We start from the raw sequence: 72089 nt of genomic DNA, 5'->3' as shown, positions 1-72089 counted from the left end.
ATTAATTCTTACACTTAACACACCATCATTTCTATGGCAAAGAACTTAATCTGTCTCTGTCAACACCTCTGAGGACAGCTTTCTTTCTAACCTGTGGGTTCTCGCATATTTCAGTGCAGCTATTTATTCTCTGTCTTAGTTCATCTATCTATACACAATACCCCATATTAATATCTGCAAAATAGCTGGATGTGGCTCTAGGCAACCTGTTCTAGTGGAAAGTGTCCCTGACTATGGCAGGGGATTTGGAACTAGTTGATCCTTGATGTCCCTTCCAACCCTGACAATTCCGTGATTCTGTGAAACTAAAAATCTGCTACAAAACACCTATATGTTGTGAAAGCTTGATATTGCTGACCTCTTTTTAAATCCAGAATTCTGAAAGTACAGACAAACCCTCTTTTATTCAAATATATGTTAACAAAGTCACAAATGCACACAAAATACTTTCCAAAGAAGAGTGTCTAAAGTCTCTTGAAGAAAGGTGAGTACACAGATAATGTTATAAACATATTTTTAGCCCGTATTGATTTGAATGAATGAGACATTTTCTCATCTCTTTCAAAATATTTGGATGAATTTTATTTTTTAAAGCTTTGTTTTTTAAAAAAGAGAGAGGAAGGATTGGACTGTCAGTGAGTAGAAAAATAAGGATTATGCTTCCTGAGACCCTCTTTGCTAACAGGGATTATTTACATTGAAAAAAAGAAAAGAAAAAAAAAAGGGGGGGAGGAGGGGAAAGGTATTCTTTTTAAAGGTTATTCTTAACAGTGGATTTGTATTTCTTTTAGCAGAAGTTTGGTTTCATGCTCTAGCAATGCAAGATACAAGATATCATGGCTGGTTTCATCAGCACATTACAAATTGCCATACTGGAAATGTGACAAACTCAAGAAATTATGAAGGATGCAATTCACTAAAGCTCTCGACTAAGGCTTAGGTAGAATTGGTCTATTTGAAGGTGCAGAAAGATAATACATCCGGCACAGTAATAGCTGACAGAGAACAATGGCAAATCAGTGCTCCAACTGTGTGCCCCTCTCTGTGCATTTTGATACATTTCATTTGTGGACAATAAGAAAAGCATCCACATATTGCTAATGTCCTTTTCTTTACACTTTACAGAATATAGGAAGTAATAAAATTATTTAATTTCTTGCCTTTTCTGAAATGAAGCTGAAGAGATAACCTATGAAAGTATTTTTGATTTTCTCTACTCTAGAGGATATGTTATTCTTTAACAATTTCTGGTTTTTGCTTTACTTTGTAATTTTTACCAATATATTTAATTTTTTTATAAGCCTTGCAGTGAAAAAAAGTGTAGTGGTGCAGCCCTTCTGGGCCACATTGTGGTGTCAGGACCAGCCAACACTGTAATCTTGGTTTTGCTACAAATGCAGGGAGTTTGGACATCTTCTCTATGTATGTTACAGCTAAATGAAACAATTAGGCACTTCCTAAATATATCCAGCACTCCTGCTGCATGGAGGAAACAGCTGCTCTGGAAGGAAACAGGAACACCTACACAAAATCATGGTAAATACAGGAAAACAAGCAACAACAACAGCAACAAGAAGAAAAAAACAGCAATAACCAAAGTCAATAATCTTGCAATTCTATCAAGACTGATCCTAAGAGAGATCCTAACCAAGTGTGATGGGTGTGATGGGCGCACCTGCCACACTGGTGGTGGTTTGGTGTGGGAGCAGGTAAAGTTCTGAGCCATTTCTGGCCAAGACCTCATCTACTTTCAGTCTGTTCTGAGGACCCACAATGAAGCAGAGTGATAACAGTGAACACATACAGCTAGGTTTGGAACATTTGTCACTCAGTTCTGGACTTCACCGTTCAAGAAGGACAAGGACCTGCTGGAGAGTGCCCCAGCAGAGAGCACTTAAGATGAGGGGAGTGGAGCATCAACCTTATGAGGAAAGGGTTAGAGAGCTGGGGCTGCTCAGCCTGGGAAAGAAGAGACCGAGAAGGGATCTCATTAACACTTATAATTACCTAAAGAGCAAGTTTCAGGAGGATGGAGCCAGGCTCTTCTAGTGGTGACTAGTGGCAGGACCAGGGACAGTGGACACAAACCAGAACACATGAGGTTCCATGTAAACACAAGGAAAAGACTCTTCACTTTGAGAGTGGGAGAGCACTGCAACAGGCTGCCCAGAGAGATTGTGGAGTCTCCTTTTCTGGATACATTTCAAACTGACCTGTATGCATTCCTGTGTGATTTACTCATGGTGATCCTGCTCTAGCAGGGGTATTGGACTGAACAAGCAATAAGATCTCAAAAAATCTTAAATTGTTGCTGTCTGAAAGTCATGTAGGAGCCATAACCATATTCCCTGACAAAATGGTGTAGTTCTTTGCATATTTTTTCCATGTAGTAAGTAACAGAGTCACAGACCTCTGTTAAGTTGCACTTCTGCAAACTCATGTTAAAAATCAATTTTGCTGATATCGTTAATGGTGACTCCTTGAGAGACCCAAAAAACTACCCTCCAAGAGTATTAAAAGTGATTTAAATTATTTTAAACATTCATCTGTGACAAAATTAACCCTGGGAACAGAATGAAATGTCAGGAATGATGACATGGTGGACTTAAAAAGTACAATGTACGTATTATGGGGTGTGGAGAGAAGCACAGACTCATAGAAAATATGAGATGGGTTCTGGAGAAAGCATTTCATCTGTTAACCTGCCTCAGGGTAGGATCAACTCTATTTAAATTATTCCCAATAATTATTTGGCTAATGATAGAGATCCTAAAATCTCCCTAGGCAACCTATTTTACTGCTTATCTGCCCTTCCCATTAGGATTTTTTTTTTAACATACAACTTAAATCTCCCTTGATAACATTTAAACCCATTAAGTCTTGTTCTATGCATAGTACACAACTTTTTTTTCCCCTTTTCCACTTATTTGAAGACTGCTGTCTTCCATCAGTAGACTAACTTGTATGTCTTCAACATTTTCCTTTTACACCATGCTTTCTGAAATTCTGAATGGTGCTGTTCCTCCACTAATTCTTCTGTTTCTCTTCAACTCATGAGACTTACTGCCAAAATTCAAGTGTAAGTACTTCTAAATATCCTAGCATAAATTTATTTGTATCTGAGATATCTGAAGTCACCAAACTTATTGTGGCTTATTCTAGGCAAACTTCCCAGGTCTCTGCTGTCATTAACCAATGATCTCTTTACATTTCAAGGAACTGTGGAATGTGAAAGCACAAAATATTTCAGTTCCTGCAGTTCAATAAAGGACTTGTAGTTTTCATCTAACTGCTAAAAATCTTACAAAGTGATTCTTTCATTCCACTTGTGTTATTTGTTAGATACAATTCTTTTCTTCCTTCTACTTTTTGGTTTGGCTTGACTTTTCTTTCACATTCATTCCAACTTTATTTTTTCTTCCTGCTTACCTCTTACACTTCAGCAGCTCAACTCCTGTGCACTTTGTTGCTATAAAATCATTAAAATTATGTTTTCAGAATCCCCTTTAGAAGTCATCATCTCTGAGTATCTACATAAGACACAAAAACTCTGAATGTAGAAATTCTCACCCTGTACTCAAGTCTCAAGAGATCCCTGCTGGAGCACTGCATCAGATCTAGGGTCCCCAATTTATATGAATGGGTTGAAGCCAGTCCAGAGCAGAGCCACAAATATGATCAGCAGGCTGTAGCACCTCTCCTATGAAGAAAGATTGATAGAGTTGGAATTGTTCACCTTGGAGAAGAGAATGCTCTGGGGAAGACTTGTATTAGCTTTCCAATACTTAAAAGGGGGCTACAGGAAAGCTGGAGTGGGACATTATACAGGGGCAACAATTTTAAACTGAAAAAGGGTAGATTTAGATTATATATAAGCAAGAAATTCTTCACAATGAGGGTGATGAGGCAATGGAACAGATTGCCCAGAGAAGATGCAGATGCCCCCTCCTGAAAAAGTGTTCAAGGCCAGGTTGGACAGGGCTTTGAGCAACCTCATTTAGTGAAAGGTGTCACTATCCATGTGCTGAGTATTTATAAGGAGCCAAGTGTTTTAACTCAGAATGTAAGCAGACCTAGAAAACTCAATTATTTCAAATTCAAGGTTTGGGACCAATATAGTTTAAGGCATTGTTAGTTATATAACAATACACCATCAACATAATGGAACTGAAAGGTGTAAAGCAAATCAAACCATTACATGAGAGGAAAAAAGAAAAAAAAAGAGAAGGTGATTCTTGCTGTGCTGTGAATAGGGGAATCAAATACTCTTGATCCAATAAACTCATATAATAGGAAAAGTATGGACTGATGTTAGGTTACATCTTCATTTTGTGCCTGTTTCTAAATCACAGTGGGACTCTCAATAGAATTTTTCATCTTCAGAAGGCAAAATAGATAATTTAAAAATTATTTCTCATAAGGTTTCTCAGTTCTTACATGCCACATATGTAATTCATGCAAGGTTCAATAGAAAGTGATACATTTTTTACTTGCAATAATTAGCTCTAATAATTAAATATCAGCCACATTTTCATGCAGTGATATATTTGAAACAAATACATTAGTCATACTAATGGGTACTTTAAACGCTTTGGATGTTATCTCACAAAATTGAATTAATGGAATTTTGAATTAGCTGGGAGTTGTTGGGGAAGAAAATAAATATCCCAAGAAGAAACTAGTGTCGTTTCAGAAAAGAGGTCCCATGAGAAAACTTTTTTGTTGTTGTTTTTCTTTTTCTTTTTTTTTTTTTTTAAACCAAAGGAAACCTTGAACATCATGAAATTCTAAATATCTGGCTTAGAGAAACCAGATGCCTGGCACAGTTAAACTTTGAATAGGAAAATTCTCTTACTATAGAAGATGCCTGTATTCACTATTTGCTCTGTTGCCAGTCTGAGAAACCTCATATTGCAACCACGGTTTTGACCTACCACACACATTTGGTAAGACTCCTCTGTTTAGTGGCTGCACACTGGAAGTTTGTCTGAACATAAGGAAAAACTCCTTTACTATGAGGGCTGCAGAGCACTGAAATAAACATGCCCAGAGAAGCTGTTGTAGTTTCCTTCTGTGGAGATTTTCAAAACCTTCCTGGACACATTCTAGGAGAACCTGCTGTAGTAGGGGGATGTTGGACTACACAATCTCCAGAGGTCCCTTCCAACCCCCACCATTCTGTGATTTCTTTCCAAGGCTTCCTAGACAGAAATGCACATTCATGTACTATGCAGCACATGTTCAAAGATTCTGGAGGTATCATCTGCTATATACAATCCAGGATGCTTGTTAGAGCTACAGCAAGCAACTTGAAAGAAAATTTCTAGTCCTCTAGGTGATCTGAAATAAAAGTTGTAGTATATTTCCATAGGATATAGTGTATTTTATTTACAGAAGCTATGAAACAGCTAATAGAGTATTGCTGTGTCTACAGAACCTTCTGCCTTTGAGTGCAACTAAAATGTCAGTGTTAGTCATACCATGCATCCTTGACAGCATATTTTGTGAGATTTTGATCTGTTTTTTCTGTCTATTGTAGGGTAAGAGGCAATTTACAGCAGCAAATAATAAAATGCTATAAAGTGTGTTATTACAGCTACTTCTAGTTTTCCTAGCTACTGTCAAATTCTTATATCCAACTTTATTTTATTTTTTTTCCCCACAAACTCTCATATTGTGCTACTCACTGAAAGAATTTGCCTTGTTCATGTAATCACAAGCAGTGGTAGGACATATTTTAGTATGCCGATTCCACTGCAGTTTGAAAGAATTACACAGATCTATGTTCTAAATCAACAGAAACCAGCTTGTTACTGCTTTCCTCACACTCCCAGCCACCCACACCTGTGCACAAACACAAACACATTCCTTCTTTCCTCTCTTGCAAGTGGATATTTAAGATGTGCAACTCCACATCTCCCTACACACATTTTCTTGAGGGTAAGTGCCAGGATCCACTCAAGAGTCTTCTCATTGGGTATCTGTCTTATTTAGAAACATAGAATCATTTTGATTGGAAAAAAACTTTAAGATCATCAAGTCCAACCTTTACCTAACTCTGCTGTGTTTAACTATGTCCATCAGCACCACATCTCTGCATGTGGGGATGCAGACAGAGATGTGGTGCTAATTGACATGGAGATGGGGATTCAATCACCTCCTTGGGTAGCCTATTCCAGTGTTTGAGAGTCCTTTAAGGGAAGAATTTTATTCTAGTACTCAGCCTAAACCTACACTGGTGCAACTTGAGGCCATTTCTTTCTGTCCTACCACTTCTTACTTCTTTAAAAGTATGACCTGTACACATCTTCATTACCCAGTTGCTCAGTCTAACTGCTTTCTGCATGGTAGGAATTTGTTTGTGCTTTATGCTTTGTTCTATTGGCCATGCTTTTAAAACCTTCTTACCTGTATGGCACTGTCATTGGCATGCCTCACTCTAATGATTTACTAGGCCAATAAATCATTGGAGACACTGTTCAGGCTGATGATGTATTTGACTAATACATCATCACAAGATGCTGCTGAGATGATGTATTACTCCAAAGATGATGTTGTATAGAAAGCAAACCTGGAGTATATACAGTTACCTACTACACTAATTTTTAATAGGAGTGGCCAATAATGGAACTACTCTTGCTTCTTGACTGCCTGTCTTGGCCTTTCTCAGAAGAGTTTAATAAAACCTCCTCTATCATTTCCAGAAGAAAGATTCTGTGACCAGACTCTATTACAGTTTGGTTTATTAAAGGTTCTGGCTTGTTTGTTTATTTGTTTGTTTTCAAAAAGCCAGCTTTGATGTTTCTTTTTCAAATTTGTAAAGTAATTCTAATTTGGATTAGAGAAAACCAATGTAAAATATCACAGAATCGGAGAAGGGCTTGAGTTGGAAGGGACTTTAAAGATCAGCTAATTCCAACCCCCTGTCATTGCCAGGGATGCCTGGTACTAGACCAGGTTAGAGATGTTCCTCAAGCTAACAAAAGTAGGAAGTTGAAGAATCTTTAGTGTCTATGCTAGAGGAAAAGCTCATCAAAACCAAAAGGGTGGGCTGTGATGAAAACTTGTATGATTCCCCAGCAAAGTGAATGTTAACCATCTAAGCCACAAAACATTGCAAACATCATTCCAAACAGTAACCGCCTAAATTTAGGTAAAGAAGATAAAGATGCTGATAGTAGAGCTGTTAAAAGAAAAAGAGAGAGAGAGAGAGAGAGAGAGAGAGAGTTTTAGTTCCATAACAATTGAAACCAAGCAATACTATTTTCTCTAATTGAAGAAAAAAAAAAAATCTAAATATTTCAGCACACAGAAACCCCAATAGTATTTTGGTTTCAGTCAACATAGCATAGTTAATTCAGTTTTTGTAGAGTTTTTTTTCATCCTTTTTGAACTTTGATCTAGATTATTTTTGGACTGAAATATATTTCAACTTAAATAACCAGATTTTTTATATATATATATAAAACCTGTTGGAAATTGTTGCATGAGTTTAGAATTTGTCTTTCTCTTCCCCCTCTGCCAAATAAGGTAGATTCTTCTTTTGAGTAATGCATAGAACATTTTGTTCAGAAACACAGCCAGATTTGTACACCTCATTCTCCGAAGGAAACTGGATGGCTCATTGCAAGCTGAGTGAAAGCACTGGTTAAGAAAGTGTTTCTTGTTGCACTTCCAAAGGGCAGGCTACTCTGTGTCACAGAGCAGCAAAGAGAAAGCTTCAAAGAAAAATCACAAATGCCTACAGTTATGATACATTGGACTAGACACTTGACTTTGAGAAGCCCTTCTCAAAAACTGTGCCTTTGAATGATGAGCCCTGCAGTTTGGGTGAATGCCACCATTTATCAAAGGGGATATCAACACAAGTAAAACCAACCATATTGAATTAATACAAATGAAATTATGGAAAATGATGCAGGGATAATATCATCCCTGAGAATCTAAAATCTCTAAATATGAAATTGTACAAATGCTAGAGTGAGAGAAGCTGAGTAATTTGGGCAAGAAAGGAAGTTAGAAGACAGAAAAATATAAAGAAACCTGCAAGCAACCATAAATTAACACAATTCTACCTTACTGTTTATTGCGACAAAACCCAGGTCTTCTCTAGTCTGTGGAACTTGTCTGACCAGGGTATTACTGAATTTGAATCTGACTGACCATTGAGAAAGACCTCCAAGTGTAATTTATTTACAATAACAATTGTGAAACCTCACAGTTTATAGTTCAAATTACTTTTTCACGTTCAAAATGTTTCAAATCTTCCTTCCTCCCTCCTTCCCTCTCTCTCTCTTTCTCTTTCCTTCTTTCTTTTTCTCTTTCTTTTTCTCTTTCTTTCTTTCTTTTCTTTCTTTCTTTCTTTCTTTCTTTCTTTCTTTCTTTCTTTCTTTCTTTCTTTCTTTCTTTCTTTCTTTCTTTCTTTCTTTCTTTCTTTCTTTCTTTCTTTCTTTCTTTCTTCCTTTCTTTCTTCCTTTCTTTCTTCCTTTCTTTCTTCCTTTCTTTCTTTCTCTCTCTCTCACTTTCTCTCTTTCTCTCTTTATCTCTTTCTTTCTCTCTTCCCAGAAAAAAGAATAATAAAGATCAAAGAGAGGAATACTATGGCCATTTTATTTCATTATGAACAAAACGTGCTGAGTAATTCCTTGTGCTGCAGAGACAGTGAAAATGGAAGTGTTCTTTGATGTGGACTGATCTCAAAGGTAAACAAATTGATATGTCCATGTTCTAACACTGTGGAAAAGTGAAGTTTACTGAAACTGATACAACCCCATCATAACAGGAGATTACTGAGGAGTTTCTTTGTTGCAGATCAATAAGGAGTTTTGGTATATGGAAGTTAGCATAAGCTGTAAACAGTAAAATGATTCAAAAGAAAAAAATAGTAATAACTGTTATTTTAATGACAGCTTGGTCAGAAAAAAGGGAAAGGGGATAATTTGTAAAGCTTCTGAAATGCAAATCCAAGCCTTAGTGAAAGCAAATAAGACCTTTTCTAACATAAAAAATTCTTATATGACCATGAAAAATACAGAAGCAGTGGAGAAGGTAGCAACTGAGCTTATAGGTGGTCTCCAAAATTATGAGTATCTGATGCATGTATTAATGTTAATAGTAGACTGAAGAAGAATGAATTCAAGTTATTAATTAATATTAATCATTCAGATGTTACTAAAAAAAAGCGTATGTGTAAATATAGATATCAAAATATGAATATATAAATATAATAGTCGCTGATCACAAACTTAGGATTTAGTCCTCTTGATAGAACAGATGATGATGAAATAGTGTGGCCAGCAGGAGCAGGGAAGTCATTGTGCCCCTGTACTCAGCACTAGTTATGCCACATCTTGAGTACTGTGTCCAGTTCTAGGCCCCTCAATTTAAGAAGGACATTGAGACTCTTGAACATGTCCAGAGAAGGGCAGTGAGGCTGGTGAGATGTCTCAAGCACGAGCCCTATGAGGAGAAGCTGAGGTAGCTGGGATTGTTTAGCCTGGAGAAGAGGAGGCTCAGGGGAGACCTTATTGCTGTCTGAAGGGAGGTTGTAGCCAGGAGGGGGCTGGTCTCTTCTCCCAGACAACCAGCACCAGAACAGGAGGACACAGTCTCAAGCGGCACCAGGGGAAGTTTAGGCTTGACGTGAGGAGAAAGTTCTTCACAGAGTTATTAGCCATTGGAATGTGCTGCCCGGCGAGGTGGTGGAGTCACTGTCCCTGGAGGTGTTCAAGAGGGGATTGGATGTGGCACTTGAAGCCATGGTTTAGTTAGTCATGAGGTGTTGGGTGACAGGTTGGACTTTATAATCTCTGAGATATTTTCCAACCTTTGATTCTATGATTCTATGATTCTACTTGTTAGATGAATGGATGGTAATCCTAATTTTTCATATAATATATGCTAAGTTCTTTCTGCTCCCTGTGCTGTTATATCTTTATCATTCTTTCTGTTCAGGACAGCTATGTATTTGGGGCTTGTTCAAAACAGCCATAACATAAAGAAGTAACAATAAAAAATGGCTGATTCTTCCAATTTTTGTCTATAGCTTCCCTCACAACTAACATATTCTCTCTTTTGAGAAGTAGTAAATACATATGTAGAAAAAAATGTAGGACATTTCATGTATGGATTAATAAGAAATAAGGCAAGCTCTCTGAAGGAGTGAGAGAACATTAAGAAATCATCAGAGAGGAAATAAATTGTTTAAGTCCTGTTGGATCTTGATTGATCTCTGTGCAAAAGCCAGTAATAATTATATTGGATCCATTTTTAACTGCTGCCACCTTGCTATATTTCAATCAGAAATAACAGAGCTGAATCAGCATCAAACATTAGATCAGTGAAGAGAGGTTCTGCAGGAGAACTACAAATGCAAACAAGCAAGAGAATTTATGAACTGAATGAAGCAATTATCTTGACTGAGAACAGTGGCATTAGGTAACCAATGATTTCACATACTTGATTTTATGTACTTGCTACTGCATTGCTTAGGGAAAAGTAATCTTGTTTCATGTTGAAGACAATGAGGCTTTTTTTTTTTAAACATCCTACATAAAACTATAAAATTTGTGATTATGGTATTTGTGGTTCCTTAAGCAATCAATTTAGCTCATGCAATCTGAATAGCAAGATGACTAATAAGAAGCAGAACTTCTGGTTTATGCACTAATTGGTTGTACAGAACTGATTTTATTGGATGCACTTTGCAGGACTTTACAAGTACTGGTATTTAACAAGTTACCTTAAAGAGGCAATACATTTATCTTTTAAATCACCTAATTCCTTTACTCCTTGGCAAAATTTCTGGCATGATATTTTTATATAGCAAACAGTATATGAAAGGTAAAAGCTGTCTAAAGAAAATAAAGCCTTCTTAACAGAGTAAAAGAATTAGATTAGTAATTGCACAAAATTAAGCGAGATCCTATTCTATTGCTGGAGTGAAGCTTGCATTTGAGAGGTGCCCACTCATACTGAATAATAACATCATTCCAAAAAGTAATGCTGTAACAGCTATGATAGACTAAGAAATAAGAGAGAAAATGGTTTGTAGGTGGAGGGATATTGCTCTTTAGTTCTCTGGTGAAGAATCACATGTGAAGGAAGACTTACATAGCTGATAGCTGTCTAAGCCTGTGGTGGTTTGAAAGGAAAGGCTCTGCTTTCCCTCCCCCACTGAGAAAGAGACCACGGCTAAACCCAGTCGGAGAAATGAGAGTATATTTTACAAGGAAACAGATTCTATGTAACACAACAAATACAGGTATTTTACAGTATATACAGGAATATACAGCCAATGAACTCAACCAGAAACCAGACCCCCCACAGAGGGGCTTCCCCCTGTGCCCCCTTCACCCCCCTACCTCCCTTCTCCCCCAAAGAGGTAGAAGAAGAGACGAGGACAGTTAACAGGGCAGGAAAGGAATAAAGGCCTTGCACAGGGAGTTAGTATCTTATCTTAGTTGGCCAGAATCCCAGAAGCAGATCCAGCCGAAAGGGACAGTGAAGGAAGGAAGACTGAGAGAAAGTTCCCAGCTCCCCCGGGTCCAATCTGACCTCCCACAATCCTTGGCCAATGAAATTCGTTTAGAATACCAAAATATTTTACAAACATTTAGCCGGTGTGCCCCTTTCTTAAAGGCACAGCGTCAAACGGCCACAAAGCCAGATGCAGAGTATTGGACAGGTATTGGAAGGGACTTTTGGAGATCATCTAGTCCAACTCCCCTGCCATGGCATGTTCATCTAGAGCAGGTTGCACAGGACAGTCTCCAGAGATGGAGACTCTGCATACCAGTGGCACATCTAGTTATATCTACAGGAATCCAAATCCTGGCGGTACATAGCCTAGTCTTCACAGCTGCTGAAACCACTGATAGGTGCTGTCCACAGATGGCCAGGAAATCTACCAAGACCCTTACAACAACATATTTTCTTGACTTATACTGCTATTTGTTATTACTCTTTAGCTCTCTTTGAGAACAATAATAAACACTGAGAAGATTTGATTTGCTCTCAAATTTTATGGAGGAACTACGGGCAAATCTTGTCATATAAATTACCAAACTGCCTTTGATGGAATGCGGGATCTACAAAGGTTGTCAGAAGCAGGATGTTTCTAACCTAGCACTTGACCTTGAGCTTATAAAACATAAATTGGAATTATATATTGGTTATATTGCTCTGGTAAAGGTTTGACATTTATATTCTGTACAATGAGAAAATATCAATAAACAAAATGTTTAAAGGAGCAATTTGTCATTGAATTTAGAATTTAAAAAAAAAAAAAAGAGGCTAGAAGATGCTCTCAAGGTTCTTAGAAGTGTGCTCTTTTGCAGTAATTAACCAATTTGAGTGCTTAATTTTTGGATATTTGCACACATGCATATTATGAAAGTACATATTTTCCAATTTCTTAGCTTGGCTCATCATTTAACTTTCTTCCTGAGTGCACTAATTTTACCACTTCCCAGAGGGGCATTTCACTTAATTTCCTTTTGGATTAGCTGGTGCTCTGAGCTTGAATTTAAAGTTTAAAGGAACCATTTGATTTTAATAACTTTTATGTGTAGTGCTCCATTGAGTTTGGATTTTAGCACATAGAACTGCTTTTCCATAAGGTGATTTTTAGTAAATCCCTGTGTGTAAAAGAAAGATAAACACACATCAGTGAGTTTGTTATTGCAGTTAAATTATTGGATTCTTACATTTGAATATGTTTTGAACATTGAAAAGCATGAAGAGACTGTTTTCTCATGTTGGTCATAGACACTTTTCTAACACTCCAAAACTTGAAATAAGACTGTCTGTTTCCTTCCATCTCAGAGGATATTAAAATGCCATGGTTTTCTAAATATATACAGGCAGTTCAGGAAAGCAACGCTTCTTCAATATACAGTTAAAACAAACTCTTAAACAGTAAACATCTTCTTAAGTTCTGCCCTCTTACATGAATATTTATTTTCTTATGTAAATAAAATTCCACACCCAGCTCAATCTTCCTGTCCTCACTAACTTTGCCTCTCTCACTTTGACTCATTTCAACTAACTGTAATGCTCAGTTTTTCTTTAAAACAGAGTTTAGACAATGCTAAGCACTGATTCTCTGCCTGTTACAGGAGTAGCAAGTTTGTTGTATATCCATACTGTTGTTTGGAGGATTTTTTGCTTCTTTCCCCTTCCATGTATGAATTAAATATATATATATAGAATCATAAAATGATTTGGGTTGGAAGCAGCCTTAAAGATCTTGTAGTTCTAATCCCTCTGCCATGGGCAGGGACAGTTTCCATTAGACCATGTTGCTTAAAATCCTGGCCTGGGATCCATAAATCTCTATAAACTAGGAACTGCCTGCACACTGAATATCCATTCTATTAGAAAGGCCTCAGAGGAGAAAGTCACCTCCTATTCATAAAATAATACCAAGAAGTTATAAGAAGACTAAATGTAGGGCCGTTACCCAGCCAGCATGAAGGCTAGGAAGATAAACCACGCATGGAACATTCCATCTTTGGTGCCTACATTTTTATTTAGCAGTAGGAATTAATGCTTTAAGGTTACAGCATAAAGAAGGGCAGTATATTATATTTGGGAAGGCAACACTTGAGATTGGGAATGGTTTTGCAGGCAGCATTTTTAATTCCACAGTTTTCTACATGTTTGGTCATAAAATTTGCAATATGTTAATAGCCAGATTTGTAATGGGGACAAGAGTGTTCTCCACACCTCACCTGTTCATTTTCTGACACTGTCAGTAAAATCATAAAGGGTTCAGCAAATCTTGTTCTGAGTTATAATTTTCATGGGTGTCACAAAGTCAAGAAAAATTATGCTAAGGCTAATTTTGAAAGTCATGGAACTCCTATGTTTTAAGGGAAAATTTATGGGTTCACCTGAAATTCCAAAGGGTGGTCAATCTGTTTGCTACAGCTGCCATGTCAGCAGAATGCACAGGGAAGAGTGTCCAATCCTGCAGACAATCTCAAGTAGTATATAATTGCTTTCCCCTTTCCTTCTGTCATATTTTATGAGGATTGTTTGCCCCTCTGCCATGATATGAGCAGTCATGAAGTCTTCCCAAGCATCAGGTAATGAATAGAAATCCATGAATCCTTGTTGTTCTTCCTTTGTTCCAAAAAGAAAGAGAATTCCACCTCTTTAGCAGTCCATATCTCATTTTTCTGTTCTGTGTTTTGTCAGTGGCTCTTTGTAATGAGAAGAGATGCCGCCCTTCTTTTCTTGATAATTTCCTTTTGCCATTGAGAGAAGTTACAATTTATTTAATACGGTCAAACAGTATTGCAGGACTTCAAAGGTCCTGATTTGGTGTATGCTTAGGGAAGCTCTTGGCTGAACCATTTAATTTTGAAATTTTTTGGAAGAAACTTAAAGTGTTACTCTTTTGGAAATGCATCACTTTCTTGGAAGACAATCTCTCAGAGAATAAAGTCCCTCCTTCAGGTGCATGAAGTGGCACACATAAGATATCCCAAAGATGTAAAACATAAAAAATTCAACCAGTATACTTTTTTTTATGTTCTCCCAATTCACTCTGGGCAAAATTGGAGTTGAAATGAGGTCTGTTGCCCACAGATGTGCAGTATTTTCAGACACCATGAGACATGGTATGAATCAGCATGGGTATATTGTTCCATCTAAACATGAGAAAGAATGAACTTACTTTGAATGTGGCCTCACACTGGAGCAGGCTGCCCAGAGAAGTGGTGAAGTCTTTGTGTCTGAAGACTTTCAAAGCTCACCTGGACATGACCCTGTGTGATCTGGTTTATGTGGTCTGGATTCAACCTTCAGAGCTCCTTTCCAACCCTACCATTCTGTGATACTGTGATGCTTACTTACTGGTTTCCTCACCTGCAGGCTTGTAGTCTGGGTTTGCAGGCACACTTTTCTTTTCTCAGTGATCTAAAGGAGAGATTTCAGTTGTGTCAGAGCTGGTTTAAGGCTATCAATAACTAAAACTAAAATGAATGCTTGGGTTTGCATTATTGCAAAATTGTGCAGTTCAAGAGAACAATGTCAAATTATATAATTTCTTTTAAGGTAAAGACAATGGAATGAGGAAGAAAAAACTGTCAATATCATGAAGAGACTTAAATTGTAACTGGCTGGTGTTCAACTGCAACCAGACACATTTTGTGCAAGTCATTACCCACAGTGGGCTGTGTTAGTTTTCTGTAGCAGTTTTTCCTTCTACCTATAAGCTCAATTTATAGATTCACACCTCTCTACTGAAATTGATTTCAGTATTATGAGACCTGGGACTTGATGAGATGCATCCCAGAAACCAGAAGGAATTGGCTGATGTTGCCAAGCTACTTTCCATTATATTTGAAAAGTCATGGCAGTCAGGTGAGGTCTCTGGAGACTGGGATAAGGGAGACTATGCACATGTCTCTAAAAAGGGTAGAAAGAAGGACCCTGGGTACTACCAACCTGTCAATCTTACCTCTGTTCCTCTGCAAGGAACAGATAGGTCATCCTAAAAATTATACTAAGGCATATGGAGAATAGGAAGGTGATTCAAGACAGGTGTCATGGCTTCACCAAGGGGAAGTCCTGTCTGACCAACCTAGTGGCTTTCTATGGTGGAGTGACTACAACAGTGGACAATGGAAGTACAGTGGATGTCAACTATCTGGATTCTGTAAGGCTTTTGACAGTGTCCCCAACAACCTTCTCTCTAAATTGAAGAGATATGGATTTAATTGGTGGATTGTTGGTGGATGAGGATTTGCTTGGATGGTCACATCCAGAGGGTCTTCTTAGTTTGGAGAGGAGGAGACTGAGAGGTGACCTCATTAATGTTTATAGATATGCAAAGAATGAGTGCCAAGAGGATGGAGCAAGGCTCTTAGTGATGCCCAATGACCGTGCAAGGGACAATGGGTGGAAGCTGAGGCATGGGAAGTTCCATGGAAACATGAGGAAAAATTTTTCCCTGTGAGGGTGAAAGAATACTGGAACAGGCTGCCCAGGAGGGGTGCGCAGTTTCCTTCTCTTGAGATATTCAAGACCTGCCTGGATGTGTTGCTGTGTGATCTGGTATAGGGGGGCAGGGGGGTTGAAGTGGATGAGCTTTTGAGGTCCCATCCAGCCCCTACCATTCTGTGATTCTGTGATACGTCATTTTAAGATGTAGCATTAATTAAGATGTAGCATTATTTAAGATGTGATGCTACTGTAATAAACCACACTGAGTAAATCTTGTGTGGAATATTTGATGGAAATTTTGTTGAAAAATAAGGACACTCTTTTTACTGCTTCTTTCAGTATGTTACACTTTGGTAATTTGAAATCTGGTCTGCACTACAAACTCAGTGTTCAGAGCAATCTGGTAGTCATCAGAAAGAAAATATTTGATACAGGTATCATGATTTTGTGCCATATAACAAGGAAGGACAATATCTGGCTTGTCATCCTGTTTACAGTTCTAGCCAATTCACTTCATCATCTGTGTAACCCCCACAGAACATCCGTGTTTAAAGAATGAATATTGCATAGAAATTATTAAAAGCCTATGAAAACTATCTTTGTACTTCTCAAACAATGTAGTCAAATGAAAATGAGCTATCACAATAATAATCTTTACATAAAACCAATGAAAAAAGTCCATTAGCCACTCAAGAGAGAAGATGACATTAGGAGGCATAATGTAAGATAGTTTAAAACAAAATGGGATAATGAATCTTATATAGGCTCAGAAACTCACATATTTTATCTGAACTGGTTCATACTTCCTGAGTGTACTTTCAATGTATTGTCAATAATATCAGGTATTTATGATAACTGCCAATACATTATATTCTCCTGTTCCACTCTTTGCCCAGGCAAGTGCAATAAATTTCAAGGACTTTTAAAAACACCTCTATGGTAATTTCTGCTAATACTTCTGAACAAAATTCACCTCTGAAATACAATGCATCGTCTCTTTAAGAGTATTTGTTATAAACTTTAAGGAAATTATTTTCTAGAGAAAAAACACAGGAAATTTATCAATTACAGTTAAAAATGTAACTGAATACTAAGCAGGACACATGTATTATTCCAACCAATCCTTAAAACAAAGGCAGAGGAAAACCTGAAGAAATAGATAAAGAACACAAATGAAGATCAATGTTATGGATCTTTAATTAAAATAATATCTATTCCTGTTTGTATCTCTCAGTGCCAAATAAAAGGTAAATAAAATAGACTAGATTTATTTCTCTTTGAAGGATACTTTGCTAACTATTTCTCTGCCTTTTAAATTTATCTGATTCACACAGAAGCTGGCTGATTAGCATTGGAGACCAAATCTAATGAAATTCTTTTTTCAGCTTAGTGCATTTCCCTCCTCAGGATCCTGAGCTACAGTTGATTTTCTCTCATTCTCAAATTTCATATATATCAGGGAAGATGAATTGGAAAATGTGGTGTTGTTTTTTGGTTTTGTTTTGTTTTGTTTTGTTTTTCCAGATCCCTTACACATAATACCAGATAGGACTCTTTTGGGTTTTTTGACACCACTACTCTTCCGCATGAAATTATCTTCAACAACAGGAGAGGTGTTTGAGGCCTAGCATATTGCTCTATAACAAACACTGGATCCTTTTGTCTTTCAATGGCACCCATGAGATCCTAAAATGCCAAACGGAAGAGGATATGTTGGGTTTTTTTGTAGCATCTGTCTTCTTGGCTGACTCCCCAGATAATATTGGCAGCTTTACATTTGCTTTCAGAGCTGTCATGTAGTGAAGTTCCTGATAGGCTGTTAGCATTACTGTGCCCTTTTAGATATGATCCTTTGACTCACCTTTGCTTCAAACACATTTTATCAGTAGCTTAAAAAAATTTCAACACAAATGCATTCAAAAGCACATGAATGAGCAGCCCAGCTTCCTATTTGTGCAAATAAAAGATTCAGCTTCTTAAAATACAAATGTGAATGTGAAATGAACTCATCTTTTCATGCTATGCAGTTTTATTTTGACATTAGAAATCAAGTTTCAAAATTTATCTGCACAATCACAGATTGAAGCCGGCCATGTATTATTTACAACAAAGATCAAGGAAATGACATGAAGGAGAATCCCATGGTGGATCACAGGAAACCACTAAGTCAATCACATGTCCAGTTTCTTCCAAGTTCACGCAGAACCTGGATCAAAATCAAACTTCACTGTCCTTTGGGCAAAAGCTTGGCATTTAACTGCAGCCTTACTCAGGAACTCTGTAGGGTCTGCTTCTCTGCTGAAGCCACTGCATCTGGAACGAAACCAGGCAGTGCCACTTTGAAGGAAACATATTCACTGACAGTCTGTGATCACATCATAAACAAAACAGTCTGTGCATGCCAGCATACCAGAATGTTGTTGGAAAGAAGCATATGGGTGGAAATATTAATTCACTAATGTCACATTTTACTGCTCTGACATTTCTTTACAGAATAAACTAATTTATTTTTTTCAGTGGTTGGTCATTCTACTTTTTATTTCATAGCATGTATGCTATCCACCTGCCCCCCAGTATTTAAAGAATAGTTTCTTTACCAAAAATGGTTGGATGAAATAAAAGACTAAAATAAATTGCAGTGAATTTCCCAAGTTCCACCCAATTATGGAAAAAAAAAAAAAAAAACAACAAAAGAAAAAACAAAACCACAAAACCAAACCTAAACAACAAAAACCCCCAACAACAATGATGAAAAGCCACATCCAACAACAGACAACGAAAACCAAACAAAACCCCAACAAAACAAAACACCCACAAAATAAAAAAAAGCCAAAATAGTCACCTTAAAAGATTTTCATGGCAGTATACTAACATGAAATATTTCCTCTTCTGTTATTTTGAAATTAAATCACAAGTAAATAGTTAAACTTGAAAAACCTTAAGTTCAAAATATCGTGAAATAGAAATTAAACATTAACTGGAATTTTCAATGCATTCATAGTTCTAATCAAAATTAAGTAGTCTCCACAAAAGAACCAGCTTCCAAATGATTATGTTTTTAGGAACAAAGTATTTTATCCTTAACTGGCAGCTGAGTTCAATTGTTTTGCACAAATATAACTGAAGCCTTGGTACTATTTAATTTTCTTTCTTTCATTCTTAGCCATCCTTTAAAAATATGTTTAAGAAACACTAGCACCAGTGTAATGGTCTCTGTTCTTATTTCAGCACCTGGCCTACAATCCTGCCTTAGTAGTGATGGGGAAATTCATTCAACATGAGGGAAGGAGTTCTTCTCTAACCCTACAAAATACTACTCACACTACCTGTATAAAAATGTTTGAGGTTATGAAAAACTCAGTGTGAAACTTTGTTCTTAATACTTCTCTATCCCAATCTATTTAGCGTAAATGGATTGATTAATACCTGGTAAATTTAAGAGTTCACTTGGTGCATCTGGATTTTCTCTTTGTGATCAGTTAAGAACAAGAAACTTATATCCCAGAACAATATTTGAAGTAATTACTGAAGTAATCACTATGCAAAATAAATATACCCCTGGGGAGAAGGTGTTGTGGTCATTTGTGATTTTTTATTGATGATATCTTTACTAGAGTCCAGTCAAACTTTCACTGTTTGACCCTTGAAAATGGAAAACATGAGGTGAATTGGCAAAAATTGAACTTTGAAGCCTGTATTTTTAGTTTTCACTTGGAAGGGACACCTGCTTCTTCAATTCTTTTAGATAAAGTCCTAAAAAATAAACACCAAACAGCCACTGAATTCATTAAGTTCTTTGAATCTGTAAGCAATATTATTCAATGGTTAGTTCCCTCACCTACTTAGTTTCAGGTCTTCACTTAAAATGTAAAGTGAAAGTGAATTTATTGAGCACTAAAATGAAGTCTGTTGGAGCACTCATTTTGATTCATATCCTAAAGCAAGTCTAGAAACTTAATTTCTGGGATGATTTGCAAAACTTCAACCTCAAAATACCTTACAGACAAAATAAGGGAAGGCACAGATGGAAAAAAGTTATCTCAGTTCCTTCTAGCTTTCAAGCTTGATATAAAGTAATATAATATATTTATCTATCTTTATTTTTAGTTCAAAGCCCATTATCTTTCAATCTGGAGTTTGATTAGTGTTTGCATGCCAATTTTAATTAAAGTATTAAGTTCTAAAGCATTATTTATTCTCTCAAATTGTTACATCTGATGAAAACCTAAATGCATAATCAGAGATAAGAAAAAGGTGGAATATATTTTTCAGTGTCTCCTTGAAATTTTCATTCCTCAACTAGTAATTCAAGCTAGATAAAATACAAAAAAGTTCCTATCTCCTTTTTTTTTTCCCCCTTCTTCCCATCTTGTTTAGATTTGTTTCTCCTCACTAGAATTTTTACAATATCATAAGGACTCACCCGTGAAAAGTCCAGTTTTGTTAAATGTTATTCCCATGGATTCTGAGACACAGACTGGTAGGAGAATTTCATGGAAGAATATCATCTGCGGAAGGGAGGCTACTTTGTAATATGGGAGAACTGCAAGTTTTCTCCCTTGAAGAGGAAAAAAGTGGCAAACATGCAACATACTGGAACCTACGGCAACCCCCACCCCCTGCCCCCTTGCAAGGAAGGAGTTAACAGAGCTGGGCCTAGGAAGAAGGGAGGGGTGTTTTTCCTTGTGAAGTCTGCCTTTTGTCTATGACCATTACTGGTGAGTGAGTCCACCCTGTCCTTCATCTCAACCCTCAAAACGGTTGAATTTTCTCCTCCCCATCCCAGTGGAGATGGGTAGGAGTGAGTGAGCAGCTGCATAGCAGTTTATTGCCAGCTTGGTCAGCTCAACCCCCAATGCATAATATCTTCTAGCAACATGCAATATAATTTCAAAGTTTTTTACAGTGGGGGTGGAGGGGAAGGAAAGTCTACAGGGGACAAATTGAATGTAAACTTTCCCAGATGCACTTAAGGAAAAAGGGCTTTCAGAAAACTAATATATCAACCTGTAAAGTGAAGAAAAATTCCCAGCCTTTTCTTCCCTATTGACTCATCTTCGATGTCAGCTTTCAGCCCTGATATTTTTGCATCTGAGTTTTTAAACTTAGAGTGGAGTTTAATGCATGAATATTAACAGATATTAGCTAGTGTTGCTGCTATGTGATGTTCTATTACGCATGAAAAAACCCCACAAAACCAACCAAACATCTAAGACAAGGAAAGCTGTAATATCAACCACTTACAGTACAGCAAACTGCATAAAATGAAATTAAAAAGCTTTGAAGATGGAATAACAAGGCAAAATATTGAATATTTTAAAAAAATGTTCTTGTAGCTATAGCATGCAGGTTGAACACTGATAACAAACACCATGAGACTGCCAAGACTAAGGAGCCTGAGGGTCAGAAAAGTTTAGTTATAACTCTATCCAGATTAGCTTCACAAGATTTGTGTAAGTGACATCCATAAAATGTATTCCAAAAACTATTGGAAAACAATGAAGATCACTAGTTTAAGAAGTGAGGAAAAGCTGCACACTGGGTGGTTTTTTTTATGTCATACTTACTTATTTCAGGATTATGCATGCACTGCCTTGTTTGCTTTTGTTTTGTTCTTTATTCTGTTAAAATATGTATACATGCAGGAGGGTTGGTGCTGCTTGGAGAATACACTGGAATCAAATCTACCCTGACTGGGAACAGTAAGGGTCTTGCTTTTAGTCATAGTCTGGGATTGTACACTATTTGGTTTTTAAAATTTTGAGATATATGTAGATATGGAAATATTTTGCAAGTTACTGTACTTTGTTCCTCATAAATGCCTTAGTCTTAGTCTTTATCTTTGAATATAATTATTCTATTGAACACCAAGGTAGATATTTCTCAGAAGTCACATATAAGAGCACTTTATCATATGCAGCTCCACCATGGCATGGTTTTCAATATTTCTCTATTGGGTCAATCTATTTTCCAACACACAACAAAACTGTGACTAACTATTGCTTCAGCTAAAAAGAGTATTTTGATTGTTTCAAACTAGTAATTTGTATGTATCAGAAAGCACAAATGCAGCTACATGTACACCAAAGAACTGCAATATAATATTCTTAATGAGATCCATTGATTCATCTATTGGATTGATTTTATTTATTTCACAGCTATGTCAGCCAGGTCCACTTGTAGTAAAATACAAAGCTTCTATGAGAAAATAATAGGACTTTTAGGTATCAATAATTGTTAGAGACTATCTCCCATTTGTGCAGATGATTATGCAAACTATTTGTGCATTCTTCTAGCAACTAAGTTTTTCCATACAAACATTTTCACAGTTTGCCATGACAGTTTGGAATGTCTACTTATTCATGTGTGTGGTCTGATAATGTGGGAGAAGCATCTGCAACCAAAAGAATATATATGGTCACAGAAGAATATATAGGGTCATTGTAGAAATCTAACAATAACTTCTGTGGGTTGTGCCTTTATAGTAGCAAGTCTTTAAGAATTTCTACATAGTGAAACAACAAATATGAAGAAAGATCCCTGACTTGCCCATGTAAAAGTTTTCATTTCTTCTTTTATTCATAGATGCTTTTGGCCTGAACTAGCAGGTAGTGTTTTTTTGAGATAAACTTGATCTTAGTGATCACTAAAATTTACCTTTTCAAATTAAGTAAGATTTGCGGGAGATGTAAAATTTTATAGATGAAATAACAAGCAAACAAGCCCTATTCAAGTCTTCAAGCTAAGTAGATGTGGGAGCTAATTACTTGGAATTTGATTTCATTATGTTAATCTGATAAACAAAGGAAATTTTGAATGAATTATTATTTTAATGATGTCTCTGCTATGATTATTTTTTATTATCCAAGTCCTTATCGAGACAGTTTTCAAGGTCTGTTGACAGGAGCAGCTTCAATTATGTTCTTCCAATATAAATAATGAACCATGAGCCATGCAAGATAAAAATGTAAGAAGAGACTACAAAACCTTTCTTTTGGCTCCTACTTATGCTGAAAACTTCCTTCATAGAAATTCTGAGTATATATTAAATTAGAAATGGGTAAATATTACAATAAATAAACAAAAGTTCAAGTAATGTTGTTATTTTTCTATTAATCTATCTAAGCATCTCAGTTTTTCCTCTCGTGTTATCCTTCCCTCTGTGTTCAAAATGACAACTCATGATTTTGTCTCTAGTCTGCTGTAAAAACTGAATTTATAATGTTGCCTATAGGAGTTCAATAATAGTTAAACCATCAAGTATTATATGGGCTACTACCTCTTCATTATTTCCCTGTGTTGGCTTTTGTGCCTTATCTCATCTCATAGGTTGCTTTAGAAAGAATCAGAATCATAGAATGGTCTGGTTAGGAAGGGACCTCCAAAGGTCATCTAGTCCAACCCCCTCTGCAGTAAGCAGTGGCATCCTCAACTAGATCAGGTTGCCCAGAGCCATGCTGAGCCTCACCTTGAACATCTCCAGGGATGGGGCCCCAACCACCTTCCTCACACTCACCTTCTGTGCTGGTGAGTCTCTGACATGCTGGTGCTTTCAAAACACAAAAAAGGGCTCTGAGATAATGTTCAGTAATAACCACAACAGGAGGAGGAATAAATACATGAAAAGGCTATCAGACAACAGCGCTAAGCAGATCCAGATACTACAAGCAATGAAAGTCTGTCTAGACCAGGTTTATGAATCACAATTCTTTCACTGAGTTCTTTAGTGTCATCTCATCCTCTTGTCTGAGCTGTAAGTTCAATTAGTCAGAAATGGAAGGGAGGAATTTTTCTTTCAGTTTGAGTGATTTTTTTAATTTTATGTTTTTTTGTTAAACAGGAGATTTAAAATTAAATGTTGGAGAAGACATTTGCCAAGGAATTTAAACAATCGGATTTGATCAAGAAATTGGACTGTAGAAGTCAAATTCATTCCGTTTCAGAGCTGAAAATTAACTAGCACCCCACGTTTATTTGCACTGCTGATTACACTTTGATTGTAAGCATTGAGTATTCTCAGATGTGAGACTAATCTCGCATTTTTCCTTAACTGATATGAAACATAAAGACTGGCTTCACCATATACATAAGAGCAGTGATGTTGAATCCCAGAGTCTTACTTCTCACTAGCCAGAGGTCTGTATGCTTTTAGAACCTAATTGCCTCGCTTCAGCCTTCTTTAGCTGGATAAATATGAAGCAAGTTCTTATCAGTCTAAGAGATCAAAATGACAGCTTGTAGACTTTCATTTTTATAAAACCATAAACGTACCAGAAGTCAGAAGGTGAAAAGAGGAAGCTTGACTCAATTTTGATACTGAAATAACACTAAACTATCATATTTATTTTGATGTTAATTAAGCAGAACTCACTGAAGCTCTGCCAGGAGACTAAGGAATGTCTGGGAGGAGGTGATATAAACCCCAGACAATGATTAATCCCCAGGAAAGGCCCTAGGATACAGTTAATATCATTTTTGGAGAAATTAACTGATAATTGAAAAAAAATCTTCACCATATTGTGACCGTTTGAGGCTGTGCCTTTAAGAATGGGACAGTGCTGGAACACTCTGGCTGAATAGTTTGAAAACAAAGATAGGTCTAAACGAATTTCATTGGTAGATTGGTAGAATGCAACTTTAAGTTTTAGTTCAGTTGGAATCTTTCTCAGTTCCACTCTGTTCCTCCTTTCCAGCCTGTCTGCTTCTGAGCAACTAGCCAGAGTTTGGCCTTGAATACCAGATAAGAACTAATCCTGCATGCGTTTTGAAGCCTAACAGAGAGTTTTCCTCCTAGGTAGGGGGAGAGAGGAGGGGTACAGGGGGGGAAATCTCTGTCCGGAGGAGGGAGTTTGTTCCTGTATTATTTTCTTTGCTGTATATTTCTGTATTTATTGTAAATACTGCATATATTGTGTATATACAACCTGCATTCCATATTGCTTGTGAATACAGCTCTACCCCTTTGCTTCTCCGACTGAGCTAGCTGTGGTTTCTTTCTTTGTGGGGGAGGGAGAGCTGGGCCTTCTCTCACCACCACACATATGTAATCTTCTACCTTAATGGAAGCAATTACCATCCACAGGGTTTTTTGTAAGCCTCTTTCAGTCAGTAAGAACCTGATATCCAGCATCCAGAGTAACTTCTTATGTATATATACATAATATACAGAGTGATATAGAGTACCTGTCTCAAAGCCTCTCAGGTTTAAAAAGAAGTTAGCATTTAATCTTCAGATTACCTGATTATTCATTCCATACATCAGTGTCCTACTGCATTGATTTCAACCACTAAGAACCCAGGAATGGGGTCCTACAAGCTAGCATCTTGGTGGGGCTACAAGAAAGCTAGTGAGGGACTTTTTAGGCTGTCAGGTAATGATAGGACTAGGGGGAACGGAGTAAAACTGGAAGTGTGTAGATTCAGGTTGGATGTTAGGAAGAAGTTCTTCACCATCAAGGTGGTGCGATGCTGGAACAGGCTGCCCAGGGAGGTGGTGGAAGCCCCATCCCTGGAAGTTTTTAAGGCCAGGCTGGATGGGACTCTGGGCAGCCTGATCTAATGGAAAGTGTTCCTGCCTATGGCAGTGGGGTTGGAAGTGGTTGGATCTTTGAGGTCCCTTCCAACCCTGACAATTCTGTGATCTTGTTTTTATTTTACACTTTCAGAGTCCAATTTTACCAATTTGTGCATGGCCCTCTTTTTTTTTTTTTTTTTTTTTTAGATTTTTAAATTTAGTAGTAGTAGTAGCAGAAGTAGTAGTAGTAATATTTTTTTTATTATTGTGTTCAGGTAACTGAGAACTAAGCATTTTATCCCCTATTTACATTATGTAGCAACATGTTTCCATGAAGCCTTACTAGGGATCTGCATACAATAACACTGTTGGAAGAAAGGACTACTCCGTGGGACTCAGGCTATGAAACATCACTCTCTCTGTGGTTTACAGTGTCTCAATAATTTATCATGAAAGTAGATTTTATGTGAATGCTGAAAAGTATAATTAAATATATTCTTATTGAGCCCATCAAAATATTTTCTCTGGACAGCTTCAGACCAGTTTTGTGCAAACTTGAATAATAATAAACAGGAATGCACAACTGGCAAGTTAGAGCAACACAAAAAAAAAAGGAGGCAGTAGGAAAGCAAATTCAAGGAAATTCAAATGGAAGGAAGAGGCTTTCAGAAATTGTCTTAATGGGAGTTGCCATGGGAAGCTTTCAAAAGTCCTTATGAAAGAGGTTAAAAGAAAAGTAAGGGAAGAAAATTCTGTGGCATGTTAGACACTAACACATATTCCTTTTCTTTTCATACATGGCAAATTTATCTCCAGCTCAGGCACCTGTATAATTAAGACAGTGTTAAATTTCTTTGAACTCTTCTAATTTGGGTTTCATGCATCACATTTGTTTAAAATGTTTAATAACTTTTTCACTAATTGCTTGTTTAAACCCACTCTAGCTGCCAAGCATTCTGTTATAACTGATAAAATATAGATCACTCTGAATATTTATGTGTGATTTGTGTGCAAGTGACATTTATGATTAATACAAACTTAATTTGGTAGTGGAATCAAGGAAGAAATGTCTCTGTGTATTCTACTGCAATGATTAGCAGAGGTCATTAATCAAGAAGTCTCTTTCTGTTCTTAATTTTATGCCACATGAATGATAAAGACACAAAAGAACTGAGTATTTCATCAAGCTCTGCCACCCTTTGTGTGACATATTCAATTCTTTTATAAAACACTTGCACTTCTTTAATGTTTTTATTAACTCTTCTTTTGTGTGTGGCCCTTTTTGTGAGTGAGGACTGCATACCATTCAGGAAAAAAAAATATTTCTGGAGTACATAATCATGAATTTGACTCCAAATGACTTTCAAATTGGTGTTAGAGAGTCATATCTGAGTGCTCAAGGCTCAGGTTAGATCAGGCTCAAATGTCTTCCTTTTTTAACTCTGCAAAAGTCACACAACTGAAGAAAGTATTTAATTTTGATTTTGGTTTGGTGGTGGTGGTGGTTTAGGTTTTTGTTTTGGGGTTGTGTGTGTGTGTGGTTTTGTTGTTTGTTTGGGTGCTGGGGTTTTTTTATTATTACTGCTTTTATTTTTCCCTCTGAATTTGTTACCTACATTACCCATATTTGGTATCAAAGGTACTATGCAGCAACTAAGGATGATCCTACAACATACACAGGTAAAGTAGCAGATTGAAGAATAAGGTCCACTTTTAAAAAATCAGTCCTTAGCTGATTAAAAGATCAAATGATGCTAATGTAAAATAGCCTCCTAATAATATCAATCAGTATCTCTGGAAGTAACAAAAATAGAGATAATTAACTTCTTCTTACAGTATATAACAATGTGTTATACCTGAGATAAAGAAAGGATTCTCAAACACTGGAACTGCCAAGGGAAGTGCTTGAATCCCCATTGCTGGAAGTGTTTGGTAGATGCAGAGATTTGGTGATGAGGGCCATTGTTTAGCACCAGACTTAACAGTTTGAGAATGATTAGACCTGATGATTTTAAAACTCTTTTCTAACCAAAATGATTCTATGATTCCAAATTAAGGTAAACAAGGATTTTAACTCTGAGACACTATCACTAAGAAGATGGAGATGAGTAATGAATAGATAAGTAATAAATTTCTGGTCATCATTGTTTTGTGTGAGGTTAAGGATAGCTGGTAATAAAAATTATGTCTCAGTGGGAGTATATCAATGTATCAAAACACCACACTGTGACTGGTAGATACACAGCCATTTTAAGTATGCCCAACAGAATGTTATGAGAGAGATGAAATGCCACTTTTTCTCCAGGCCTACAGCATCCAACCTGAAAGCCACAAGTTTTTATTTCATCTTAAAGCTCATTAGGACTCATCAAAGCAACAAGAATATTTTCACTACCCTTCTGCAAGTACAACCCCCAGCTCTTACCCTCCCAGGTGACTGAGTGGAAGCCACTGATTTCATACAGGTTTTGCTGAGGGTAGAACTCATAAAAACAAGTGGCACAGAATTATGTAAGATGTTACAAGATGAACTGAGAAGCTCAAAATCTGTACATTTCTTAACTTACACATCAACAGTTGCAAAAACAGAATGGGTTTTATGGTTGCAGATTTACATTATTGCAATTAGAAAAGAGCAAAACATCTACAGTTGTCAAAAAGAGCAAATAAAAGCCAGATGAACTAATGAGCCGCATCATTCACATTTGAAGAGTGTGCTGCAAGTTTGTGGAGATAAATAAATATACCACTGCATCTAATTATTATTATTATTGTTAAACTATTTAAAAAATAATCTAGCAGTTTAGATTGTAATTTTTTTTTTTATGTCACACAAAAAATCTTGCTGAAGAATACACAGAAAATCAGTAATAAATCTTTGTCTGCTATCTATGTTCCTTGACTCAAGATATACAATGTGGTGAAATGCAGTAAACTAAGTAGTGTTAAACTCCCTGTAGACTGTTCTCCAAAGCCAAGAGTTTAACTGAGGTATATGTAACCTGGCTGGTACTCACTCTTATAGTGCAAAGTTCAGTGTAGACAAAGCAGAGGCACTCTTTAGTAGTCTGTATTGCAAGAGGGATATGGACATGAAGGGCCACGAGGATGATCAGAGGGCTGGAGCACCTCTCCTATGAGGACAGACTGGAATTGGGGCTGTTCAGTCCGGAGAAAAGAGGGCTCTGAGGTGACCTTATTGTGGGGAGGGACTTCTCAGGATATCAGGTAGTACATAGAATATACATAGAATATACATAGAATAAACCAGGTTGGAAGAGACCTTCAAGATCATCGCGTCCAACCCATCAACCAATCCAACACCGCCCAAGCAACTAACCCACGGCACCAAGCACCTCGTTAAGTCTTCTCCTAAAAACCTCCAGTGATGGCGACTCCACCACCTCCCCAGGCAGCCCATTCCAATGTGCAATCACTCTTTCTGTATAGAACTTTTTTCTAACATCCAGCCTGAACCTCCCCTGGCGCAGCCTGAGACTGTGTCCTCTTGTTCTGGTACTGCTTGCCTGGGAGAAGAGACCAACATCCGTCTGATAGTGATAGTGATAGGATTAGGGGGAATGGAATGAAGCTGGAGGTGGGGAGATTCAGACTGGATGTGAGGAAGAAGTTCTTCACCATGAGAGTGGTGAAGCCCTGGAATGGGCTGTCCAGGGAGGTGGCTGATGCCCCATCCCTGGAAGTGTCTGAGACCAGGCTGGATGAGGCTCTGGCCAGCCTGATCTAATGTGAGGTGTCCCTGCCCATGGCAGGGGGTTTGGAACTAGATGATCCTTGTGGTCCCTTCCAACCCTGACTGATTCTATGATTCTGATTCTAATATTCCTCTTTAGCTAGCTTAAGCAAAATTACATCTTTTTTTTTTTTTTTTTTTTTTTTTCCCTCATAGAATATAAATAAAATTTAGAGAAGATAAATTTATTTTGCATTCTTCAGACTGGGTAACTGAGCACATTCACTTGTGTTGATAAAAGCAGTTATTTGCTGAGAATAAAGGCATGTAAGATTTTTATCTTTAATGCTCCTTAACATAGTTTTACAGTTGTATTCAGACAACAGTGTCAGAAATCCTCTGATTTCAGAGTCTCCTGTGTCTGCAGAGTCCGCAAAGGAATCAGTGAACGGTCAGCTGTAGGTTCTGCACGTTAGTAAACACAAAACCCAAAGCACTAATATTTGCTAATCACTTCACTTGTTAATGAACTTATCCATTACATTTTCCAGAACCTACTTTAAAAAAGGACTTTTTTTAAAAGGATTTTTTTTTTTTGTCTACTCATACTTCTAGTTTCATTTTGAGGGATTGTTAACTAATGTACTTCACATCTTTACTGATGCAGCAGAGCCTTGCAATAAAATCTCAGGTCTTGTTAAGACTGATGTCCATTATTTGCCAAAAACTTCATCTCTCTATAGCCTTGAGAAAGAAAAAAGAGAGGCACAAAACATATTCTTCTTCACAGCAGTATTGTGTGATGTTCTGCTGCGGCTTCTCTGCTTGTTTCCCAAGGAAATAGGCACCCAAAGCATTTTCCACTAAAAGAAATGTACTGCCCATTACTTAAATGGCAATGCTTTTACCCAGTTTGAACATGAGAACCTTGTACAAGATTTCATGTGGAGAAAAATAGAGGTTTAGAACTGATGTCAATTATTCTCTGAGTTTATAGTTTTAACCACATACAAAAAGGAAATGTCAAGTGACAGAGATAAGAAAATTGTAGAGATTTTTAACCAAGATGATTTTCTTAGTGGGTGCAAAATAGTAAGCCACCTAGAACAGGAATGTATTGAGAATAGGAGCTGTATAAACTTAACTTCTAGGAACTCTGCCAAGTTTACTGTTCACCTTGAAAATCACTTACATGATGCTAGATTTTGATCTGACATAATCACCAGCTAAGAAAAGGGAGGAAAAAGAAAAGAGAAAAAAAAAAAGGGGGTGGGGAGAGGGAAGACAACAACAAAAATCAACAAACTACTGAGATTCTGCTAAGAATGAAGGCAGATATCCATGACTACATAAAAATAAATTACTAGAAATATTCACCAGTTCTGCTTGAAAAAGTCATTGCATGTGTCTGGTCAATCCTCCATAATGTTTTCTACATATCAGTTTACTCTAGATCAAAACAACCTCCAGTTTGTGAGCATGAAGTCTTCTGTAGATGAAATACTGGGATACAGCCTTAAAACAGCAGGACGTATAGGTAGAAACCATAGTCAGGCTCTATGGAAAACAAATGCAGATGAGCTGAGGAATAAAGTAAAACCCTAAGACTGGGAGTGAGCCACAAGCCCAGATGTCCATTCAAATCAACAGATGTATTTTCAGTCATGCAGGACCTCTGGTCAAGAACTCTCATTTGCTTTTTTGATAATAATTGCAGAATAAGATTGGAGACATACTTTTCTCTGAGTCTCCGCAGCAACTTCACCATAAAACAGCTACTCAGTTCTGTAATGCTGCTCTTCACCACAATTTTGCAGTAAAGGGGCTTTGACAATTTGCTTTGGGAGAGTAAATATACAAAACCCATAAGTGGTTAAAATAATTAATATAATGTTCCAGTTAACAGTAGCTTGTTGGTGGCTGCCTGGACACTTACACTGTTGAAACCATTTTTATTGTGTTTAGTTTGTTAACATTATTCTCTATCTTTTCTGTACAGGAGAGTCCTTTTTATTGAATGTGTGTATGGTCTCAAACCTAATCAGACCTTATGCCAGACTAGAGTCCCCAGAAAGTGCTAAAGGAAAAGTTGTTAATAGTAAAGATCTTAATGAAATATCACAGGAAAGAACTGCAGAATGAACATGCAGTAGTTTCTTCTTTAGCACTTACCAGCTTGTTCTGGAGTTCTACCTAATATCCCTCACACAGCAGCACCCCAGGTCAAGATTCAGTTCTTTTAAAGGATTTTAAACTTATATGCAGTAACAGCATGAGTATTTCCTTTCCTGAGTCCCCTCTTTTCTTCATTAGTACAAATACTTCCCTTGCTGATCATGCCACTTTGTAAGCATTTATTATCTATTGATTGTGCAGTGTAGAGTGCGTGGATGGACTGCTAACCTACACAGACTTGCTCCTTTCAATCAGTTTCCGACATGCCATGCTACAGGAATTCTTAACTGAATATTGACAAGTTCTGGTAGATTCTCCTTTTTATGGCCCAAAAATTGTACTTTGTGGGGTTTCTTTTTGCCAGATTTTCTGTCTTTTTATTGTGTCTCTCTTTTTTTTTTTTAACCTTTTTGTATAGTGTGTGTTTATCCATACAGTATCAATACAAATCAGAGTACAATTAGATTGAATTTAGATAGTGTGATATAATTAATATCTATATATATCTAATAGATAGGCAGTGTGTGCATCTGCATTTGTATATATATGTGATATGTGTGCATGTACATATTGCATATATCTATATGTGATTGACATGCATTACCAGTGGATCAGTTTCAAAGCTACCAGGTGTCTTTATGGTGAGGAAAGAGTGCTCGTCTCTGGTCCAGGAAGCCCCGAGTATGCTTGTTCCACCATGACATGTTGGAGTTTGTCGCAAAGGACATGAAGTGAAGGCCATTGCTACAGATTTCTGCTTCCTAGAAACTGCTGGCACAAGGACAAACAGTTCTGGAGTGTTGTGGGGTCCTGGGCTACAGGCAGGGGGCTGGGGGCAGTCCCAGAGGAGACCAGGCAGGGCCAGTCAGGTTTGCAGTTCCCTCAGGGCCCTGTCAGTTGTATGAACAACACAGATTTTATCCAGTTACTTTCCATTTTAATGAAAAGACCAGCAAGATGTGAATAGGTTGAAAAAGCTTCTGTCCACTCTGGAGGGTATATGTGGAATGGATTATGTGCTTATGGTGCCCAGAAGGAGAAGGGTGCTTCTCTCATCCTGCCACTCTCCAGATAAGAACTGTTACTCGAGTAAAGAGTTGAGTCAGGGAACATATCTTGATATCATGGAAATTATGAAGAGATCACAGAATTAAAGAACTTTAGCAGTTGGAAGGGACCTCCAGAGATCATTGAGTCCAAACCCCCTGCCCAAGCAGGATCACCTAGGGTAGGTCACACAGGAATGCATCCACGCTGGTTTTGAAATTCTCCAGAGAAGGAGACTCCACAACTTCTCTGGGCAGCCTGTTCCAGTGCTCCATCACCCTCACTGTAAAGAAGTTTCTCCTCATATTGAGGTGGAACCTTCCATGTCCATGTTTAAATCCTTGTCCTATCACTGGGCACCACTGAAAAGAGACTGGCACCTTCATGTTGACATCTGTCCCTCACATATACATATATAAACAGATAGACAGCAGACAGGTTGATGTTCTCAAAGTGCAAGAGAAATGGAAGAATTAGAAGAAATCTTGTGTATTTATATATATTGGAGTCAGTATGTATGAACTAGTTAGATGACATTAACTTGAACCACAGAGGATATACTTGAGAGCTGAAGAAATGTGAAGGAAACAGTGAAGAAGAAACCTTAAGAAGAAAGGAGAAAAGATGTAACAGCCAAGAGGAGGCTGCCCATGTAACTTTGATTAAAGATTGTGCTATACTATCAAGAAGATAAGTCTCATAACCAAAAAAAAAGTAGCTGGTTTAATGAATACATACAATCAAAGTAAGAAGTAAACCCCTCTGGCGCTATAAAAATAATAGAAGCAGTGTTGTTACTTTGAAAAAGACATATAGCAATGGTTGAAAATACATTCACAATTTTCCTGAGGGAGAAAATATATTAAAGTGTAAGTCTTTTGGTACTGAATAGGTTTTTGCCCTACCTAATATGTAAACTATTACATGAGCTATGTTTGTAAGACAAACAATTTTTCTTTTGGCAGCAATTTGTCTCTTAAGAGTATCAATGCATTAAAACCATAAGCCATTACATTATTAATTTCAGTGGCCTACAGTAAGCAATACAGATTGTTGGGTACCTAGCAGTAAATTGTTATCACAATTCAAATATTCCAGTGATTTTGAGTTGTATTTTCCAGCCACAATTCTTTTTATAGATATGCATAAAAAATGAGCCAACAAAACAAAACAACATCTGAAAATGGCAGTCTTTTAAAGGCATTAAAGAAGATAGCAATAATTTTTAAAGGTAGTTATTATGCAGTGCAAACAAAACTGTCACTTTATTGTAAATGATAGCTATTTTCATTTAATCAGTAAAAATAAAGATAATGCCATATAAACTACTATAGATGTAATGCTGAAGCTTCTTTAAGTGCATATAATTCTCTCTCTGCCTCCTGTGTGGACCTGTTTGAATACCTGCTGCCAGCAATGATAAAATTGCCATTCGTATATAATACAGAAGACCAATCAGACATACTCTCAAAGACTGATCTGATGCATCTATACCTGTTTACCCAATAGTTCTCTAAAGGATAAGAAAGCCTTCATTAAAGCTCATATAATCTCTGTTTACAGTTTCTATAATAGTTTTTAGCAGATACACAAAACCATAAATAATCTTGAGCTATTTGGTGAACTTTGTTTAAATCCCTTTATTTTTCAGATATGATCCCTGCATATATTTCTATAAAGTACATTTGGAGTACCAGAGCTACTCCTGGTGTGTGATTTAAAAATAAAAATGTGAAAGCTTCCAGTGTTCAAAGGCAGTTATTCCCAGGACTATTGGGTCTTGAGTTTTATGGCAGAATGGAATTTTGGGGTTCTTATAAGTCTGGAACTTTTAACATTACTCAGGATGGGTATTTTTACTTTCTGCGAAACACTTTTCTAAACAAAATTTGGAGACTAAATTGACAGTCTTCAATTGACTGTACTGAGATAATTCTTCAGGCAAATACTCACATTACCACATCCTCTACACATTAGCTATTACATTGAATCTAAATTGATGCAAACCATCTGTCTCTACAGGTCAGGAAACCCGGATGCAGGACTCAGTAATTCACACTGATTTCTGCTCCAAAGGATAGCATGGGTGCAGGCAACTGGACTCATTCAGTCTGAGAATATGGGCCCAAACATGAGAGCAGTTCTCAGGTTGTAGCCATGCTTAGAGAAAATGCTGTGAGTAGCTTTGCTTAATTTCTTCTTCCTTCTTCTTTTGCAATTCACTTTGAAATCAGTGGACATAAAGGAAAAATGTTGTTTATTATTGCTAATCCTCATTGGCATCTTGTCCTTGCAGTCAATGGACAGATGGGGTTCAGGGATGTAAAGGAACATTTGTATTCGTGTTGAAGCTTGCCGCCTGGATACTGTGTGGTAAATGTGTGAGGTCAAACAACTGTAGCTGAATCAGTCTGATGGAAGTCTTGTGGAGGACAATACACTGAGAAATGAAGAAATTATTTGTCTCATATATACACATAGGGTTGTCCTCTGCATCTATGTAACACACTTATCAAGATTGCTTCATTTAATGAATTGCATTGATTAAGTAGCTATTTTTTCATACATTTTGGCCTTTTCATGTTTAATAACATCTCCTTCTGACCAAAATTATACAAAATGAAAAAAAAAACAATAAAAATGCACATAATCAGAATGTAAAATGTGTAACTGTCAAAATGCAAATACTGTGCTAGAATTCCCATGCATTTGACATCATTTGGTTTCTTTCCAGCAGAATACTTTTCTGATTAGCCCCAGAAAATGAAATTGGAAACATTTCATTAATTTTATGTAAAAAAAAGGAGAGGTCTGAGTGGCATCATTCTTCCTTTGTATTTTCCTCTCGTTCATTTGTGCAGCTATAATTATAGATTCTTTGTGAAATGTTCATGTCAATCCTTATTAATCTCTAATTTCTAATCACAGGCATAAGTAGGTTTAAACTTCATTGCAAACCTTTTGAGACATCTGTGGGTTTTGAGGGAGAAATGACATGTTGCGCATTTTCATAATGTTTTCAGGAGTTTCTCGTCAGTAATTTGGCCAAAGAGGGAGAAGTTAGCAAAAAAAAAAAGAGTAGGGGGGAGGAGTAAAAATAAAGAAAGGACCAAGAATCTTCCTTGGCAAGAAGGTATGTTCCAGGTTTTTTAACATGCTTATGGCAAGCCTTATTTGTGGGTATGACAGTTCTTGGTTGCACCGCTTCAATGAGAAGGAAGATAAATAAGGCTACAACACCTGGGCAACACGTGGGCAAGATTAGCTGAGAATTTAGAAACTCTTGTGAGATTCAGAAAGCTATGGAAAGATCTGGCAGAGATGCAGTGTAGAAGTTTGAGCAGCAAGGAACAAATTGCATGGAAGGAAAATGAAAGAACGGTATTTTTAGATTCTTGCTTTATTTGAAACCAGTCAGTGGCCGTGAAGCTAGCAAAAAGGCACCAGTCAGAATTTAACTTTAGAAAATGGGTTGCAATACTATGTTTCTTAGTAGAGTAATTGTTTTTCAGTATTGCTGGGTTGCAGCCATTTCTAGAAGTAGCTCAGTAGCTCCTTACATGCATGAAAATATACTTTAATCTTGGCTTAAATTTTCCAAATACTATTTTTTGTTTGGTTGGTTTGTTTGGGTTTTTCTTCTATCACCTTTAGTATTTATTTTGTTAATCCTATTTACCAGTATGTCAAATCTGACTTGCAGAACTGGAGTACTGCAGGATGAGTTGACTCAGCCTCAGCTTCACATAATGTGGTCATGATTAAATGACTGTCTTTTAGTTTGTTTTGTTTTTAATTACAAAATAAGGGTCTGACTTCAAGTTGTTTACAGTTCCAGTGATTTCCCCCTTTTATGTGGGTCCTTAAAACACACAAAATAATATGAAACTGTTGTGGGTTCAAGACTGGATGTCTTAACCATAGAGAAAGGTCCTCCAGAAGAACTAGATAGTCCAGCAGGTGGACCAGAAAGTGCAATCTATGTTATTTCATTCCCATCAGCCTGCATCTGCTTTATAAACTGATGTTTCTATCTGTTCTGCCCCTGTTCCTCCCTCTTTGCGCCCAGCCTGCACCAAGCTATTATCTCTTGGTATTCTGGGTTAGGCTTTCATCCTTCAGAGGCCTGGCCAATTGTTGCTGCAACATTTGGACCTAGTTTGGAGGAGGAAGTAGAGGGGACTGGGGCAGGCATAGACTGGATGTTAGGAAGAAATTCTTCATAGAGAGAGTGATTGCCCTTTGGAATGGGCTGCCTGGGGAGGTGGTGGAGTCACGATCACTGGAGGTGTTTAGGAGGAGACTTGATGGGGTGCTTGGTGCCATGGTTTAGTTGATTAGGTGGTGTTGGATGATGGGTTGGACACAATGATCTTGAAGGTCTTTTCCAACCTGGTCTGGTCTGGTCTATTCTATTCTATTCTATTCTATTCTATTCTATTCTAATTTGGTACCTTACGTCTTGGCTTTTCAAGGGTGTTGAGACTGGACACATCTGACTAGAACTTAGACAAAAACCACACCAAAAATATCAGGAAATACTGGTGGAGGGACTATTAAATTTGTGATGTAAGGACAAATCTGATCTTGTGTTAACACAATGTAAGCATAGCCTTTACTTCAGATGAATGTACTGAAGATCTGGTCCAGATGTAAAGGCATCTTTCAATTCATTTTTTTTCTGTCAGTGTGGGTATATTTTATCATTGCTACTGAGTCTTCAGTCAAGAACCCTGCATAGGTAATGAAGTTTCTCATCCTCCTTTCCTTCTGACTGGATTTTCTGTCAGTTCAAACATTAACAGAAAGCTTAACTTCTTATAAAGTCCACTGTGAAGAATATCAAGCAATAAAATTGCACTTAAAAACAAAGTAAATGTGCAAAAGTGGAATTGGGGCAGGGGGAAGGGGAGAAATTCCATTTATTTCTGCACAGTGCACTGATCCCAGTTACTGATTTGCACACCAGAAAGATATCTTGTATTTCTCTTTGTGCTCAGCATAGTTTAAAAATCAAATCCAGGCAAATCCAGTCAAATAATATATTATGGATGAATAGGGAAAGACAAGATTGAAAACATAACTGTAGTATGAGCATTCAAACATCCTCAGTAGTGTGGAAATATTATCCCCCCAGTTTAAAAGGAAAAAAAAAAAAAAAAAAGGAGTAAAGGTGAAAAAGGTGAAAGGAAAGACAAAAAAGTTAATCAAGTGATGGGACTGATTTAATCTCTCTCCATCAGAGGAGAGGTTAACTGACCTATCATCTTTACTTTGAAGAGACATCTGAGGGGAATATGCAATATAGGGAAGAGTGTGGAGAAGATTAAGAAGGGGAACAAAAACTAAAAGACATCAGATGGACTGCTTAGTAGATTTAAAGTAAACAAAATTAGGTAGTTAAACTAGGGAACTCATTGGCAAAGTCTGAATTAATTAAAAGAATGTTTTCACAATTTAGTAGATAAAAAGTACTTGTTGTGGGCTATAATGCAGACATGATGTCTGCTCAGAAATTTCCTGAATACTGGTTTCTGGAAGCTGAGGATATTAAACTGTGCACACTTGATCTTTCTTTGTAACTGGTCATTGTTGTGTGTAAGGTAGCAGGTTAGCTTTTTGTCTGAATGAATATGATTATTTATATGCACTTATAAAGCATGCTTCCTAGAAATGAATTTTTAAAAATGGGGAAGCATGTTTCAGACATTAAACAGGAAATGGAGCTTTTCTCTCTTCTACTCCAAAAGAAAATAAGAGCTAAATCCAGAAAGGACACACCAGCTGATGTGTAAGGGAAAGAATGTAGGAAAAAGAATTGAAGCAGAAGGCAAGAAAATTGGTGGAACAGTCAGTTACTAAAATGTGACTAAAAAGCATAACAAACAAATCTTTGAGGATTGGCCAAATATCATAAAATTACTGTCTTAACTAGCAATGAGACAAAATAGAGCTTCCACAGATTTTGCCAAAACACTTCAAATGCAGATTAAGCTGTAGCCTTCACCCAATAGCTGATGCATTTGATTAATGATCTAAAAAGAACAGTTTAGGATTTTTTAGGTTATCTTATGTCTTGGTGTAATGAAGAATGAGCATAGAGATAATCCTTCCTTGAGAAGAACACAAGCGAAGAAATGTGATGATATGCTATAAATTGAAGTGGTTTAGCACCTAACTGGCAATTTGTATGGCAATTCTCACTACTGTACTGTAGTGACAAATACCTGAAAAGCATGACTGAGTACAAGAGTATTTTATGCCAATTTCATGTCCTTTTGTGTCTTGATATAGGATGTTAACATGTGAGCAGATCTAGGGACAGATATACAAGATCTTCAAGTAAACTACTACTGTTTATTTAGAAAGATCTTTCTAAGTCCAAAGTATATTATGCTCAAAGAAGGAACTTTTTTTTTCTTCACAGTTCATCCTTTTTCACTCAGCACTTGGCCCAAATGCTTCCTGTCACTGGCAATATTCTTTCTGAAAAATACAATTATCTGAATAAAGAAAAACACATAACATTTATATAAGTGATTATTAGGGTTTTTTCTCCCTTACCTATATCTATATACTATTCCCTTTAAGAAGAGAATTACATTTTCACATGTGTTCATAGTGTATGATCTTAATAGCTCTGATCTTAATCTGGACCTCTGGTCAAAAAACTAATATTATAATACTAATCACTTAGTTTTATCCAGATGCTAGAGATAGCATATCCAGTTGATGTATCTGCTGCCAGTGGTTAAACTTAATACCAGACAGAAGTCTTGATCCTAGTCAAAAGATGCATGCTAAAGTAAAAGATCTTCCAACCAAACATGAGAGAGTTTGACTAACCTTGTCTGAGTGGAAAGTCATTCTTTGCATATCTTAAGTGGATCATTTCCTCAATATCTTTGTTTATTTTATAAGGTTCATATATTTCCATTCACTCTAGTGATGAGGATAAAAAGACTGAAATATTGAAGTGGTTTGTAAAGAACTTTCAAAAGTACTGTCAAAACTTGACATGAAGAGCTTTTAAACTGAGAACAGCAGGCAAACGAGTTACTAATCTCAAATGTCTGTGTGTATAAGCTGACAGCTTCTGTCTGCCCCTTGCCTTTGCTTCCAAAATGCTTGCCTGATGTAGATGGCAAGAATGTCTCCAATCATGCTCTTTGGCTGTTCCTTCTGAAGCTGTCAGGCCCATCTCATTTCAGTGCCTTTCCTCTGTTTTCTGCACTGTGCAAGTGTCAGTTTGCTATGGGGAATCAGAGCAGAGGCAGCTGTGCAGCAGAATATGCCAACTACATCAAGAGTAAAAGAGAGAATATCAGGGAAGAAACTCAGGAGGATCTTGCAGACCAAACAACATCATGGGGAATGAGGGACTAGACCAAATGCTGTGGAGCCCAGCCAGCTGCATGGTGGCTCTGAGAATGTTCTTTTGGGTTACATTCATATTTTGCAACCCAAGCTTACATGTTTTCTTTCCTTCAAATAACTTTATTACAAGAAGTACCTAAATCTGAGTTGTCTCCCATTATCCTTGACACATAAAACTAAAGGCTATATGAATTTTGCAGGTGGAAAGACACGGCCAAAATAAATTTTATTTGAACTCTTAGTTTTATTGTGTTGAAGTTCATAGCTTCCAACATGAAACAGACTTCAAGTTTGAAAAAATCCTTCCACCAGCTACTGTACTGGGGGGTATTCAACAGGGTTCTTCTTAAAAAATAATCCAACTAATGTGTAAGTTCCAAACAAAACTGTTAGCTTCCATATTGCTAAAGTTCTGATCTGCATCCCCTAAGCAAATGCTTGTCCAGAGGGACAAGTGAAGAGAAACCTATACTCTGACATAGACACATTAAAATTCTGCTCACCAGGTTGAAAAATCACCTTTCAAAGCATAACTGCTATGAAAGCCATAACATATGCCCTGCAAATTTGATACTGATTCATTGCGTTCTATGCAAATGCGGATGAAGAATTCTTTTTGATCTTATGAATGAGGTAGCCAATCTCCACCACAAATCAAAACTGTTTTTATTAGCTCTGACTGTAATTACCACAAACAAAAAAAGTGTTGTCAGCACAGGAGAGATTACCTTTCTCACACAGAATATCTGACATCTTTGCCGGAATTAATCTCATTTGTTCTTACAGTCTTCATTTGCTTCTGCTATCAGTTCACAGTTTAGGAAGCCTGCATTTTCAACACTAAGAAGTTCTGTAGATTAGTTTTATAGTTATATGGAAAAACACTTACTCTTTTGTCTTGTAGTTGTGCACTTAGCTTTGTATGGCAGTTATTATTACATATAAAGGCATTCTGCAAATATTTAGTCCAATATTGATGTAAATCTGTTATGCATTTCCGTACTTTGTAGACAGGCTGTTCTTATGTATGCCAATCCATTATATATCTCTGTCTGTCTGTCTATCTATCTATCTATCTATCATCTATCTATATGTATCTACCTATCTATATACTTATAAAATATTCCACTTGGTCAGACTTCTTTAAATGAGCCACTGGATGAGGCTTAGAATGAATGTCCTGGAAATGCAGCAGAGATGCAAAGGCACATTATGAAGTGAATAAATCAGAAAATGCATTCTTGCTTAAACTGGCATTTTAAATGTCATTTCAAACATCTCATATGTAATTTTAAAGGCCTCCTCCTTCTTGAATTCTCTATTTACAAGGGCCCTGTCAATCATGACCCATATTGCCAGGTGGGAGGCTGCACCAGTGTCAGGCTGTTCTAATTTCCTCTAGGCCATGTTCTTCACCCCCACAGGGAGCGCAAGTTTTCATAAATGCCAACGTGCGTATGTATTCAGTACTGCAAGGACATTTCTCCCGTTGATTTCTTTCTGTGTGTGAGTGTGAGCAAGAGAGGTGGGGGCGGTGGGGCAGTTCTTCAGCTGTTCATATGCTACCTAAGATTCCCCGTTCCAGAATTAAATTACAGAGAGAGAGATCCATAATATATATTCAGTCACTACAATGGCTCCCTTAGGGCTCTTGTTACTAATGGCTTAGACTCATTTGTGAAGATTTTCATGCAGCTTGCTTGAAAAGGCCTCAGCAATCCGCCACTTTTGAACAAATTACAGGCCAACAATGTGCTCACCAAAGGGGTTGCTTGGCATGGAACAGCTTATTCAGCCCTGTTTGGCTAGGAGCAAGTGTATCACATGAGGAGAGCAGGAAAAGGAAAGGCAGGGGGTGTGTGGAAAAAGCAATAACATGAATGAGATATTTACACTTTTCAACTATGAAAATAAAACCTTAGCAATTACCAGAAGGCTTTCTTCTGGGGAAAAAAAAAAAAGAAAAAAAAAAGAAAAAAAAAAAAACACAACAAATAAACAAACAAACTCTTTAGTGTATGTGGCTTCAAAATGGTTTTTACAGGAAAGAGACTTGTAAAAGATTATTTCTTCTGTATCAGAAAGGAAGATTCCCTGCCACCAAGTTCTTCATTCTGTCCATATGGTTTGTGGATTGTAAATCATGGTCTGGCCCCCAGGCAACTGACAGGAGATTAGAGAGGACACATTGGGTGTTTCTTTATGATTGCCTCACCAAAAGGCAATAAAGCTCCCACAGTATGTTGAATCACAGAAAGAGAATACATGTTCCAACACCTTAGCAGCAATCTTGATTCCAGCTTCCTGACCAGATTCATACTCCCATGATCACTTCTTTATCACAGGCTCTCTACAAGGACAATCATTAGAGCTTGTACTGTCCAGCTTCAGTTGTGATAGCTCTCCTTTTTCTTCTGTACAGTGTCTTAGGAAGATTTGGATTCATACAGTTTCCCTGTTGTAAAGGTTGTGATGTCAAAGATTTAAAGACAAACGGCTGAAACTATTTTTCTCTGTGTATTGACTGCAGGCTATTATAGGAAGGCTGTCTTCTCTTCTATAGATCAAAACTAAGCTTTGGTCATTCCATCAGCTGACAGGGAGATTTTGTCTTGCTTTTAAGACTCTCTATGGTCTCCTAAACAAAAATTATGCTCACATTTGGATGTTAGTTTTAACAATTGCTCCTTTATGTCTGTGTTTACAGATTTTTACTTTTTTTTCCCAGTATTAACAAAGAGAAAGATTAACAATTTATTTATTTATCAGGCTCATTAGTCACGGACACTTAAAATCCTCTATTTGTTTTTTCATATTGCCCCCAGCAAGAACTCAGCATGCCACAGAGTTGAAGAGTTTGTGGGGGCAGGTAATTCTTGTGTTACTGGCATATGAAAGGCTCAAATTTCATGTGACTTTTGTTTTTAGCTAGAGGACTGCTGTAGATACTGATGGTGAATATACAAGAGGGAGAGGTTACACTAGGGTTGAAGTGTAGACTCTGTCTATAGGTACATATGTGGTCCACATGCACTGATGGGCACAACCATGACCATTTTCTGAAAATTCAGGTAGTGATTCCTACTTTTTCTCATACAGAGCATTTAAACATGTTTAAAATCTTTCACCTGTACATCTAGACTTTGGACTTTAACCCAATAAAACATTTAAGCATCTGTTAAACCAAGAGGGCAGTCCTATTAGTGTAGAGTGTCTGTTCAGATATTCGCCTCTGTAAGGCAGAACAGAGGAAAAATGTAGGCCACCTCTGAAATCAAGCCCTTTAAATTAAAATAGATTTTATTAAAGCAATTATCAGTGAAATCTGACTTATAGAACCACTCAAGGGAGCTATGAAAAATTGGATGCCAACATAGGCTTTCTGTCATGAAGACAGAACTGCAGTATACTAAGGTCTTTGGAGAGAGTTTTGGGCAGAACATTAAAACAGTAGGTTGACTATTAAAAGTGGCTTCTTTTAAAACTGATTGGAACAGTGTAAATCAATTATTTTCATTAAATCAGGTATGATTTTCACTAAAATTTAACATTTCAAGGTTTCTTAATGAAATTTTGAGGTGTAGAGGGAAATGGCAAATCCCATGCACTGCTCTCTGTTGGGGTTGAGTTATAGAAGGGTCAGGTTCAAATAATGTCTTTGCCTAATCAGCAAAGCAGCTCTCTATGAAAGAGAATAGGGACATTTGACATAGAACCATAGAATGCAGTGGGTTGGAAGGGACCTCTATAGGTCATCTAGTCCAACCACCTGGCAGTAAGCAAGGACATTCACAGATAGATGAGGTTGCTCAGAGTCCCATCAAGAATGGCTCTGTATGTTTCCAAGGATGGGGCCTTCACCATCTCTCTGGGCAACCTGTGCCAATGTTCCACCACCCTCATAGTAAAGAACTTCTTCCTAATGTCCAACCACATTCCTGATTTACCTCACTCAAATAATCCACATCCTTCAGATCTTCCATCTATTTTTCCAAGTGAAAACAGATGTTTACACAAATTTGATTTTAACACAGAAAACCAAACATATTGAAACCTTCTCAACCCTGCTGTAGAATTGAATTGTCATCCTCCAGGCAACATTAAACTCTAGCAAAATTTTAATTCAGTAATGCAATAAGCATAATTGTACCATAGGAAGGACAAATGCATATTTAGGTAATGTCTATATGGTACTTTGCAGGCAAAGGAAAGTGACCTCTGCCTGCACTTTGTGCTGGCCAGAAGCCAGATGGATGTGATTATCATAGTGTTGAGCCAGAACTTAAACTAATAAAGCTTCCTGATTGTAGAGGCTGTTACTTGGGCTTAGTTCCACACTAACGATGCTTGAATAGCTTCTGGATGCATCCCTGTTAGTGTTTTAGTTCAGAGCACCAATGTACTTCTGAAATGAGTGTCCTATTCATCTCTGCTCATTGTGCTTTGTATCACATCCATGAACACATTTGAAGCACAACTGGATTTCTTTTTGGATGAAAAGAAATGGGAAGGTCTGGTCTCAGTGCATCAATTTTTTTTTTCTTCTTCTTTTATTACAAATTTTAAACCTGAAAATAAAGATTGCTGTAATGAAGGTCACTGTAGTGTGGTTCTAGCACTTAGATAATGCTGTGTTAATGAAATAATTTCCTGAGATTCTAAAGCTAATATGTATTATAGAGAAACAAACAAACAAACACACACAAACATTGAATTTTTGGTAAAGTAATTTTGTGACGTTTGAAAAATAATAAAATAAAAATAAAATTCAGACTTCAGAAATGTCAAGTTTAAGGCTACTCTACAACTTTAATTCAGATTCTTTATTTTTGAATATTTACTTAAAAACTTATGCATCACTGGTAGTCACCCTGTAACTCCTTAATAAATGAACATTGTATCAGCCCAGCACTGGAGCTTACTTATTGTTAATACATTCATAAGTCACAATTCAACTAATGCTTCACAAACAATATAGATTTTACCTTAAGAAATATTTTTTTCTCTGTTGGATATGCAAATAGACTAGACTAGACTAGACTAGAATAGAATAGAGTAGAATAGAATAGAGTAGAGTAAACCAGGTTGGAAGAGACCTTCAAGATCATCGTGTCAAACCCATCATCCAACACCATCTAATCAACTAAACCATGGCACCAAGCATTAGAAGGAAAAGACTATTTTATAAATGAGAAAAATAAGGCTGTTTTGTACTCCACATTTTCAGTTACTGAATACACCCCCTGCCTTGCTATGCCTAACTACCCTGGACTTGGTGGCTCACAACTAGAAGCAAGATTCCCTCTCCTCTTGTCTGCCTAGGCTGTAGAGTAAAGGTGGTTTGGGAAGACAGCAGAAAAGAAAAGGTATGGAGGGAAAGGAAACAATGAGTCTTGTTTTGTTGGATACAGTATTCAGCATCTTGGTGTTGCAATGGCTGCTTCTATCTTGAGTGAACATTTACAGATCCAGTAACATATGGAAATCTTAACCCACAAGGCGGAGTGTGTCCAGTTACTCTGTATGTAATAGTTGGGTTTTATTGATACTGGGTTTGGTGGCGGGTTTGGGTTTTTTTAATTCTTTGCTGTTGTTTTGGTTTGGGTTGGGGTTTTTTGGTTGTTTATTTTTTTCTGTGTCTCTAAGGGTTTGAATGTACTTGGGCAAACAAGCTGGAAGTATTTTTTTCTAAAAAAAGAAAAACATCAAACAGCAGCCAGTTTAAAAAAAGAAGTTATCAGTCTAGCAGCTGTACAGGCACAAGAACCCATAGGAAAGGAGAATTAAAAATAGCTAGGTTTTAAAGAGCATTTCATTGCATTGCAAAAACACAAACATGATGAAATTTCCATTTTATCAAGCCTAAATTGCATGAAAGTTCTCTCCTCTGGAGAGCTGATGCAATCATTTGTCAACAACTGTTTTAAAACAGTTTAAAGCACATCAAAATATGAAAGCTTTCATGGAAACAAAATCAAGTCCTGTTGCAAAGTGGAACAAGTTGACAAACACAATTTTTATATGCTAATTAAGCAGGTACAGCCTGCACTCCCCAGACTACTTGCAGGCTAATGTAAAGCATAGTTTGAGTGACAAATTTATTGCCAGCTTCCTACTCTTTTCTTAAAGTAACACAATGGAATGGAATGGAATGGAATGGAATGGAATGGAATGGAATGGAATAGAATAGAATAGAATAGAATAGAATAGAATAGAATAGAATGGACCAGGTTGGAAAAGACCTTCAAGATCATCGAGTCCAACCCATCATCCAACACCATCTAATCAACTAAACTATGGCACCAAGCACCCCATCAAGTCTCCTCCTAAACACCCCCAATGATGGCGACTCCACCACCTCCCCAGGCAACTCATTTCAATGGGCAATCACTCTCTCTATGAAGAATGACATACCAGATATTCTTAAATTTTGTGAATAGTAGCAATCTCAGAAATAACATGATTAGCCCTTGTTGTGTATGAAGGAGTTATTTGTTCTTTTTACTTACATTAAGAAGAAATTGCCCATCAGAAGTAGAAACTGTCTAACTTTTGATTGACAACATAATCTCTATAGCTGTGTTGTATATCTTGGGGAATATTAAGACATATCTGAAGCAGAATTCTACCTCATATTTGAGTCAATTTCATTGAAGTAATTTAAGCAACCACATTAAGATCATACATGAATGCCAACTTAATGCTTTCCTTAGTAAGTCAAATGAGTGCATAATTCTCTTATGCTGTATATTTGTAAAGAACAAAACTGAAATATTAAGTTCCTTTCTCTCAACACCACCATAGCCTCATCAAGTTGACACCATTTGCTCAAAACTTGAGAGCTCTGGAATTGTCTAAGACAACATTCAGGATTCTGTCAGTGGATTGATAAACTGGAAATAAAACTGTTTTATTAAATAGAATATACAGCAATTCAAACCCACCAAACTTCCTGCCATTAATGTGTACGTGCTGCCTGTATCAACAACTGAGTGGCAAGGCAGATTGATTCCTCTAGCTGTCCTATGGGTCTATTCCTTCCTGTTCCATTAGAAGGTTTTCCTTGCACAGAGTTCTAAATATCCCATGAAAGCTCTTCCCACTCCCCCACACACCCCCCACCCCTGCAATTTCTAAGCTTTAGCTATTAGTAGAATGCACTCTCAGTGTGTCTGATTTCTTACTACATCATGGATACTATTGCTTCCAGAAAGTCAGCAAGTTTTTCTCCCTGGGCATCCTCTTATGGTGACACCTTAGTTGAAGATCATTCTTATGACACAGGTATATTTGATCAGAAACCTAGAGAAATTCCATTCTTTGGAATGGTTCTGGCTGAAGAGAGCTATGCCACAGCTCTACGGTAATTGATAAAGCAGCAGAAGGTGAAGCAGATGCAATGGAAGAATAATGAACAGGTGTCTGGCACTAAGAGAAGTTGGTTTTCCTTTCTATCTGATGTCTAGAAGAGATAATGGCAACACACAGCCTTGCCAAGAATGTGTTGTTTACACAGTGTATGTACACCCACCTGCTCCATCTGGAAATGAGCTTGTGGACTCACCTGAGTGAAAAGAACAGAAGAAAAACCATTGATGTGGTTTTTGTATTTTACCTGTTGAATTGACAAAAAGTGTTACAGAAAATTAATAAAACCCACATGAGGGAGTATCAGTGCTGTTACAGTTTAAATGAGATTTTTTAATTGCTATCTATGTCTCTTGAATTCTTTAGTTTGGATGCGAACATACGTATCTGATACAGTTGCTGCACAGATTTTGTTTATTTTCCTGGTTTCCCTTTTTCTGTGAAGAAGGTGTTAAAATCAGAAATGACAAAATTAAGAAACACATTGGATTCATTTCATGTCATGAAACATGAGGTACAGGGGCAACGAGTGCAAGCTGGAGCAGAGGAGTTTCCATGTAAACGTAAGGAAAATCTTTTTCACTGTGATGGTGACAGAACACTGGAACAGGCTGCCCAGAGAGGTTGTAGTGTCTTCTTCTCTGGAGACATTCAAAACTCACCTGGACAAGTTCATGTGTGACCTACTCTGGTAGGAGTTTTGACTAGATGAACTTCTGAGGTCCTTTCCAACCCTTAACATTCTGTGATTCTGTGATACAACCAGACAGCTACACAAGCATATAATTAAAATTAGCTGCCAAATGGACAGAGGTGATAGTAAAGATTAGGTGGAAGGTTACTCAACACTTCACCTGCAGGGTAACTCAGTGAGAGAGGACATCATTACTTCAAGAAAATTTGGACTGCTCAAACTGCACCTGCCTGGAAATGCGACTGTGAAGTTGTCTCTTACTGATCACCACCAATGACCTTGTTCCTGAACAAGTTCACATTTTTAAACAAGAAGTTGTTTTGAAAAAGGAAAATGAAGATGTAAAAAAACTTAAATTTTTTTTGCAAACATGGATAAATAGTGGAAACTGTAAATTTTTCAGGAAACCCACACCAGTCATTTCCCTGATTAGCTTTTCTTTTCTTTTCTTTTTCTTTTCTTTTCTTTTCTTTTCTTTTCTTTTCTTTTCTTTTCTTTTCTTTTCTTTTCTTTTCTTTTCTTTTCTTTTCTTTTCTTTTCTTTTCTTTTCTTTTCTTTTCTTTTCTTTTCTTTTCTTTTCTTCTCTTTTCTTTTCTTTTCTTTTCTTTTCTTCTCTTTTCTTTTCTTTTCTTTTCTTTTCTTTTCTTTAAAGTGTAAAATTACTGATAGGATCATCTTTGTTAGGTTTTCTTTTCGATTTAGATGTACAGTAGAAATTCCTAGCTTCATCATCACCTTGTTTCTTCTATTGGAATTGGTGCCTGATTTCATTGACAAATTATGTGATGCAACATAATAGCATCTCTATTTACTAGCTGGTGAGCTTAAAATTCATTTAAACACATTTATAGCCAATGACTCAAAAACTTCTCTAAAGTGAGAACAATATTTTCAGAGTTCATACTATATTAATTCTCAGCTTAAATATTGGGACACTTGAATGTTTGTGTCTTTTTCAGATGGAACTGTTTGAAGTCAGAAATACGTGCTCCATTTCATTCATGTTCCACTGCAAAAATTCTTTTGCTGAAAGGTCATATTGAAATTTCAAGAGCTAATAAATGCAACTGCTTCAAAAATGAAAGGAAAGCTTAACTGCATTTCTCAATATCAATATTATGCTCTTGCATTGTGTAGTATTTTGATAATTTTTGTTATTCAAGTAGTTTAGCAGGCTTTATCCTGTAAGTGAAATTCAGAATTTTGTGATCTATAATATTATCATTTACCAGAGCAGACTTCACAGCATTGTATTTCTTGCTCTGAATGGACGGAGTTATGTGGAATGTCAACAATTTCTGTTGTTACCTGGTAGGGGCCACTTATTACTAATTAATTGCATTATGTGTGTAAAGCTGTACACTGAATATCTGTCAGGGCAATTGAAATGTCAGGATAAGGTAAATGCTCAAAATCTGGACTGATGTCCCGAGCAGTGACTGCTGTCATTTCACAGTGACAGTATGCGACTCTTTTGGCTCTACCCTAACCTACCTGAAAGCACTCATTAGCAGGTGGTCCTCCATCATTATAATGGCAGGAGGTACACAAATAAAGTTGGTGGGAAAAGGAGGAGATCTGAAGTTAAATCGTGTTATATCAAATCATGTTCTATTCTGCCAGGGTGACATGCAACTTTCTGAATTCTCACTAACAGGCAATACCAACATAGGTATTGTAATACAGGAACTGAGGAGGAAGGGACTGTGAGGGGACTTCCACAATTCATATGCTAAGCAGATGAATATTTCATAACTCTGAGGTGAAGTTTCAATAGCTGGAGGTGTGCACACACATGCTCTGTATCTTGTGTTGATGGCCTGGCCTGTCTCAGGTCCAGCCTTTTATATACATTATCTTCTTCATGTAACCAGCAGCCATCAAAACCTCCCTGCTCTGTTGATTAACACGTGAACTGCATCTCCCCTTGCTGTATTACCCAAATTTTCCTGTCATTAAGCTTAGTCTAAATTCAAATTCACTAGCAGTAGCTATGGATTTATAATAGCTTAAATGAGGCTGTAATTTGGTCTATTAACTTTGTACAGCTGACTACCAAGATATTTTTCTTTTCCAAGTCAAAAATTCATGCTGCTCTTCAGAATGAAATTTCATCACCCACCAACTTTTTTAAGATATGTACTGAGCTATATTTAACACATCCTATGCTAGTGAATATTTTGATCAATTGTGTATTCATTTTCAGAAGTTAGATTTGTGTCTACAGAAAGGAAGTACCGAGAAATTATGTCTTTCTTATCTTCCATATTTCTTCTCATCAGGAAAAGATCCAAACCAACACAATATTCTGAAGCTGAAATTGTTCAGTGAGCTTTTAAGAGGGAACACACATTGTGGAACTTATTTATTTATTTATTTATTTAATCAGTACAGAAAGTCACTACAAAAAAAAAATATCAAAGGCAAGGTTTTACTATGAAATACATATAGCACAGTAGTATATTTTTCTTTACTATTTTAGTCACATCATGTACCTACATTGACCCAATACACAATACTAGCAACTTGAATGCATTAGGGTTTTTTTTGTGGGTTAAACTATTATTTCACTATTTTTATAGTGCTTATTTGGAGGGTGGCAACGGTAAAAACCACATCCTGTTACTATAACTCAGCAAATCATTTTGCCTCTTTCCCTTTTTTTTCTCTCCTAGAAAAGTCCAGGAGTTCAGTCTATTTTTATCCTTTAAAAAACCAAAAAGCATCCATAGCAGAGGATGCATTTTCACATTTCACATCATCACCAGGAAATAGAACCTTGACAACCAAGATAAATGAACGACAAACCAAAAAGCAGTGGAGAAGGGTCAAATCCATTTGACTTATGGTCCATTGTAGAGAATGGTGGGTCACACAATCTTTTATTTTGTTTCTGAAGCTACCAAGTGGAAACCATATAGGATAAATGTTCCATGATTTCAAAATAAAGAGGAAGATAACTCAGAAACTAAGGGTTGGTTGTGCCAGACACTTGTGCATCTATTACTGACACTTCTTAATTACCCAGCAAGCTGGGTTCATTTGTTTAATCTGATAGGTTCAGGCATGGTAGATAGTCAATACATCTTGGTTTTTGGTCTCAAATAATTTCTTAATTTATAACTAAGTCCTGATTTACCTTAGCTGGAAACCCACCAAATGTTATTAAATCTAGAGACCCACTGCCAGAATTAAGACCACGTAGAGGGGTCTTGGGATTTGGTCTTCTGCATTCTTAGCTGTGCTGAAAATGAGAATATTCATGTTCAAGACTGTTGCTCTTTTCCTCTCCTCACTTATTTCTCCTCTTTCTCTCACATTTCAGAGAATATAATAACAGTGCAAACAGTTTTATTTTGACATCGTTCCCACATTTAGGAAAAATATTCTCTCCTCTTCTCTTTCCCCTTTCCAAATGAGGATGTATATTTTCTTAATTATGCAGAAAGATGACAGTTGTCATATAATAGGAAACAGGAAGCTGTAGTCTAAATGATAATACCAATTTGCTGCATCAGCTAGTCAGAAATATGATCATGAAGTCTTGGTCTCAGAATAGGAAAGATCAGAGAAGGAAAGAGCTGCTCTTAGACAAGTGGAATAAATTAGTATGGAAGATTAGTCAGTGATTAATATGTTTCAAGAGCTGTTTTTATACTGTTACAATTATAGATATATGCTTATCTCCCCTTCCTGGCTTGTCTCTATTTATGGACAGTAATAAGATGAAGGGGAATGGAGAGAGAAGCTGGGATTTGTCAGAATGCTGATTGTGCAATCAAGCTTAATACATGGAGAAGTTTCAAACATCAGGGAAAAAAAAGGAGGAAAGAGGAAGAAAGCAATGTACAAAAATCAGATTCTTTATCAGAAATTAATGCCTCCATCATATTCCTTAAGGACTATGATAACTCCAGATATTTTTCTGTCTGAAGCAAGAAATACAATTACAGCAGTAATAGAGTTTTCTCCTGACTAGCCATCTTGCTAGATTCTGCCATTACCAACATATGTTATCTGCATTGTTTATGTCCCCAGTGTCAGCATATATCAGTGAGACCGCCTCTATTTAGGTTTATGGAACTAAACTATCACTGTGTTAATATGCCATGATGGGGCTCCACTTTTGCTCCCAAAATTTTCTTTACGTTCCTGTGCAGTGATCCATTTCATGGAAATTATCTGGCTGCAAGCTGATGGTTAGATTTCATCTTGATTTGTCTTCAGCTGCTTTGATTTGGCTCATTAGATAACTACACAAATATTGTTATGACAAAGACAAGCAAGTGGGACCAAGCCTTTGAGAGAAGGCGGGAAAGAGCCCATTACTACCAGTGGCTGTACACTGCATGAGAGTAAAATGGCCATCACTTAGGCTGGTGATAAGTAACTGCCATATAATAAACATTAGTAATTGTTATTGGACATGGAAATAATTAAAATTCCTCAAAACTAAAGACAGAGGACAAAAAAAAAGTTCAATGAAGTTGACAACAACATTGTATAAATGAATCAAATTGAGGAAATTAAGATATTAATCAACTAATTAGATACAAACTACCCTTCTCTTTACCGCTCCTTGAACTTTCCCTTTAGCAGAGGGTATGCATTGGTAATTCAGTTTTGTATGCTGCTACAAAGGTGATCTTATTTTCTTTTTGTTGTAGTTCATCCTTCAGACAAACAGGAAAATATTCTCCCAGCATTGCAGAATAGCTAAACACAGCATTATTTCTAGATGATCCATAGATTCATAAAATAATTTTAGTTGGAAGGGATATATGAGAGCCCTCTACTCAACTACCTAAAGAAGCACCAGTTTCTTAGTTTCTTAGGTAACTTAGTGCTGTGATCAGGCAGATTTAGGATACAACTCCAAGGATGGAGACTATGCAACTTATTCCAATAATTACAAAGCTTTTCCTGGCAGTTGCCTGAAAGAAAGTATGTCCATAGTCTCTTGGCATGTCACCTTGAACCTTCGAGAAGAATCTGTCTCCACCTTCTCAGTATTCTCACATCAGACAGTTGTAGGCATTAGCCAGATCTCCTTTCATCTTTTCTTTTTAAGGTTAAATGAAACCAATTATCTCACATTCTCCTTACATATTATGTGCTTCAATGTCTCAGTCATGCTTGTAGCCCTTTGTTGGACTCACTGCACAGTATGTCAATATGTCCTATTGAGGAGGATCAAATAATACTGAAAAGGCCAGGTAAAGAGTAATGGTTTTCAGATTGCTATGTATCTCCATTGTTGTTATCCAAATGGGTTATTTCCATGTAAGAGATTTTGACATCCCTATGGGAATTATCTGAAATACATTGTGTTAAATTTTAGAAACCAAACCAGAATAAAAAAACTAAACCAGATAACATTGCTGTTCTGTGGCATTAGTAATTGCAATGCACTCATATACCAAGCCTTCTACTCAGATCTCATCACTCCTATTTCAAGAAGGTCATGATGAAATTTGAAAATGTATGGAAGAGGACAACAGGGATTGCCAGGTGCATATACTTTATGCTTCAGTTCTAGAAATCTTTGGTATCTGGTAATTTGATGCATGGAATTTTAATTTTTATTGTATAAATTCTACATGGTTTATGTGCAAGAATGTATATTTGCATCCAGCTCATTTCCTGGGCATGCAAGTTACCTTGCATTTTCATGTGCTGCTTTCACAGCTTCTCATGAGGAACCTCTGTTCTAACATTAGTTTTCCTGAGGTTTCCTCTTCTGAGACTCCTCACAAGTTTGACCTCAGTTCACAGGAATCACATCAGTTCATTGATGTGGCCAGGCTTTTGAGAATTGTTTCCAGCTCCATAATTTTAGTTTATTCATGTCAATGAATAGCAGTATGCAGGAGTGAGACAGGACATAATTATTCACACTTGCTGTTACCAGTCACTGCAACTCACTCTTAAATCTCTACTTTGAATCGTACAGACATGCACCTTCTTTCTGGCAGTTCAGCTTAATTTCCCTTCTGGATTTTATAAATAGACCGTGAATAGAGTTTTTTATTTGTCATGGATGTTTGAATTAAATTTGTGTAGGGAAATACTAAAATGAGTATCTCCTCTTCCATCCAGTGTGACTTTTCTACAGCTGGTAGAAAGCTGGATGAATCTGGAATAAGCAACATTCATGTTTTTCAAAACTTCGCAAGATTTTGGCATCTGTGGTGAAAGAACTATCAAAATTAAGCAAACCAAAACAAACTTAAACCCCAGCTGCAAATTTTCAGATAGTTCTTTTTCTGTAAAGTGTCAAATTTACTATCTCAAAGTCCAATTAGAGTTTATTTTCTATCCAGTCCTGCAGCTGGGAGAAGCTGAGTGAATTTGCCAAACAGCTAATGAAGATTTTCTCTGAGATAAGTGTTGTTTAAGCAGACATAGATCAATGACTTCATATGCTATTGCAAAGATAAGTTTGGATTCCAGCTTTTTGGAGACTTAGTAGTCACTTTATCTAGGGACCTTTTCTAGATGGCTGAAAAGGTTGGTTGGCTCAGGAAGAAATAATATTCTTGAGTGGCTGCTGTTTTTCTGATGGGATTTAAACTCCTGCAGAAAGTCACTGTGAGACCAGATGAAAGTCAGAAATGATGGGGTTAGTGGTATGTGAAATGGATGTTGGGGAAAGGAGAGCACAGAAGGAACAGTATTACCTGAAGAGTAATTTTTCTTTAATTTTAGACAGACAAAAATTAGCAGCCACCTAGATACTGTAAGTTTTCATTCATGAGGTAAATTACAGAAAATACCCAGGTGTCTATGCAATAAGGAGAGATGTGGGAGTAGCTGTGAGGCACGAAGGAGCTATGCTGTCTGTGCTTCTTATTTTTTAGGTTGTTTTTTTATAAGAGCAAAAGAAGATTTTCCTTTGCCTGCACATGTAATAAAATACCCTATTTTGACTCATAGTTGTAAAAATACAACCAAGTAAATGTGTAACCAGTAAGTGTAGATCTTTTCCTAACATATTTGCACTTCTATAGATAAAGAAACTACTAATTTGTCGTACAGAACTCAGGATACGTTTAGTGGGAACACTAAACACTGTATTCCAGCTATTTTCCCACCATGATTTTTTAATGACTGAAATCAGTGCTGGTGAGATCACACAAAATTAATTTTGTCATTTCTGAGGTGACATGAAATCTAAAATACTTCCAAGGAAATGATCAGTTCAGGAAATTTAGTCAGGAATGACTTTGTAGTGACAGAGTTGGGGAAACAGAACTGCTCCTTTAAAAGTTTCTTTTGAGGAAATAATGGAATGTGTACTCTAAAAAGGAAGCTTCTATTGAGATATGTGCTAGGAACTGTTAGATTTTTGACATTCTTCAACCTTCTACTGTTGAAGTGTTGTATTTATGTTTATGCTGAATTTTACTTTTGAATGTAGTGCCTCATACTCTGCATATTGCAACATATCTTGAGGCCAGAAAGAAATAAAAATTAGAAGCATTGTATGAATTCACTGATGTTAATGTGTATCTTATTTTGACATTTTTGGTACTTTTAAAGTTCCTGTGCCCTTGTTCAAAGACTTGTTTTTGTCCGATCTTGTAGTCCAAACTGCTATAAAACTGTATTAGATAAAAAGCCCATTTGGAAATCCCATTTTCTGTAAGAACAAACCAAGGAGTTTGAATGTATGATAAATTTTAATCATAGAAATATGACCTGAGAGATTCAGTGTGACTTCTGAACTGGTGAATGGGAAAAAATGTGCTTAGCTAAAGTTAGTGTTGTTGCTTCTACAAGATCAAAGTAAAAATATAATATTATTGATTTAGTGACTGACTTTGTTTAAGGGTCTACTTAGTGAAATCCCAAGTCCTCCTACAATCATCCTGTGGCATTCTCCCACGTAAATATTCTTTGTGTATTTTCCTCTTTTAAGGTTTGTTCTGAGCTTCACTAACTTTATTAGTTGCTCTTGATAATAACTCAGTCTTCACTAGCACGTTTAACACTCATAAAACAGCAGCTACTCTAAAAGAAAAAAATAATCTAATGACAATGATTAATGTACATGAAGTAGAATACCCATTAAAAAAAAAAAAATCAAATCTGAATGTTCATAAACTCAGAGTTAAAACTACTGGAAGAAAAAATAAAGACTGCAAAAAATATTATAAAACTATAAGTTACGTCCCAGAAATGCATTCATCTCACCTTGTTACTCTTCGAATCTTTCCCTGTCTGCTGCAGGCAGCAGTACAAAGTGGTTGATAGCTACAGTTTGAGATATAGACTGACACTTTCTTCTGCAGCAGTCATGAGTGAGTTATTCCAATCTGTGCTAGCACAGCTGGAAAATTTACCTTCACACGGCTGGAATTCCATTTCAGTCTGTCATGATACACTACACTGCGTCTGTTTCTTCATGAGCTACAGCACCGGTGCAATGTGTTCTTTAAGGTTTCTGCCATCACAAATACAGTCACTAAAGCCATCTATTAAAAGTAAGTTGAGATTGAAATGCTTTGATATATAAAAAAAAAAATAAAATTTGTAAATGCCTAGTTCTCTCACAGTTAAAAAAAGCTTACATAGTAGTTATGATTTTACTTCATTTTTATTTTAAGTTTCTAAAAACACCTTCTGTGCAGGTAGTTTATGTTGTGCCTGAGTCAGCTTTGTTTTAAGATTCCCTTAACTACCAATGGGGGGCACTGCCCCAGATTTTATTAAGTTCAGTTCAAGGGAACTAAAAGGGACTAAAACTTATTCATAACTTCTTTTCCAGTGATCATTCACCCTGATAACTTGTTGATGGGAACAGTGTAAACAGGAATTAGGCAATATTACTCTTGTAAGAAGTTAGTAACAAAGCAACAAAGCTCGAAGTCTATATGCAAGTTAAATTTCCAATAATCAGCTCCTGAATATGGAACACAATTTTATTTAGACAGTGTCATTCAGTCCATACAGGATTGCTACCAAGGATGTGAATTCAAGTGGTAGCTCTCCTCTATTTGATTAGTGCAAAAGTTTAAAATGTCAGAGTTATAATCAAAGCTGTCCTCAGTCTTTATATTGATACTCAAGCTTCACGAGGCAGTAATTTCATTTTACCCTTGTCTTTTAAATGCTGGGCAGCAGAGATGGTTGCTTTGACAGCTCCTTTAAACCTCCATCTCGCTTTCTCTCCCAAATCAATTTTGATTTTCATTTCTAGAGTTACTTGTGGCTTGGGCTGTGAAACATGTGATCTGTAGTAACACATAACACATTTACAATAGAGCTGACTGAAAGACACAGCTTGCATCAGGTCTTCTATGATCAAAACCAGTGTGGTGCTCACAATGCTGTCTTTGTTAGATAGGTAGAAGCAGGAAGCATAGAAAGGAGCAGAATGAAGAATAGGACCATTTGTTTACAGTTACTAAAACTAGCATGACACAAACAATAATGTGTCTAAAGTAAGACCTGTAATACATTAGCTCTCCTACCTCACCTTTTTAATGGTGACCCTTGGTGCTGTATGTGGCAGAGTACAGACATGAGTAACATTTGTCATGTATTTACTAAATTTTACTATGCAAGTCATACATCCCATCTGTTCAGTTTATATTCAGTTCTGATTTGAAGAAGAAAAAGGTAAATAAATTGTTATTTACAACATTCTTCCTTGTGCATCAAGGAATGAGCCACACCACAGTGAGCACAAAGTAAAAAGCTTTCACTTGTGTAGGCAGATTGTGGTAATTACTGTAGAATTACTTGAGTTTATAAATAGGAAAATGTATTTCCTGTTGTGGAAAACGCAAACATATTCAATACCAGAGCTGTCCTTTATGTTTTTCAGAGGTTAGAAAGCCAAGGATGCTGACCAGCTGTACAGTAGGAAGTCTATTTTTCAGTTTCCCTCAAAGGTATTTAAAAGGATTTTTTAAGTATAGCGTCAACATAACATTTAGAACAGTTTAACAGTGACTCATTGGGGTTTATTGTAATAAAACAATATCCTTTCAAAAATTAAGTTTTATAATTAAAATGATAGACCCAGTGCTGTGGTATGCTGACTACAAAGGCTTCACTATTAATTAACAAAATGACATTAGAAGTGGGCATTTTTTGGAATTGTTAGAGGAGACATTTCAAAATTATGTTACACTGGAGGTGGAACTTACTTTCCTTAAGCATAGGAACCTAAAAGGTACACTTGCAACCTGTGTAATCATCCCCATTAGTGTTCTGGGAAGAGCAAGTCTCTCCAGAAAACAAACCACTATTCACCTTATCTCTGTTTTTAGTGATTTATTGTTTTTTCCTCATTCAAGATTTCTAGGGGTGGCTGTCCTTCTCAGTTGTTTCTCAGTTGTCTACACAGACATTCTAGACTTCAAGCTTCATATAGGCAATTAAACTGTAGACAGCTGCAGCTTGAAGATGTTTCAAATAATATGTTATTTGAAAGTCCATGTAACTGAACTGTGATCTGCCCTTCCAGAAACAGGTGCACAAAGCTTCTCTTATGGAAAGTCAATCTTCTGAGAGCCTCTATTATAATGCCTTCCTAGGACTCTGCTGTTCATTTAACATCATATCTAGATTTTGTCTAGAACTTTTACTGATAAAGAAATAGTTATCTTCTTTACATAATATTGTTAGTTTGTAAGTCTGTACACCTTTCAGTAAATAAAGAGCACTGAGGTTTAAAACCACTCTGCTCTTTTTAAAAGGAATATTCCACATAAAGTAGTAAATCAATTTGTCTACAGTTAAATACCATGTCATAGAATCATAGAGTGGCTTTGGTTGGAAGGGACCTTAGAGATCATGTACTCCAATCTCCCTACCGTGAGCAGGGATGCTTCACAATATCAGTTGGTAGAGATTGTATAGTGAGGAAACAAGTTCACCTCAGGGACATCTGCATCCAGGTGAAGTCACTTTATACCTTTTAGAAGACGTATTTTGAAAATAATCTATAAATTATCAAAATTCCAAATTGCAGGAAGATTTATTCATAGCTTTGATCATGAGAGAACCCCTAAGAAAAACAAAAATATAGAAATAAAGTCATGGTGGAAGAAAAGAAACACTTCAGGACTTTAAGATGGGCAGATGAAAGCACTGTAGAAGGGACATGTGGTGTTTCATTATTTTAATAAATTGTTCAGTCTAAGTTTACTGTAGGAAAATTTGGCTATGAAGAAGGAAAACTAAAAAGAAAATACAGATCTAGTTCTGTTCACAAGTGCATATGCAGATGACTGTCTTTGACTTCAAAAGAAGTCATTCACACATACATGTGGACAAAATGTTGCCCTAAATGACTGACTTCTACAAAAGTTCTTCCTGTACTGTGCACAAAAAATATGTTATCTACTGTGGCAAGTGCCACCCAGCAATGACAGGTTCATCCCCTTCGCTGGTGAAAGCTGTAAGAACTATGGCCAGTAGATGCCTCTGAGAACAAGTTCATACTATCCAAACATTTGAGGGAAAGCTGCTAAAGCACACAATAGAAAGAGGCATCCTCTTTCAGATGTCTTTCAGAACTGAAAAATCATGAGCTGCCTACAGGAGCTGACCTTTCTCAGTTAAATTGTGGCGTGGTCTTGTTATGCTGAGTAAAGTGGTATTATACCAGTGCTTAATAGGAGATCCACAAAAGTTGTTTGTCATTTTGTGTGTGACATGGTTGTGCTGAGTCAGTATGCAGATCCTATAATCTACAGGTCAGTTGGACATAACAGCATTCAGAAGACATCAAAAGTAGAGTTCTTGTTGTGCTGGGGATATTAAAGATCTCTTGGCTTTTTCTCTAAGGACAGGATGTTAACATTAAAAAAAAAAAAAATTACAACCCACAAAATTAAGTTTGTTTTCTTTTACATTACTTTGTTTCTTTTGATATAGCATTTCACTTGTCCTAACCAGTAGGTTACCAAAGACAGGCTGTGAGCAGTAAAGGTACAGAAATGTGCTGAACTCTCATCAAATATTCCTTCCTTCCTTTCATGATAGGAGAAATCTGAAGCCTCCTTCTTGGTAGAATGTTTTGTTGATCTCCATCAAAAAGTTACAACAAAACTGGAGTGTATTATTCTTCAATGCATTTGTGTGCACTCTTGGTCTGGGAACACACATTTTTCAAGACGCCATCCTTTTATCTTTATATTGACCCCTATCAATCAGAGGAGTTGAAACTGTAGGTCTTATTCTGCAGCTGAAAAACACAGGTCATCAGATCACTCCTTTCAGAGTTTCAAAAAAACCTTTGGAAAAGGATTTTTTTTTCTTTTAGATAAAAGAAAAATGTTTATATAATCATTTCTTTCATCAAATGAAACTAAATAATATTGCTCATGTTTGTTTTAAATACTGTGATTTCTGTAAGAATTCAGACTAATCACTTTACAACATTTTTTTCCATACCACACATCTGATATTGACACTGAATGATGCAGTAATTTCTTTCCAAAGGCTCTGTGATTATGAAAACTTAACGGTAGTAATTATAGATCAATGTGGTTTACAATGAAGACTTGCATTAGGATTTTGGCTAGCACATAGTAACACACAATTGTAACGTACACTTATTATTCAATTTAGTGTCTTTGTCATTTTGTATTTCATACTCTGGAGAGATTTCAAAATTAAATAAGATTACACCAAACATGAGGTGCTTCCACACAGGGTGTCATTTTGAAACTGCCTAAGCATATGAACCAAAAAGGATTGTCTTTGCAGCATGAAGTCATTATCATTTCTTGTTTTGAGTTCTACAATGAAAAGTCATGTAAGTAGCAGTAAATCCTACATGTTTCACTACACTAGATAATTAGCAAGCAATTATGCCATGGCATTTTGTCAAACTTGCTGGTGCTCCATTTCAGATTTAGTACATAGAACATTTAGATTATTTCTCATCATTTGTTGGTTTTGACATGAGATTTGGGTATTTTCTATAATGAATAAACAAATCCAGTTGGCCTATGAGATTGAAAGTTTAAGTAGTGCTTAATTAGTCTTCAAAAAAGGCAGACAAAATTTATTACATTGCTTATATTCTGTTCCTATTTCAAAAACAAACAAACAAACAAACAAAATCCCACAAAAAAAAAACCCAAACCCTGACAAACATTTCAAGCTGGGAGAAGTTCCTGGTACTGTTCAGCCATCCAGTTTCTACTGGCTATGTGAGAAACTTCAGGGTGCTTCTAAGTGTAAAGGGATAAGTGAATCCTTCTCTCTATTGATTCAGATTAGGTTCGCTCCAGCATCTGTAAACATCCCTCTAGGGAGGTGGTAGAGGCTACATCCCTGGAGACATTCAAGGTCAGGCTAGATGGGACTCTGAGCAACCTGATGTAGTTGGGGATCCCTGTTTAATGCAGGGGGACTGGACTAGATGACCTCTAGAGGTCCCTACCAGCCCTAAAATTCTATGATTCTATGCTATTATAGTGATTTATTTAATACAGAATTGTCAGGGGCTATTTGTCTGACACTCCTTTACTCAAATTCCAGGACAAATGGACAACAGAAAGAAATAAATGAATCTCTTTTGGTGGATCAGTTATTAATATCTCGATTACATTTGACGTTCCCTTGTCAAAGCATTTTCTGACACTCCAGGTGATCCATTTTTATATGATAATCAGTTAAAGCAGACTGTAAATTTATAAAATTTATTAATGCTTTATTAAGCAAATTCTAAGTGTAGAAGGAAAGCAGGGAGAGCCTAAAGTTTATTTTTAGCTTAATAAAACTCAGATCAGGTATAGATCGTGCTCACGTTATCTCTAAGTACTGTGGACTTGGACAGTAGTATAGGAAATGTGTCATTTATATATTTAGATATTATACCACATGCTCTGTTTTATGCACACTAGAGCATTCTTACTGTCTCAAGATCCTTCAGAGGAGAAGGTCTTTGAGTAAGACCACATACCTTTCATTTACAGGAGGACTAGGGTGTGTCTTTGACAACCAAATCAGGAAAGTTCAGTTGCACTGAAAAGATTGCATGAAGAAGCTAGGCCTATACACAATGCTTATCATTTGCACTTAATGTCCCTGTAAATATTTGCAGCTTTCTTCTCCTGCAGTGTTTTTCAGTGTTATTATTATTTTTGTGCAGACATTATTTCTTCCCTTTCCCACTTCACCCTTATTCTCTCTTTTTTTTTTTTTCCTTTTTTTTCCCCTCTTTTTTTCCACTTCCCCTCCCCTCCTTTTCTCTCTCTGTTTCCTTTTTCTTCTTCCTCTTTTCATCTTCATCTTCCCATTCCTCCACTTCTTTCTAGTCACAAGTTTTGATGTAAGTTTTGGTTGAGATCTATGAAAAGTATTGTAAAATCTGCAAGGCAAATAATAATTTAAAAACCCCACCATCACCCCCTAAAAAACCCAAACCAACCCAACCAGAAAAAAAAAAAAACCCACAAAAAAATCCCAAACCAACTGCCCTACACAAACCAACCAAACCAAAAATAAAACAAGAAAAACAAAACAAAATCCCACCCACCCCCACAAAAAGAATAGGAAAAAAAAAACCCCAAACAAACAAAAACTAACTACAAAACCCAGACAGAGTAGACAGACGGATGTTGGTCTCTTCTCCCAGGTGGCCAGTACCAGAACAAGAGGACACAGTCTCAGGCTGCACCAGGGGAGGTTCAGGCTGGATGTTAGGAAGAAGTTCTATACAGAAAGAGTGATTGCACATTGGAATGGGCTGCCTGGGGAGGTGGTAGAGTTGCCATCACTAGAGGTTTTCAGGAGAAGACTTGATGGGGTGCTTGGTGCCATGGGTTAGTTGTTTGGGTGGTGTTGGATTGGTTGATGGGTTGGACGTGATGATCTTGAAGGTCTCTTCCAACCTGGTTTATTCTATGTATTCTATGTATGTATATGTATTTATAAATGATTTTTTTTTTAAGAGGAGATAATAATTTTTTGTTTGTTTTTATTTCATTTTCTCCACCTATTAATGCCTTAATGGAATGTAAGACAAATAGCATTAATGATAATGAAGGTATCTTGTAATGAGTGAGACTGACAGTATCTGATCACCTCTGTTTCCAACTACAGATAGTCAATGCCACTGTCCAGCAGACTCACTACAATTTTAAAGGCAAGACACATGGTGGCTTTCTTCTTAGTTAATTTTGAACGGCTCTATTCCATTAGTTTTCTGTTTTAAATATTCTGCCAAAATGGTTCACATATTTAAGAAAACAATTTACTTTAAAATTACAAAGCACCGGAGGAACTGTTTTAATAACTTTTCCTCTTTATTTAAACACTACCACAACATCTTACAGGAAGTTTTGAATGAAATATTATTATGCATTAAACAGCAGTTACATTTTATGAGGCAATTTCTAATTTAACATCTTAAAAAAAAAAAAAAAATCACTATAGGCTGTTATTTGAAATTACATTCCCGGAAATTGAAGTCTTTATGAGCAGCTTTCAAGCAAAATTTTATCAAAGGTTTAACCATACCATTTGATTAAGTTCTTATTATGTGTAGATAGAATGGTGCTTGCAGTTGAGCTTTTCAATGTTATGGAATACTTGGAATCATAGAATGGTTAAGGTTGGAAGGGACCTTAAAGACCACCTTGTTCCAGTCCCCCCATCCCCCTACACCTTGTTTAGAGTACATATGTGTGTGTTTCTAACCCAGTTTTCTACTTCACCATGTAATTTTTGCCAGATTTGCACACACAAAAAACCCAATAAAATAAATACAACCACCAAACAATTAATCATGCTATCCAGGAATACCAGAATTTAGAAAACATATTGTTTAATCTGCTATTTGTTTTTCTCTTCTTATGCTGTAGGGTGGATGGAAAATATTCCAGCAAAATATTTGTCTTCAAATCATACCTCAGACTTCTTTCATTTGCAATGCTGATTTGCAGCAACTTTGAGACTACACATGCAATGGAATTCAAAAGCCATAGCCTTGTGTTTGCATGTAACTCCAAGCATCTGACATAAATCTAAAAAATGCATAAGTTATTTAGTTCTGGCTGCAGAGTGTTGGAGAACAGGTAATGCACACGTTTGTCACTCAATAATCTTAGGAGCCATTTTGCTGCAGTAAGAAAAAAATCCATCTCACCTAATTTTATAGCTGCTGAATTCAAAGTAGCTAGTTGGATTAACTTTATATGCAGCTGGAGAATGAAGAAAAATCATAAAACAAGGATTTGCATCTCCATGTGTGTGTGAATGACAAAAGGGGAGTATTTTCTTTCTGTTGAAGGTGAGCATCTGTAGTGAAGGCTGGCAAATTAGTTGTATCAAACTGGGAAAACTCAATAGAAGTAGTTTGTAGTCAAGACAATGGGAAAATAATGACAATAAAATGACCATTACTCTTTAGAGTTTTCTTTTTAACTGAAAGAGGTAAGCTAACAACATCATAAAGGCAGCTATTAAAAAGCCAGCAAAACAACAAAGCCATCCTTTGGTCATGTGGCTTAATATGAAGTAGAATCTCCGGGAGTTAGAGGGGTTGACATCTCTGTTGATAGCCTAATTCCAGGAGGCTTGTTTGTTGGTCTGTTTGCAAGAGTATACCAAGTTATTGGTAAAGTATTATGAAAGAGGTCAGAAAATATTATGGCATGAAACTATGGCATGATGGCTATTAATCACCAGATGGCAGGGAGAATATCCTCAGGAATTATCACTTTATTTAAAATATTTGTATACCTAAACACCCATTACAGACATTATTAGAGACAGGTTAGAACCTAACACCTCTCCATGTGTTAGAACACCTTTTAGCTGCAGACTCAGACTGCTAACTTTCCATATCTGTAAGCCAGCTATTTGCATTTCAGATGTTTAAGCCCTTGTTATAGTGAATGGAGATCTGGTCAAACAGCCTAGAGAATCATTTTGCTGCCCTGCACCTGGTTTCGGTTCTAACAGCAGTTTGGTTTTTGCCAGTACTTACTGGCAGATCATTTCCTGACCTCCCTAAAGCTATTATCTGTTTGTCTGTATTCTCAGTTTTTATTTGGAAGTAAATCTCTAAACATTGTGTTTGTGAAGTGTAGACGTGAATTGAATGCAAACAACACAAAGACTTGAAAGAAGAATGAAACAACTCTAAGATACATGATGCATCCCTCCCCTCTACATAAAGAGTGGACAGATAGTTTCTTGCAGAAGGATATTTAGAGGACAATTCAAGAAGCCATCACTCTCAAATCTATTTATTCCAGGTAGATTTCTTAACTTAATATAAATTAAGATTAATATAAGATTTTTTAAATTATAATTAGGCTTTTTATGTAAATAATGTGGGGAAAAAATTCTTCTCTACAGCTCAGGCCTTCAGGATTATGGCCTTTTTATTAATTTTCTGTAGAGAAACAATGTGCCAAAAATAAGTGCAGTTTTAACAGGATAGTTAATTTTTGTGCAAACCTGCTAGAGTCAAATGTAAGGATCTTGGCAGACCTCTTGGCATATCTAGGGAGAATCAAGATTGTGGAGCCAAGTTATGACAAAAAGGCAATGCAGTCATATTTTGAATAGATATGAAGACAGTGGTGGATATACTCCGCCCGATTCCTCATCTTGCTTTCTTCTTTTAACTGCTGGCCTTTTTGCTTTATTATGCCCTTTGTATTTCCCATGGGGAGTTTGCTGTTGAATGACTGGTGTGATTATAGGATGTATCATAATAGCAATATAATAGAATAATATTATATACACAATAAAAGCTATAACACCTGAGAGAAAGGTGAAATATATAGTCAAGAAACAACTGAAACTGTGACATTCTTCTCTTTCACCATGTCTACATTAAGAAGGAATATCTAGGTGCTTGGGTCAGCAGACATATCCATCCCTACAAAGAAAGTCACTGCTCTCACAGTGAGACAGCTTTTTAGTTACAGCAGAATAAAAGTTTATCTTCTGTAGAAGTGCCTTTCATTTTTCAGAGACAGAATTTCTTAAAATAAATGCTTCTGCCCTTCTGTTTAAGTCCATAACCACTAAATCCTATGTAACTGAGGATTCACTGTCCCATCTTATCTCGTATCATTGGCCAGTTTTAATATCCTTTATCTCCCCAGAATATTTGTCAAGGGTTTAGAAATAATCTCTATGGTGAAAAGCAATACACTGTTGAGGATTTTAAATGGATGATTTTCTCCCTGCATAAATAACATTGGAAGAAACTTACCTCCCCCCCACCAGTAGCACTTGGTTAACAGGTATATTTGGTTAATGAGGAACAGTGTTAATCTACAATGAGTAGGAGATTCTCTTGATGAATTGCTTCTGACTCTGAGATATCATTAGCTATGCCCTTCTATAAAAACATCTCTTTGGTTAGACCTTTCAGATTTGGCCAAAAATTGATATATGATCATTGAGAATAACTGGATACAGGGTCAAGTATTGAAAAATGTATTAAATTTTTCCTCATGTCATCTATTATTTGAGATATTCCCAAATGCATTTAAAATGTTGTTCAAAGTACCACTGCAGGCCTCTAAAGCTAAAAAAACACACACATATATATATATATATATATATATATATATATATATATACACAAATTCTGCTGAGAGAGAAATTCTGCTGTAGAGAAAAATAAATATTTATGGTCTATGTTTGAGTCTGTGTAGATCTTCTGTTGAGAGCTTTGTCACTTTTAGATGACAAAAAATATTGGGTGCATGAAAGTATTTCAACATTGAAAGTAGGTTAGATGGCAGGGTTATTGGTGTTTCAAACAGAACAGAATCATTCTGAAGACACAATTGGTGTCTGTGTTCATCTGGTAATTTGTAGACAGCTATATCCAAGCTTGCCATCTAGATTTGTTCTGTGGTGAAATCAGGGAAAGAAAAGATTCTATTCATCTCATCCTAAAGAAAATATCTGAAATAGATAAAAATGATACTGATAAAACAGGTCAGATTAATTGAGCTTTGAGTTATCATCAGATTTTGTCCTTTGAGCATACAGAAGCATAGAGTGACTGATGCAGATGTAAAAGCTAAAGTTCTGAAAAGCTTAAGTAGCTAAGGTCAGTCCAGTTCTGCCTTTCTGGTAAATCATAAACATCTTTCAAGTACTCCAATCTTTTAATCTGACAATACAGCTGATCATATTGAACCACACATAAGCCCTGTCCACTGACATTGGTTAGTGTGCTACCAAAGGACTAGTGCCTATCTGATAGCTGGATCTGGCACTGAACTTGGAAGGTCTCACAAGGGATATAATTAGAATAGATATCTCCCTGCTGGGCTATTTTATACCCCCCTGCAGAACTGCTGAGTGAATTTGACAGCACACAGGTACTAGAGATCCAGGCACAGCACTGATGTTTTTAAAGCTTTTTTACAACACTTTTTAAAGTGTTGTGTTTTGGGTTTTTTGCTGTGTGTTTTTTTTTTGTTTGGGTTTTTTTGGTTTGGTTTGGTTTGGTTTGGGTTGGGTTGGGTTTTTTTTGTGTTTTGGCATTGGATTTTTTTTTGAAACAAACACAGAAATCATAAGTTCTTGGACTGGTTTTGACTGGGATAGAGTGAATGTTAGTCATAGTAGCTGGTGTAGTGGTGTTTTGGATTTGTGATGAGAACAGTGGAAAGTTCACTGCAGCAGTACTTACAGAGACCGTGCTGAGTTTAGGACTTAAAGATTGTTTAGTGTGACTAAACTCTATAGTCTGCCTGCTCTATAGTCTGCCGTGTCTTATCTGAAGTCTATTTAACTCAAAAAAACCCCCCCTGTGTTCCAACAAGGAATTACTATAGTGGTATAAACACAGCCCATTCCCTGTCCAGAAAGGCTTGCCATGGCAAGGTGGTCAGAGTTATAACTTTTGTGCTAATTGCATCTGAACTGTGGCCTGGAAGATGTGCAGCTAGGGTTGGCTGAGTCTGTGCAAGGATTTGTGTTGCTAGAAGGGATTTTCTGCTCTTATTAAAGGATTAACAATGTAATTAAATCTTACAATAAACCATGTGGTAAAACAATTGCTTTCATTTCAACCTAGTAGACTATGATTAACATTTGTTTAATGGACAACCACACTCTAAAATTGGTCATAGGATAACCTTAAAGTTTAGCACAATGACAAGTACATTGTAGGGGTTACAGGCATAAATGCAGAGAAGTCCTCATCCAGTAGAAGTCCTGTACCCTGGAGAAGCACATACTCAAGGGTTGTTTCACTTGAAATAGTAAGTTATAATACTTATAGACATATTTACTTGAAATAGTAAGCATAATACTTACAGATATTTTTGTATCAATAAAACCACAGAACATGGTAAGTCACTATCCTGACCTTGCTGCTTTGATAGTCTTTCAAAGTTAATGATAACAAAAGCATGTCAACAAAAGTTTTTTCTACATAAATAAGGGTTAAATACTGTAGACAAAACAGCAAAAGGGTGGAATGTGACTTTTTGTTTAAAAAATTTAGCTACATTAAATTTGTGATCTAGTTAATTTAATTTAAAATGTAAATTAGAATATGTCTAAACAAGAGCATGAAACAAAACAAGAAATCCTACTGATCTCCAAAACAGTATAAGTAATATCTCAGTAGTGGGTATATTTTAATCACAAACTAGTAGCACTGCTTGCTGATGTTATTCTCAGTAGGAGAGGGGGAGGGAATAAGCTCAGTATTTGCATGTGTCTGTACACACAGAGAGACATGGGCATGCACTGTTATCGGCCGCCTCATTGATAGAGCCTTCACCTGGGAGATAAGAAATGAGGGCTTGAATACCCTTTTCCTGAGGAGACAATTTTTCTCTATAGTCGGCTACTGGGAGGCAGTTTCAGACATTGATTAAAAATAAACCATTAATTCTTCATTTTGGACATTCATGTCACTGACAAGCCAGTGTCTTTAAGCAGTATATGTATCCCTCTGCCTTATTTTTAAATCTAAAAGATCTAGGACTCAGCCTGCTAAGATCTGGGCAGCAACACAATGTAGAACACCAATGCCTAGGAAACCCAGGCATCCACTGAACTGGAGGTTTTAGATCCCATTTTCTGATTTAGGCAGTTCAATCTTCGTCAGTCTTGCCTTTGACACCTGATTTTTTTTCCTTTTAATCTGAGCTATCATCTTTTAACTGCTCTCTGTTTCTTTCTTATTGGAATGGAGAGACATAAAATTCTGAGTAAAAACTGATTATATGATACTGCCTTTGGCTGGCTGTGAAGATGACTTGCAGAGCACAGACAAGATCTTTTCTGTCTTTCTTTCTTTCTTTCTTTCTTTCTTTCTTTCTTTCTTTCTTTCTTTCTTTCTTCATTCTTTTTTGTAAACAAGGTACATTTACTTCAACTGTCCTTTTTTTTTTTTCCCCCCACAGTATCACTTTTCATGGAGGCATAATATTGTACTTAATATACCATGGGTAAATTGTTCCTAAAATGAAACAACACGATCTCCACTCAACCAAGAAAAGAAAATATGATTGATGTACTTTAACTGAATTACATGAATGAAGGTCAGAGAGTAGCTTTCATGCTTTTGTGTCATATTGATATGAAAGTTAAATCTTAATATGGATGCTGGGAAATCTGAAAATGTTTCATTAATCTTTCAAGCTCTTAGAATCTCTGCTTCCAAGGATAAATTTGTACACTGGATCTCCCCAAAGTGCTTATTATTACTAGGCGTCAAATATTTGATACATGGAGCAACACAGCTGTAAAAAAGCCAGCTTTTAAATATGTAATAGTCATACCTGGATATCTTTAAGTTCATACATATTGCAGAAAAAAATAACAATATAAAGGTATGCTTTCAGATCAGACAATACTTTGATACTGTACTGCTTTTCCTGATTGTTTATATTTTTAATCTCATCAAAATGTTTAGGTCTTGTCGAGTCGTTTCATTGTACCATTTGACTGAACAGCTGCATGATAAAAAAGATGTTGCAATGAGACTGTAAGGGAAACAGGAGAATACATTCAGGAATGACCTAAGATCATGGAGGATTTGGGCATAGTGATAATGGCTATGCTACAAACCAGGTAAGTAATGTCTATGTCCTCGAATTTTAGTTTGCATTTTTCTGACTCTGTTGAAATTGTAAATAAGATGAGCATGAGTGAGTTAAAATGACCTGAAGACATCACTGATTTTCATCAGCTGATAAAACACTGAAAAAAAAATAAACCTACATGGCTGTCATCATGCCCTTTTCCACTACTGGTGGCAGTAGTGATAAAAGCCATTATAAACCCTGCTAAAAGGATTTCAAGTCATGAAAACATGTCCATGTGCTCTGAGAAGTACACTTAGAATCATAGAATCATTATGGTTGGAAAAGACTGCTAAGATCAAGAACAGTCAATCCAACACTACCATGAGCACTAAATCATCTTCTGAAGTGCCACATCTACGCATATTTTTGAACATTTCCAAGGATGGTGAGATGATGACTCCGTCACTTCCCTGGGCAGCTTGTTCCAATGCCTGACCACTTCTTTGCTATAAAGCAGTACCAATCACAGGAACCTGAGTGGTTCATTTGGAAATCTAGGATTCACTGGTATGAATGGTTCCTCTACAGTTTAGAATAGTTAAAAAGTAAGGAAGGCCAGGCCTTTTTCTTTTCTTTCTACCTCCCTAGGTAATTTTTGTTATTCAGACCCTGACAGTGTGGCACATCCAAGGAAGAAAAAGTGCTAATGCTAGAACAGCTCCTTTGTTCTTTCATTTTACCTTTGGCCATTGTGTCAGGTTTATCATAATTCCTTTCATGTAATGTGAAGGAACATTAAATCTGAGATCTGTGACACTCTGTCAAGTGAAGAGTTTGATTTTCCTTTTCTATCTTATAATTTAGGTAAGATTCACACATCACTATATGATGAGTGAAAGAATTAATCTTTTCATTTCTAACACAAGGTTACTTTCATTCTTATTATCTTCTAAAATGTGGGGGTTTATGTAAATATATCATGTATTGTGAACGATTCTTTGAAGCTTACTTGAAATCTAGCTGACATATAACCAAGAGTTATGGACTATTATTTTTTTTTTAAGTAATAATGGCATTAATTAAATTAAATGATCCTAAACTTTTCCTTCCTTCCTCCTTTATTTATTTTCCTATCATTGCAAGAAAAAAAATATTTTTAAATAATATAAGAATTTACTCAAATACCTTTGTCATAACTTCATAAAATGCACAATCTCTAGTGTCAGATATTATTTTATAGATGGTTAAAACACATCCATTTTCTCCATATGCATTTCAAATAACATCTGTAAGTATGTTGTTGGACTATATTGCATTTCCTTTCCCCAGCTGATATGAAATGAAGCTGAACCTATGGTACATGATGCTAAAAAACCTGAAGAGAAACATCAAAAATATTTTCATTCTCTGTGTCTGTTACTTTGAAAGCTTTAGGAGATACTACTTTACAGTATTAGAAAATATTTGACACAGCTTTTCTGCATTTACTTGTATTTTGACTTGCAAAAAGATTGTTTTGGCACTTGAGCTTTCTGAATAACACTGATCCTTCCTCCTCTCCCCCTCTGTTTTTTAAACAGGTTGTACACAATGATATTTATCAGGTTTGCTGCAAATTAAAATACTTCTGCAACAGTCACTAATCAGCAAAACTGCAGCTCCCCATAAAATGGAACTTTAGAGATCTTGATAGCTGCTGCATCTTTCATGGGTCTATTTTATATTTTACTAGAACACTCTGTTATATTTAGTCCCTCATGTTGCAGTCATTAGATATTTATGTGAAGTAGCATATCACTACCTCTGTTGCTGAACAGTTATTATTTTGAACAGTTTGGGTTGCTATTAAGTGAAAACCATTTTTTAACTGTTTTAATTTTCTATGTGCTAAAATTTATATGCTTGATCAGCTTTTTCCTGCTTTTCTACTCCTTGGTCTTCTCCCCTATCTTCCCCCCGCCCACCCCCCCACCCCTCCCCTTGCCTTCCCCCAGCCCTTAAACTCATTTTGCCAACATGGCTGAAGCAGAAGCAGCTTTTCAAAGCAAATGGTCATGAACACAGTTAATTCAAAGATTTATTGCCTTGGGAAACAGGCAAAGGTTGATATTCTATGCTTGTTTTATATAAGAAGTCTGTAATTCCAGCCACATGCCTTTCCTCCCTCCCTTGCCTTTTGTTGTTTTGAATTTAGCACTAGGAATCTAATTTGTAGAAACCAGGATTTGGACAGTTCAAGACTAGCGGGACACGGAATATTTAGTGGTCTGC

This window comes from Dryobates pubescens, chromosome 4 (genome assembly GCF_014839835.1).
Source record: "Dryobates pubescens isolate bDryPub1 chromosome 4, bDryPub1.pri, whole genome shotgun sequence".
Taxonomy (NCBI): Eukaryota; Metazoa; Chordata; class Aves; order Piciformes; family Picidae; genus Dryobates; species Dryobates pubescens.
The sequence above is the reverse complement of the archived record's forward strand: the minus strand, read 5'-3'. Positions refer to the sequence as shown.